Below are 70,219 nucleotides of genomic sequence, written 5' to 3' on the forward strand. Positions count from 1 at the left end.
CTTGCCTCTACTGAGAATACGGAAACTCCAGAGTGCAGTAGTGTGCACCTGCAGTTCTAGCAGGAAGATCAAAAGTTGAGAATCATCCTCAACTACATAGTAAGTTCCAGGCCAGCCTGGGCTACACGAAACCCTGTCTAAAAAAGAAAAATAAATAAATAAAAAGGACAAAAAGGAGAGAAGAGGAGGGGCTGAAGAACAAGGCAATTAAAGGAACAGCCTCTGTCAGCGTCTTTCCTTTCCTTCCAAATAGCCGGATAGGCCAGAGACAGAAAGTTCCACCTAAACCACCTTCTGCTAAATCCTAAACCAATCTAAAACCAAAAAGTCTCCAGACAGTTACAAGAAAGGAGATTCCAAAGACTTCCACTCCCCTACCCCATGGTCTCTCCAGGAGCTCTCACACGTGATTTTAATTCTAATGCCTTTCCCCACAACTTCATGTCCCCCTCTGCATGCAGGTTAGTGGCAGTCTAGTAAAACATGTCTAGACACCAATTATAAGTAACCCTCCTGAGACTTCACCAATCTATTTAAAACATTTAACTCTCTCTATCTCCTTCCTAAGAAGGGGGGAAATCTCCAGTCCAGATAAGGACATGCTAGGGGAAGAAGTGGAGCTTTGATTCCCATCTGCCAAGGAAAAAGGCATTTCTGGAAAGATGGTGGCCCAGTGGCAGGAAAGTGGTTGCTATTTCCCTGACAAACCAAACACCTCTAGATTAGGCTTTCCCAAAGTTCAGCAGTCACCCAAGGCTCCGAGATGCCGCTGGCCCACACTGTTAAGAAACATCTGCCACAAAGAATGGCCCCAACTGGGACAAAGGCAAGGAGAAGGCAGACGGTGCCAGTTTAATGAGGATGGTTTAACAAAACATCTTTTAAGCTTCCTAATTCACTTGGCCATTTGCTCCTCAGAACTGGCTGCCAATCAGGAGCAGACGGGAGAGAGGGATGTTTACTAGAGAAACACAGAGTCTCCCTATCCTCAGCCACAGGACAGGTAAACATTAGCCTTCCCAATCACCCCACTCCAGGGCTGAGGATGCACAGGGATGCTAGGGAAATGGAGGTTGAGCTATACAAGCTACACTCCCTGGTTTGATTGTTCTTGACAAACAGGCCAAATTAGAAGAATGAACCACAGACCATCTACAGCTCAATCCTGTGTTCAGCCCTGAGCTCACCACACCTACAGCATTCTTAGAATTTCTTAATCTTTCACGGAAATGTCAAGCATCAACACTGACCTCTCAGGTGCCTCTGAACGTCAGTTAGGAATATGGACTTTGAGATTAGGGAGTAATGGGTATTTTAAACATGTGACTGGAACAGGAAGGGCCATGGAGAAAATAAAGATTCAATTTTTTTTTCCATTTGAATTTCAAAAGGAAGGAAGTCCCAGACACCCCCTCTACCCCCAAAGACTAGGAGATTGACAAAGCAACCTGTAAGGATCCTGGCTATATTCGAAGATAAGGCAGGACAATTTAGGATAAACCAAAGAAGCCTCAAAAAGAACCATTGATTGCAGATACTTGGGGGGGTCACTCAATCCAGCCCACATGACTTGGCAGCACCGTTCTTCAGCCAGAGTCTTTCTAGAAGGGCTCTACAGTTTATAGATAGAGTATATCTAAGTACAGCCCCTGGTCTACCATCATCCAGGCCTTCAAAACAATGAAATCCACTCAGATTCACCCAAACAGCCTTCAGAGTGCCAGAAGCAGCCTGCAGCCCCCATATGTCACATTCTCTTGCTTGTGGCTTGGTGCCTTGCAGCGGATAACTGAAGTGTGAGCGCCCTCTACCCTCCTTCAGGAAAATGACAGTTTCCTCAAAGCTGGCAAAATCTCACAAACACCACACACACACACACACACACACACACACACACACACACACACGCACACACCTCTTACCCAGACAAACAACTTTGATTTCTTGCTCGGTTTTACTTAATTTAAAAGATAAGTTAGTAACAATGCCTTGGTATTATTCCATACGATGTGAAAGTGTGTGTTAGAGAAAGGAGGGGGCAAGAAGCTGGAATACAGCTTATCTTCTTCACAAGGCCCTGGGACTGATGGAGATGGGGAAACAGAAAGGAAGAGGTGGGAGGGGGATGGAGGGAGAGGGAAAACATAAAGAATGCTTCATAACCAAACGAATATATGGTCAACAGTCAAATGAATATTGGTTTGAACACTGGTTACTTGGAAGGATGGGGGTAGAAAGGGAATTTTTGGCACTTGCTACAAGTTTTCTAATATCACATGTAAATAAGCTTACAGATGGATTCTCATTAATTTGGGTTGAATTGGAAGACAGGAAGTGGATGATTCCTATACACCTCCTTTGAGTAGATTGCACCAAAAGTTTCCAAGCAATAAGACCTGGATTCAAATAACTAAAATTGTATTTTAAATGCATGAGTTTTGGGTTTGATATCCGACATTGAAAAAAAATCAGAGTTCAACTGAGTATTATTAGACAGGCAAATTCCAAGTTGGAAAATGTAATCACCAAAAAGTTATTATTTTTCAAAGGAATTAAATCAATATCCTTCTCTTCCCTTCCACCCCCAAAATTAACACCACCACCATCACTACGAAGTTGCTATATACCTATTTATAAATATGGCAAAGGATAGAGACTTTCTTTCCTGTAGGACCTTACAAATAAAAGCATTCCATGGGCATTTCACTACCCTCAAAATAAGTAGCAGATATATAAACCACAGATTGGAAGGAGATACAGAGACAAAGTGTGGAGCAGAGTCTGAGGGAAAGACCATCCAGAGACTACCCCACCTAGTGATCCATCCCATGTAGTTACAAAACCCAGACACTATTATAGATGCCCATAAATGCTTGCTGACCAGAGCCAGATATAGTTGTCACCTGGGAGGATCTGCTAGTGCATGACAAATACAGAGGGGAACACTCTTAGCCAGCCATTGAACTGAGCACAGGGTCTCCAATGGAGAGCTAGAGAAAGGACTCAAGGAGCTAACGGGTTTGCAATCCCATAGGAGGAACACCGATATGAGTCACCCAGTACTCCAAGAGCTCCCAGGGACAAAACCGTCAACCAGATAGTACACATGGAGTTACCCATGGCTCCATATGCATAGGCAGCAGAGGATGGCCTTGTTGGACATCAAAGAGAGAAGAGGACCTTAGTCCTGGAAAGGCTCAATGTCACAGTGTAAGGGAATACCAGGACAGGGAAGCAGGAGAGGGTTGATTGGGGAACAGGGGGAGGGGAGATGGGTTATGGGATTTGGGGGGGGGACCACGAAAGGGGACAACATTTGAAATGTAAATAAAGAGAAAGGGGACAACATTTGAAATGTAAATAAAGAATATATCTAATAAAAAAAGGAAATATTCATTATAAATCAAAAGTTAACAGTAAGGTTGTTGGTGACATCATAGTTGATAGAAGACTCAGCAAATGCTTCGTTTCCCTAAGTTAGCCAATTAAAGAGTGTACTCCACCTCCTCAGGTCAGTCAGGAAAACATCAAAGTGGCATCTTTATGGTGGTGTAAGGCTGTGACACCCTTGCCCCCCAGTCAGCTGTACCTCAGAGGCTTTCCTTCCACCTCAATGGCCGTCCAACCCACAAGAAAGCAAATTAAACAAACAAACCAACAAAAAGCCTCTAAACCAGTAAACCTCCTCTCCGGATCACATTTAGATGTTTAAGATCTACTTACACATTTGCTACAGCTACTAATATGGCCAGGCAGTGGTGGCACACACCTGTAAACCCAGCACTCGGGAGGCAGAGTTGGGTGGATCTCTGTGAGTTCCAGTACAGCCAGGGCTGTGTCGAGAGACCTTGTCTCAAAAAACAAAACAAACAAAAACAAACCAAACTACACAGACAAACAGATACCGATGTAGATCTAGACTCTAAAATATAATAAATCTAAGTGTTGTACTATGTGGAAGAAGAAAGGAAACACGTTTCAGTCGTAACTGTTACCTCTCTCTGGGGAGAGAGATGTGAGACCCAGGTGGCCTCCCTGAACCACTGGGAAGAAAGCAGAGCAGCTAAGTTCAGCTCATACAGAAGGAGATAAATATTCAAGCTTTCCTCCTAGGAGTCTTCAAGAATGACCCCGCCAAACTGTTTACCAGCCATCTTTCCCCGACCTGTGGACTTCATCTCACTGCATGCTTCTGGAATGTTCCTTCAGAGAGTACTTGCTCTCCTTGTCTAAAATAAAACTCCTCTGGGTGGAAGCTGACTTGTGTTCTTGTAGTGAAGCTGGAAATCGTAATTCTGCAAGTAAACAGGTCTGGCTGTAACTGAGTCCCTGACTGGAATGCCGTACCAGTCCCCAAGCAGAAGTACAAGCTTTTCCTTAACTCACAGGCTGGCCGCCATCACAGCACCGTCCTAACCCACAGATGCTGGATTCCAAGGTCATGAAACCCTCACACCAAATATTCACCCACACCATACAGAGTCTGTTGGATGTCAACCAAGATCCATATAAATACACCAAAAAAGGTTTGCTTCTTTCCCTCCCGACTTAGAGTCCCCCTGCTCTGTGCAGCCACTACAGGAATTTCACAGTGGGTAAAGGACCAGATAACCAGAACATCACTGAAGGACACAGGTTCTCCATACTACCCAGTGTATTTCTGCATGGCTGTGAGCAAGCTGGTGTTTCTGAGACCCTTGAGGACAACTTCAGGACAGTTCTTCATTCATGATTTGACACATTAAGAGATTCGGTTACAGACAGAATGGAAGGAGAAGATCATTACTAGGGACCATTCGTCCATGGTTCTCTTCTCCCATTTCTCAGCCCAGCTCTTTATCAGTCCAGATCTCCTCAGGAAAAAATCCTGAGGAAGACAGGGGGAGACATCCACCTGGCTTACATTCCAATCTAAAGCTTTAACTTAACATAGGGAGCATTTGTAGACAAGGAGCTCTGAGCCACACCCATTTTTCCCAAGAAGCCTTGCTAAGTAAGTCCTGATTATTCCCACCAATTCCCTATTTCCTTCTATGCATATGTGATTGTTTGTATATGCTTGGGCCAGGAAGGGGGACTATTAGGATGTGTGGCCCTGTTGGACTAGGTGTGTCACTGTGGGTGTGGACTTTAATACCCTAGCCCTAGCTGTCTGGGAGTATTCTGCTAACAGCCTTCAGATGAAGATGCAGAACTCTCAGCTCCTCCTGCACTGTGCCTGCCTGGATGCTGCCATGTTCCCACCTTGATGATAATGGACTGAACCTCTGAACCTTTAAGTCAGCCCAGTTAAATGTTGTCCTTACAAGAGTCACCTTGGTCATGGTGTCTGTTCGCAGCAGTAAAACCATAAGACAGCATATAATGTATACATGCATCCAAGAATCCTGTCTGTCAACATAGCCTGTGTCTGTTTCTAGACTAGCAGTCCTAAGCAGTCAGAGCCTGCAGCTTCCTCTCACATGAACCTCCTCCCCAGTGTCATGACAACACCCTGCATATTGGTGGTTGAGAAAATGTCAGCTTTCTCGCTAGGTATCTTCCTTCACACCTTAGTATGTTGTTGTTTCCATGTCAGCAGCAAGCTGCTTCTCTCTCTCTCTCTCTCTCTCTCTCTCTCTCTCTCTCTCTCTCTCTCTCTCTCTCTCTCTCCTCCCCTTCTCTCTAGACCATGCTTAGTTCCTCTCATAGCCCCATATAGCTTCTCTGCACCCCACCATCTTCACAGCAAACCTGTTTTGTGGTATGAAAAAAACACAAGATCACATGAATCAAATGAAGGTTGTATTGTACCTCAAATTTCTGAGTTCTTAGCAAATACAATCAGTATGACTTCAGTCAAGACCCAGTTCCCTTCTCACAGTTTATGCCACACAGTCTACAACAAAGGGCCCCTAGACCCTTGCTTCCTGAGGGGATACTCCTTATCTCCATTCTCTAGCTCTACCTAACCCTTGATCTATCTTGTCACTTCTGTGATAAGAAAAAAGTCCAACTCTGGGATTTGGAGTAAACAGAAAGAATGGAATTGAGGAGCTGGAGAGATGGCTTCTCTGTTAATAGTGCTTGCTGATCTCATCAGCTGCTGATACCCACATGGGTGCCTCACAACCTGAAACTCCAGTCTATCGATCTGACACCTCCTTCAGGGTACTATATGCACATACACACAGATATGCATACACACAGAGATGCACAGAGACAAAAAATTGAAAAATAACCTTCAAAGATCCTTTTTTATTAACTTGTACTTCTTGGTATATATTAGGAAATTAGTATATATGTTAGGAAATTAGGATTTCCATGATTTTGCTAAAGTTAGGGGTTAAAGGCTGTCTTCCAAGACACATACCATGTGTTCACTGGCCACGGAGAAGACTTTCCCAAGAGCCAATGGAAATTGAGAGACAGTCAGCCTGGAGTAGGCATTATGGTTTTTTTTCTGAAATGGGGAGGGGGTGGCTGTCTTTCCTGAACTTCTAGTGTTAAGACATTATCCAAAAGGTACATGTATAAATTAATGCATTTGGGGTAGAGAAAAAGTTAAAACTTCAAGGCCTCAGAAATTAAAGAGTCTCAAGTATATCCTGTAGTAACAGCAAACTCCTCATGGGGATGCAGGTTCTTCTCTAAGCCTTCATCAATCAATAGATATACCTGCTATGTATGTAAAGCTGACAGCACCAAGAGAACGGAGCCGGCAGTTTTCAAGGCTTGCTTGGCGCTGGCTCATTTAAGACATTCTTAGAATCTAAGGAGAACCTTCATAGTGCATTTCATTACATTAGGTTTGGTTCACATGTATGAATGTTTTGCCCTCACGTATGTATGTGCCCCACATGAATGCCTGGTGCCCAGGAAAATCAACAGAGTTGAATTAGATCCCCTGGAACTGGAGCTACTGATGGATGTCTAATCGTGTGAGTGCTGGAAATCAAATCCAGGTCCTCTGCAAAAGCAAAAGGTTCCCCCAGCCACTGAGCCATCTCTATAGAAACTACCAGGCAGCCATGTGCTGGTGAAACTTGGTAATCTTTCTTCCAAAATCCTTACTGGATAGACCTAGCCTCCTCGATAAGCAGAAAGAACAAGACTTCCTTCAGCAGTTATTGGAGATAAGCTTCAAGATCATCTCCCCTCACTGTAAACAATGGCCTTGTCTAGCTGGAGCTGATCTTTTGTGAAGTCCACATCAGTTCAATGTTCCCCAAAACAAGATGAGACAGAGAGTTTGAGACTTTGAAGTGAGGTGAAATGGCCAAAGAGAAAGTAGCAAGAAGACCTGAAGAGGAAGAGCATTCATTCAAAGAACATTTCTAATCATGGCATATGCTGGTCCCTGCATGAAAGACAAGATCAAAACAGAAAAATTACACCAAAATCAAGAAGATTAAGGGCATGAAAGATAAAGATGTAGGAGGAAAAGGACTCCAAGAGAGGCTTCCCTCCTATTTTCCTGGGACTAGATATGCTGAAGAGTCTCCTGATTTTTAGTAGGAAGGACTGTAGCCTCCAAACCACTGGGTCCTGAGCAACTGAAAGCCCTCCCCAAGTCCACAGCCCTCTCTGGTCTGTATCCCCAGTCCAGAGTTCTGCATGAAGTCATGGAAACTCCTCCCTCAGCAGCCCTTCAGACCCAGTCCTCCTCTCTGGTACAGTTACAGCACTCAATTCAGAACAAGGAGACATCACTCATTTGCCCATGGTCTGTCTATAATGGACAAGAAAGAGCTGAAGAGGAAAATGCTGGGCTGAGTTTGTAGACTGTGGTGTGTCTTTTGAGGCATGCATTTGGGGAAGGAAAATGGTGAGCCTAGAATCTAGGAGGAAGGCTTGGGTAGATGGTGAAAGCAGGGCTTGTACCCAGAGTGTGAAGGTGGGAGAGAGGCTTACCTGCTGGAGATTGGCCAGCACAGAGTTTAGAAACATGAAGTTTCCAGGGGTGAAACATGAAGTTTCCAGGGGTCTGAGGAAAACCTTATTGGCTGGAAGAGAAAATGGAGTGGGGTGGAGCTTTGCCTGTGGCAATTTGCTAGCCAGTCCCAAATCCAAGCTAAGCCCTCCACTCCTGGGTTCTCTAAACAAGGAGAGAAGCACCTAGTTTCTTAACTGCTCCCACAAATCCTCCCACTACCTTGCTTGATCTTCACCCACATCCTCATCACCCCAGCTATAAAATTCAGGGAAGCTGGTTCAGGTTTCCTTACCAAGGACTTCCAAGACAATCGTCAGGCACTCAGAGCGTCCATCAGCAGAATCTCTCTGAGCACCATGGAACAGCAGATAAGGAAGTCCCTGCATGGACAGCTTCCTGCTCCCTCTACTCTGGAGACTTTCAAAACATAGGTCCGAATCCCTGAAATGTGGGACTACAGAAAGGAACTGCCCCCATCAAACACTGGTGAGGCTGTGATCTGATGGGAGCTGATGCAGCGACTGGGGGCCCAGCAGATAAGCCATCAGGAAGCCATGGGTGCCAAGGCACTGCCTTTACACGATGGTCCTGTGGAGACCTTTAAACCCTAAATTAGATGCAGGGAAACTGAAGAGGAGGGTGAGAAGGGAGGCAGTGATCCTGGAGGTACAGAGCATAGATTGATTCTAAGACCGAATACTAAACTAAGAGCACATTGAAATTTCCCCATGGCTCAGCACCTCCAAGTCTGATAAACCACATTGACCCTACCCTAAGCTTCTCGGTTAGCTATGGATCAAGGACATTAGCTAAGGACTCCTCATCCTGGACACGATGGTGAGCTTCCCCAGTTCAGACTGCAGAGACCAAATTCTCAGAGGCAAAGGAAATAGGCAGCATTAAAAGATGGCTGTAAGGACAGAGTGGTAGGGAAGAGACATCTGGGTACTTGATTTATGTCTGTTCCAACAACCCTAGGTTGCCTTTCCCTGCCTCAAGCTGGGATTTTCCCAGATGTGCACTGCTGGAGGGGAAGGAGGGCGGCACAGGGGGAGGGTCTCTGTGTCCTTGCGTCTGGGCCCAAGAGCAATCCTTTCTCCCCTTTCTCCCTGTGCTGTAAGCCTGCTGGGTAAGGGTGGGAGGCTGGGGAAATGCCAGGGCCCCCAGATAATCACCAGGTAATGAAAAGAACTGGCCCTGGGCTGGGGGAATGCAGAGGAGGCGAGTTGAAGCCATAAATCTCTCAGGGAGAAAGGGGGTACAGGACTGGAGGGGGACCTGACAATTGGAGTCCATCCAGGTGATTTCACATGAAGTATCTGAACCTGCAGGGGTAGGTGGAGGAAGATGAGAGAGGGCAGGGGTGTGTACAGGCATGGGGGGGGGGGAGAGAAGCTAAAAGAGACAAGGGAAAGAAGCAGAAGGAGGGATGAGAGAGAAAGTGATGGGGGACATGAAAGGGGACAAATAGGAGGGGACCTGTATTCAGAGGCTGAAAGGAAAGTCAGGACAATGTGACAGTGAGAGAGACCCTTGGGGACCTGCGTGGGAAGCAGCTCATGACAGGCGTCATCCCAGAAAACTCAGAGAGGCAGACAGACAGACAGACCTGCCTGACAGAGATGAAGGTGAGGGAAGCAAAGACCAAAGATGGAACAAAGAAAACAGGGCTGCAGCGAAGAGGGGGAGGGAACAGACAAAGAGGAGGCAAGTGCGGCAGGAGGAGGGAGCGAGGCCAGGGAGGGGGATATATATTTTCTTTATGATCCTCTTCAATCTCACTCTCGGCTCACTGCGGAGTCTGTTCCCTCTCAGGTGCTGCCTGGTGGTGGATGTGCCCAGAAAGCTGATAGGGCGAAGCTGCTGCCACAGCCACCCCAGGCTCACTGCCAGCACCAACCTGGGGGGATCTGAGACCTATGCCTGGATGTGACCTCCCATCCTGCCCCAGGCTGTCCCTTGGAGTCAACCACTCAGGCACCTTCTGAGAAGCTATGACCAATGCCTTCAAGCAACAGTCCAGGAACGGGCCCCCAGAAGTATATATATGAAACCCACCAAAAGAAGTAAGGCTAGAACGGGGATCCAGAGCCCCCGAGCACTAGGAACAGAAGTCAGAGCAGGAAGATCTGTGAGTTCAAGGCTAGCCTGGTCTACATATCTCATACCAGGAGAGCCAGGCCTACATAGAAAGATGCTGTCTCAAAAAAAACAAAAAACAAAAAACAAAAAAAACCAAAAACAAATAAATAAATAAACAGCCAAGAGCAGAACTAAGACTTAATTTAGCCCCGTGAAGACTGTCTTTGCTCTGGGTTGTCTCCAGACTGAGGAAATAGGTGAGTTTTGTAAGGCTAGATCATCCTGCCCTTGTCAGGACCAGGGAAAACTACCAACATTAACAGGGCAACATAAGAGGAATTATCTCCATTTCCCCTTCCTGGCTATGTTAAAGAAGCAAGAGGCTAAATACTGGGTGAGGGCCAACTGTCCAAGAAGTCTCCCAGCCACAGAAATAATTTCTTCCCAGATGATTTCCCCAACACAAATTTAGAGCTTTGAGCTGTGAGCAACAATTAAAGTCCCTACTTCTTAGTCCCTAACTCCAAAGAAGTATCAGTGGAAAACCACCAGGGGACAGAATCAAGGAATCCAGAGGGAAAAAGAACATGACCCCCAGGGTCTCTAGCACATGTAGTGCAGCACATCTGCCTAGGGCCCACAGTTGCACAGCCCAGCCTGCTGACAGGCTGAAAGACTGACTGACTCTCCCTGTTAGAAAATTCCAGGCTTATTCCTAGGCAAGTCAGCAACGAGGAAAACTGCAATACCAGAAATGACCGCTAGGGGAGTGCCCGTCAACAGCCAGGCTTGGGAGATGAAGAAGGTGGTGACGCCAAGGAGACCGGAAGGCAATCGATCAGAGTCGCCCTGGCAACCGGGCTGAGCTGAGACAGACAGCACGTCGATAATGAAATCATCGTTAAATGACTTCAAGCCCTAATTAATAATCCAGGCCAACCGAGGCCATGCCTGACTGGGGTCAGAGGAGGGGATGTCATTGTTGGAGGAGCACTGGAAGCTTCTAGACAATTAATCAATTAATCCACTCACTCAATAATTGGCTCCTTTGTCCTACGCCGTGACCCCCTCCCCCACATCATCCAACTCTGATTGTGAAGTGGCTAGCTAACACTGAACTAACTAACAGTCCAAGGGCCACTGTGCCTACCTATTCCTCTCATCCTGACCCAACACACAAAAGGCTGTGCTATGCAAGGCTTGCCTGCTCTTCCACAAAGCCTCCTAAAGAATGGCTGTTTCAGGACCTGGATAGATCATCTCTGTACTGTTCCTACTCCTTACCTTACTTCCTTGTATCTCACCATTCCTTTTCAAACACACGCTCACACCTTCACCCTTATCCACAGCTACCTTGCCTGAAGAAAAAGACACTAAACCACAAATCTTGAGAGGCAGGTACATGCCAACCACAACACCTTTATCTCTATGATACCTTGGGCAGGCTGACCTTGGGCCTGTCTCAGGCCTCAGTTTCCACCTCTGAAACCAAAGGAGATTCAGCTGGGTTCTAAGGTTCCTTCCTGCCCATCTTCCCTTCTCTAATACTTTCTCCAGGATCTGCCAGTTCTCCCACTGGGTTTCCTTACCTCAGGGAGGGAAGAGGGGCAGCAGAAAGAGTACCAGGTTCTGTGTGTCAAGTGTCCCTTCCTCCAAGGACTAAGCTTGAGAAGGAGAGTGAGTATGAAAGGAAGACTCCCCACCCATCCCCCACTCGCCCAGGCCTTCTGGCCCTTGCCACCCACCTTGCTTATTGCTCTCCACAACCCCCAGCAGGAAATGAAAAAGGTACAGGAAATTGCACTTTAAATCCCCCCCAGCTTCCGACTCCCTCCACCAAACCAAGGAACACCACTTTCACAGACAGGCTTTCTGTTTGTAATTAGTAAGATACTTAGAAGGAGGGTCTTCCTACAAAAAAGGGCCCCTTTCTCAAACAGCTAAGCATATAACTCCTCCCCCTAGAAGAAAGTGGTCCTGGGAAACATTGGATTTGGAGAGAAAGAATCAAAGGAGTTGTGGAGGGATAGAGACCGCGGTGAGATGCTAGGCTGGGTAGGTGGATAAGAGCATCCCTTCTGGGAAAGCTGACTGTGGTGTTACTTGTAGCTGGGTGCAGCTCGCTGCTTGGAAGGGGAGAAAGTGTGTAAGGGAGCATTCCGAGAAGGCCTGAGAAAGAACCAGAGAGCAAAACCCGCTAGTCCATCCCATCCACCCCACAAACACTCCTGAGGTTAGTAAAGGTCACCTTCGCGGTTTACATCTCATCAAAGCCAGGAGCTGCCATTACACTTCTCCAAGTCCCTTCTTTCCTTTACCCTCCTTCATACACACACATCTTTCACAAAAGACATTGAGACAAATCCAGGACTTTACTTAATACCTCCACTAAAGAGACAGGCTTAATTTCAGCAAGAGTAATTTAGAGTCAACTTCACAGAGGATTTCCTTCCTCAGAGTTAGGGTTGATAAATATTCCAGCACCACCAGCACCACACACACACACACACACACACACACACACACACACACACGCACACACCCATATATACACAAACACCACACATGCATACATACCCCACACATACATGCATACACATAACACACACATAACACATACATACATACATACACACATACCATACACCATACACACTACACACATACATTTTTCTCTCAACTGGGTACCATGTGATTGATAAGACAAAACACAATTTGTCAAACTATTAGAAAAGCAATTCTCTTTGACCTCACCTCCCAGAGGGAGGTGTTGGCTGTCCTTGTGTGCCACTTCTCCATCCCATCCCCAACCAGGTCATGGAAAACACTGCAGAAGAGCCAGGTATAGAAGAGCACTCTGGAGGCTAAGGCAGGAGGGCTGCCTCAAGTTCAAGACTAGCCTCTGCTACATGGTGAGTTCCAGGCCAGGCTAGGCTTATTTACCATACAAACACACCACACACACACACATACATATGACATACCATACACACACATACACACATATGACATACCATACACACCACACACACCATGCACACATACCACATACACACCACATATCACATACATGCTCTTTGAGTGAATCTCAAAGAACAGAAACAAGCAAACAAAGAAAACAGAAACAGAAGAATGTTAAGTCACACACCCTGTGAGTAAGAAGAGCTCTGAGGCAGTCGACTTGGTGCCTTCCCTAAGCCCTCATCTCTTGTTCTGTGCCCTTCTCAGTATCTGGTCTTTGGACTCACCTGGCAAGCCCAGTCTTGTGGAGATGGAAAGAGTCGAAAGGCAGCAGATAGGACTTGGCTCTCCAGGGTGTGTGCAGCAGGGAACTGGACAGGAAAGGGGGGCAGAGTGAAGCCTGTGACTTAACTGGACTGTAACAAAGCTTCCAAGGGGACATAGGGCAAGGGGTGTGGAACTAGACATGAAAAATAGGGAACAGGACCAGAGGGCAGTGAGTGGGCTTGGGAGCTTGTCAGGGTCTACAGGGCTTCAAGGAGCGCTGATGTCATGTCTGCAGCACATTTGAAGAAAACCAGCTAGAGAGATCTCAGAGCCCACAGAGACAGTTTAAATGCCTGATACATTTGGATTTCCAAGCCCATTCAGTTATACATGTTTCTTCCTATGTGCCTTATCTTATCCTCAGAAGTAAGGCACAGAGATGGATTCTAATCCTGTCAGAGACAGGCTGAATAATTTGCCTCGACCCAGAGCTGGTACCTTGCCAGGAATAAAGATGCCCGCTCTGGTTCTGACTCCGGAACATTCTGCTCTGGGGAGCAGCCAGGCTTGGAATCCAGCAGTGCAGGGAGAGATCATCTTCCCCACCAACCCATACCCACCCCAGCGGGAAGTAATCTGCGTTTTCATGTGCTTTTCAGCAGGTGCTGTCCAGACCTCTGTTCAAGCTGGTTAACCTGTTTAGGCCTCTGTGAAATAGGAAAGTGGTAGCTTACCCTCTGAAAGTAGAAGGCTAGACTAGATAATTACATGAAGAACTTTGGCTTAGATTGTGTAATTTAGGCTGCTGATGTAGTTCCATTGGTAGAGTGCTCCCCTAGCATGCTGGAGGCTCTTGGTTCAGTCTCTGGTGCCACATAAACCAGTCATGGGGGTGCAAACCCATTATCTCAATACTCAGTGTTTGCATTTTGTCTAGGCTCCCCACACACAGTTACCTGGCAACAGTCAGGTGTGCCTGACTCATGTAAAAGGGGTTGCTCTTCCCCTCTTCCCCCTCTCTCCCCATTCCCCTCTCCTCCCCTCTCTTTCCACATGCTCATAGCTAGTCTAGCCTCTACTCCTCTATTGCTTCTCTCTCTCTCTCTCTCTCTCTCTCTCTCTCTCTCTCTCTCTCTCTCTCTCTCTCTCTCTCTCTCCTTATCTTTTTTATAAAACACAACACTCACGAGGTACAGATAGAGATGAGAGGACCAAAGGATCAAGGTTATCCTCAACTGCATGCTGACTGTGACACCAGTATGGGTTACATGAGACTCTGTTTCAGAAAAACTAAAATGAAATAAAATGTATAATTCGGTGCACAGAAAGAGTTGGACCGGTCTCAGAACCTTGGGTCTTCCTATAACCCTTCCCCATTCCCATCTCTGTCTGCCTCTCCTTGTTTCTGTCTCCTGACCCCAGAGGCCTCTTCCTCACATTTCACAGCCTGAGCAGCTGTCTCCACCCAGCCATGGCTCACTAACCCCTGAAATCCAGACTCATTCATCCTTGCACTGAGGCATATCAGGGCCAGGAAAGTCAGCCTGGCTTCCTAGCATCTTGCCCATCCAGCCCAGGGTCACTTTGGCACTTCAACATTGGGACATCTTATGTTGTAGTCTCATAGGCCTGCCACCACTGCCACCCTATCCCAGAGCCCTTCCACGACATGGCCCGGAGGCATTCTACCTTGGTGTGGCAAGCATGACCTCTCAAGCTACCCCATCCCACTGCTTTATAACATACATGCCTCTCTCCATTTCTTCCTCACTTCTGCTTCTGAGTTTCCCACTGGCCTTTGCTTACCCAACAAGATACACTTTACTTAAAGTTAAACTGCTCTGCTCCCTGCCCACTACATGAGCACCAGGATCCTTTCCAAGAGGAAGTCCCTTACTTCCATACTTCTTGCATGGCTTCCACCATCTTCTCTGCCTGGTCATTCTTAGTCTCCCCAACATGACGTTACAATGTTTAATCCGATTGTTCCAGACAAATTCATAAACCTTTGCTGTGGAAGCCCCAGACCTCTGCCTCTCTGCGTCTCCCCTCAGAGTCCACAGTGGGTGGTACACAGTGGGTGGGTAGCTGTAGGCTCAGATCCTGCCCTTTAGGAATGAAAAGGCACCAGGGTAAAGGGCCTCAATCAGGAAGAGAATTTAGGGCCCATCTTTGCCCTGCAATGTTTAAATGGCAGGGAGACAGCTAGTCAGAGAGAAATATTTCCAGTTCAAGGCTGCAGGGAGGGCTTGAGGGTCCGAGGTTCTAGGAAATAGGTCCCTATTGGGGTGTAAAAATCTTAGCAACCCACTGCAGCCTCCAAGAGTGCATAGCCCGACTACTTCAGGCTGGGCAGACTAGATTAGGTCATGTCCTGTGGTATCTGGGGTTTTTGTTTTGTTTTATTATTGTTGTTTGCTTTGGTTTGATTTTTCGCTTGTTGTGAGTCAGGGTCTTACTCTGTAGCTTTGGCTAGCCTGTATATAACTCCCTGGCCTAGAAACCATAGTACTGCATGTCTCTGCCTCCAGAGTGCTGGGATTAAAGTGTGTGCCATGTGGCTCCTCCTCGCTGGCCTCTGGGTTTTAATCTGCTCAGTTCTGTGTACTGTTTTGCATTGTGTCCTTTGTTCTGAGAGTCAGTCCAATCAGAGCTTTGTGCAGGTGTTCAGTTGCTCGGGTGAAATTCCCTTGAGGCCTATTACATCTATGAGTTTGTCAGTCCTTTCCTCGGAATTTTCGGCTATGGAGACAGGAGCAGAATGAGGAAGAACACTAAGAGGACGAGACTAAGGAGGGCTAATATTGACTGAGTGAATACTAGGTGACAAGGTCGCTACCTTCATCATCCCGGCGCTATTTCTCACAACTGTCTCACAAAGCACTAAAATTACTTCCCATCCTTCACAGGGTAGCAAGGCCAGGTAAGAGGCCACATGGTGAGGGACAAGGCAAGACCTAGGCCATCAACAGCCAGCCAGGGGAATCTTGGCTAAGACTATGTGCCCCCAAAACATGCCTGCAGTTTAACTAAAAGGTGGGGAAGAGGAAGAAAGCTAAACCACTCTGTCGGTTTCTGAGTCCAGAACAGCCTTGTTAATGGCTAAAGACAAAGCCTCGGCTTCACCTAAACCTTGGGGTCTAAGGGCCTCCAGAGGAAGCCTGGCAGGAGCCGAGGGTGGGCGGGAGGCTGGCATGCTGCTGCATCAGCAGGCAGAGAAATGGCGGATACCCGGAGCAAGACCGAGGCACCAGGCCACAGAGTACACCAACATTAAGGGCGGATGACTGTGCCCGACCGTCCTCGCCAATGTATGAAAAGGGACCCGCGGGAGAGATCCTGTAGAGAAGATGGGGAGTCTGCGGCAGACAGGGTGTGGGTTCGAGGCAGGGGGGAAAGCGAGAGCGGAACCCCTCCTCTGAGCTGTGGGACGAGGGCCGCACGCAGAGGAGGGAGGACCCTAAAGAGCAGGCGGTGCGGGCAGAGACCTTCAGCTCAAGGACACCGAGCCAGGCGGGGTGGAGGGAGCAGCGGCCCTGAGAAGCGAACCGCCCAGCGTGCAGCTCCGGGGCAGAGCGTCTCGGCCGCCCCCGCGCGCCCTCCCCGGCCCGGGCCGCGCGCTCCCGGCGCTGGCATGAAATTGGCTGCAGCCGTAATGAGTCCGCGCGGCACGGAGGAGCTGAGGGCCCGCCAGGGAGCCCTGTGCGCCTCGTTTAGCTTGTTTATTGTTCAGGCCTAATTAAAACGTTCCACCGCGCTGCGTTTACATCCGCCCCCCGCTAATGAATTCGAGGCCGCCGGGCGATTTCGGAAACTGCCGCGGGCCGGAAGGGGGTGGGTAGGAGGCGGCGGGGCTGGGGAGGGAGCGAGGGTGAGGACGCCCCCGCACGCATCCCTTCCACCGCCCCAGGAGCCTGCAGATACCCCGCGATTGGCTCCGAAGTCAATGTCTGCTTCCCGAGCCGCAGCGCCCCAAACCGGGATAGGCATTTGGAGGCAATGGAGATCTGGTCGTAGCGAGAAGGAAGGCCAGGAGCCAGAGTGCCCAAGGCCCTGATGCTATTGAAGGCCTGCGCGCATGAGTGCACCTGCCCTGGGAAGCGCGTCCACGCAGCATCTGTGCGCGCGATTGTCATGTCGTCTCCCTCCGGCTATTTCTCCGCAGCAGGGATAGTCTGAGCCGGGCTTGCAATACTTCTGGTCTCCCTAAACTGTAGCAGTTTGCCAGTTTTGCTGTTTGCCTCCTTGTCACGACCTCGGAGAGGGCAGATGGAGCCGGTGGAGGTGGAGGGAGAGAGACAAGGCTCCGTTCCAGCCTGGCTGCTCCTGCAGACACCAGCACGCACACTCAGGCACACATAGCTCAGTGCATTCACTTCTCACGATGCCTTCCGCCGCATGTAGCCAAATGAAACACCCAGAAAGCAATGGAAATATTGCTCACACACGACCACATGGAAGTACACAAATGAACAAACACACTCAGACATAACTGAATGCCAGTCGCACACAGATGGAAAGGCAAGAGCCTGGGGCATAATGCCCCTACAGATACACACACACAAAACTGCACACCTATCCAGAAAATTGTGCACAAATGCCATCTAACATGCGTCAGTGTACCCTCCAGTAGGCCCCAGTTCCTCTTAGAAATGGAATCCCCCAGACTGCCTCTTGAACCTGCCTCCAGTCTATCTATTCGGGTTCCTTGTACCCAGCCAAAAAAAGCTCTTCGCTGCGTTCACAATTTGTCCACCCTCCTCAGAACTGCCATAGAGAGGTACTTCTCCTCATTCTGTTTCATGCACTGTTGGGTTTCTTCTTCCACACCCCACTCCTAACTCCCCTCTTCCAGGCAGCTTTCCCACGTGAACTCACTAGCTCTTCTTATACATTTACCCTAGTCATTTACCCTTTTCAGTCTGATATATCTAGTGTGTCACCAGGTTGCTTGCACTCAAGGATGCTCTACACCAACATGGATGGGGTTATAAGCCATCCTTGGTGGGGATGGGGGAGGATCAAGACAGGGCAGTTCTTGACTATCTGACGCCATACTGGATGGGGTGTGGGAGCTCTATTTTTAACAGGCAGAAGACTGGAATCTCCAGCAGCAGCTGCAAGGTCTCCTGTCACATCCTGCAAGGTTCTTCAAAATGGCTTTTCAGAGCTGGAATGCGTGCGCGCGCGCGCACACACACACACACACGGTGTCTTTCCACATTCACCTTGTACTTAACTGGAAATATTATCCCTCGCCTGGGCCTTCACCTTATTCTCCAGTCGTGGTTCCTAACAACACTTGACTGTTTTCAGAATTTAGATCCACCCCTAAAGGATACAAATTTGCCTCTGGTGAGAGACTGCTCAGAGCTACACTGCAGGCTTTAAGGCGATCCCCAAAGAGGAATTGCCAGGAATGACCCAGCGACCGCAGCAGCAGCGAAAGTGCTACTTAGAATGAGATGGCATGAGCAGGAATAGATGGGCTCTCTGAATAAAAAAGAAAAGCAAGGTCACCCTAAAATAATAGTAAATAAATAAATCTTTACCTCCCCTACACACTGCTGGTTGATTCATTCCATCCCTCTCCCTGTGGCGCGAGATAGGTTTGCCCCGTGCCAGCCCCCAAATCTGCCTCCTTCACAACTCCAGCCTTTAGAAGCCTCCCTCACCCACACAAGTGATTGGCTGCTCCCCATTTCTGGTCTTTCGGTTTTCTGTCAATTACTCTTTTTTTCAATACCAACCATCCCTCTCCCCTGCTCTCTGTTAGGGGTTTTCTTGGTCCTCCATGAGCATCTTTTTCTCTTCTCTACTCCCTGCCCCTTCCTAATTGTTCTGAGCCCGCTTCACTAGGACTGAGTGGGAGAGGAGGACTGTTTCAACACCAGGTGATCTGGCATTTTGAGTGGCGTTCTGAGTGCTGCTGCTTCCCACCCCGGGCTAAGGATCTTCTCCTCCACCAGAGTTCCAGGTCCTGGGAGGCTAGGGAGCTCTTGGCCAGAAGGCTTTATCATCTTATGCGACCTCATTGCCTCTGCTCCCACCTCCCCCCTCTTCCCCTCTCCATAGACCTTTGCCTCCGAGTACACTGCGCCGGCCAGGTACTCCCTATGTCTTGCGCTTTAGGCCTGTGGCTCAGTTCTCCCCAGAACCTGTGTTCCTCTCAGGTCACTGAGCCTATGTCTGTCACTGCGATCTCAGATGGAGGGATGTGTCGGGTCTTCGCTCCCTCCTAATTCTGGCCTCTCTCCTCCATTTCTCCCTTTCCACATCTGTCCCTTTGCCTCTCCCTCTTCAGTCTCCAGGGCACTAGGACCCACCCAGCTTTGTACTACCCCCCCCCCGTGACTTTCAGCTTGAATTTACTGGGTGTATCGTGGGTCCCTCCTGTTGGTGGGTCTGCTCCCCCCAACCCCAGCCTCTTAGCACTGCCCAAACGCTCTGAGGATGGAGTGGGAAGGCTGGAGCTCAGGCTGAGAGGGGAAGGGGGCGGGCGGCCCTTTGTGTGGATGATTGACGGCCGGCCGCTGCGCAGCCTCCGCAGAGCTGATTAGGATGCAGCACCGGCTCTGACTGCAGCACCGGCTCCTCCCCGAACCTTCTCTACCGTTCCAAATGTCCGTCCTCTCCCTGACTGCTCCATGGGCCTTTATGGTAATGTGACTTACACCCCACCCCCAGTAACCTCAGTTTCTCTATGGGAGAGACACTAGGAGCACCCAAGCCCCATCTGCCCCCGACCCTGTCACCCAGGAGGAGAGGTGGGAAGCCCACTAAAGGTGCTTACTCTTGGGGATGGGGGTGAAGAATAGAAAAGTACCTGGGGATCAAGATTCTGCACCCCCACCTGTCTGGCAAGGAGATGAAACAGGAAGGGAGCGGGAGTAATACCTGCTACCCCAGCATTCTGGAAGTGGGGGTAAAAGAATCAGAAATTCAAGGGCATCCTCAGTTTTGAGGCTATCCTGGTGTCTAAAAAAGTACACAAGAAAAGAAGCAGTAAATGTGGGGTCTGCCCCTCTTTCCACCCCCCTCAAGGGACATATGAACTATCCCTGTACACAGTAAGCACTCACACTAGTGCCTGGTTCAGTGAATTCAGTTCCTTTCAATATGCCTCCCCACGCTCTATCCACCCCCAGCGTCTCAGGATCCGTCTGGGGAGTTTTTTTTCCCCTTCAAACATCGCAGTCATTATGAAACCCCAGTTCCAACCGCAGTCAGCCAGGCACTGCTCATCACCAGCCACTGCGCCTCCAGAGCTGCCTGCCCACAGGGCTCTCTCCAGTCAGTAATGAGCACTGAGTCTGAGGGGGAGACCAAGGGCAGCGTGGTGGGTGGGAGGGATCCAGAGCTAGCAAGTAACGAGCCCTGTCAGCATCTGTCAAAGACGCCATCTCCCTCCATCATCCCTGTCTCTTGCCTTCCAGCGCCTGCCAATCTGTCTGTGAATGTTGACAGACTGAACTCGGGTGCCCCTTGGAGGAAGCTGGAACAGGCTCCATGGTTCAGAACCATGTTCTTCGGAAATGTCACCAGACCCTGACATCTTTGAAAATTTCCACCCAGCAACCCTAGGAAACTGACAACCAGGGAAGTGTGAACCGAAGAAAGAAGAGATGCCTACTCCCCCTCCTCGCTCATTCTCAACCCCTTTTCTCCACAGTGCAAGTCGATGTTAGGATAAAAGTGTGGAATGTCATATTTGAGAAAGGACTTCCAGATGCAGAAAAGCCGTGGATGGGATTTTGGAAAACAAAAACCGCAATTAGAAAACCAAGATCACTTCTTGTAATGTGTGAAATTTCCACCAGGGGGCGAGGGAGGCAACTCTGCGGAGTTGAGCTGAATCTTCAGCAGCCACAAGAAAAGGGCCAAGCGGCCACCGGAGGGCGGCAGAGAACAGGGCTCCCTGCAGGAGGAGGCCAGGTCACCCTGCTGTGTGGTCCCAGACTTAAGGAACTGAATTTGAATTTCTGAACAGGCGAAACCTCTTTGCACCCGTGTCCAGGCCTTCTCAGATTCTCCAGACCTTGAACTGCCACCACCTACCTCAGCACCTTCCACCACAACTCCCGACCTATTCTAGAGTCCCTAGCTCTAAAGCCAATGACATAAAAAGACCCTGTGGCTCCCGGTACAGGAAATGACAACCCAGCTCCAAGAATGACCCGCGCTAGAGTCCAAGCAGGAACCAGAACCCGCGCTTTCTTGATTGGAGGGGTGGTTCTTTCCCACATGGTATAAGCCGCTACTCCAGAATTCAACCCATACTCTACAATTCCAGATGACTTTAAAAATTCAGAACCAAAGACAGTATCTTCCATTAATCTTTTAAACTCATGCTTACAGGACTATTGGCCGGGGGCATGGAGGTGCAGGCTGCTAACACTGGCTGGGTACCACTTACCTCTCTGCCTGCCTCCCTTCTTTCTGTTCTGCCTAGGAATCCTCTCTTTCATTGAGTGGCTTTTCATTGTCTCCAGGGCTCTTTGAAAATGCAAGGAAACCCTGTTCAGATGCTGTACTTGGTCTTTCTCTATGAGGGCCCAGCTGTCTTTATGAGAAGGCCTTCTCCCACTCCCTTCCCTGCCACCATGCTCTCCAGCCCCTCCCTCCCTCCTTGCTGTCCCCAGGAAGGAATCTGACAGGAGGAGAGGAAAAGCCCCTTTCTGGTGCCCATACCCTCTACTGGGAAGTTCTTCTGGCTAGCCCTCCACGCTTCCAGTGTTCATTAAATTAAAGAGATAAAGAGAAAGGAGAGTGAGGAAAAATGAGACCTATTGTGAGTTCTGGCACTTGTGGGGGAATGGCTCCTGCCCATACGTGCCCATAGCAACACACACACACACACACACACACTTGGTACTTTCCTTGGGGAGGGTGTACACCCAACCTTTCAAAACCCTCATTCTGCCTAGCCCCATGTGCCTCTGGCTCCCCTCTAGTTTCTCAGATTCTGCCTCCCACAACCCCCATCTGCCCCTATGCATCTCCCCAGAATCTAGGAAGCCCCAGAGCCTCCATCCTGGGAGGGTCTGAGACACGCTGATCTTGGTCACGTTGGGGCAGCTCACAATGCCCATTCTACTATGAATTCCCAAGGTCAAAACCATTCTGGTGTTATTAAAAACATAAATGTTGCATACCGGGCAGCCACAGAAAAAAATTATAAGGCAGCCAGACAGGAGATGCAGGGGCTGGTAATTGTCTTTTTCCCAGAGTCAAGCTCCACAGGGCTGGAGCCAAGTACAGAACATTGCTTTTTAATTTAGCTCAGGAAGGCCAGCAGCAGCAGCAAATGGTGTACCGGAGAACCTTAGCCCCAAGGGAGCATTTCCCCACATGGAAGGAAGAACCCCCTGACATGCCCTGGAGGGGTGGCACTGAGAAAAATCAAGAGTCACTGTGAGAGCCTCGGGGCCTGGGATTTTGATAGACTAAAGGATTCTGAGATGAGAAAGAATCAGACAAGTACTTCCCCACCCTGCTCTACAGAAGAGGTAGCAATGTTTCAATCAGAACTGGGGGGGGGGGTGTTTTCCCTAGCACTTGTGAATCTCAAGGCCTCCAGAGAAGTGGACTACTTTTTTTAAACTATCTGCATCATCTCCAAAGATCTAAGCAGGCAGAGGAGGGAAACTGGGGGCAGAGTGGCCCTCCTTCAGAAATCTCCCTCACTGTCTTCCCACCCATGATTCTGTATGGGTCCTTCAAAAAACTTAAAATTTGACCACAGATGGGACTTTACAGATCAACAACTTGGTGATAGACACAGCCTAAGTCAAAGGAAGAAGACTACAGAACTGAGATTTCTGAAAAGACTTGTTGAGCTATCTTAGTCAGGGTTCCTATTCCTGTACAAACATCATGACCAAGAAACAAGTTGGAGAGGAAAGGGTTTATTCCGCTTATACTTCCACATTGATGTTCATCACCAAAGGAAGCCAGGACTGAAACTCTCACAGGTCAGGAACCAGGAGCTGATGCAGAAGCCATGGAGAGATGTTACTTACTGGCTTGCTTCTCCTGGCTTGTTCAGCTTGCTTCTTATAGAACCCAGGACTACCAGCCCAGGGATGGCACCACCCACAAGGGGCCCTCCCCACCCTTGATCACTAATTGAGAAAATGCCTTACAGCTGGATCTCATGGATGCATTTCCTCAAGGGAGGCTTCTTTCTTTGTGATAACTGCAGCTTGTGTCAAGTTGACACACAAAGCCAGCCAAGTACATGAGCTGAGTGTGTAGAGAGAGGTAGACTGGAGAAGATGGGACACTCACTGACAGGGGACCATCAAAGCTTTGAAACATATGTGCAAAACTGGGCCTTGTGATGCAGACTTGTAATCTCAGCTACTAGAGGCTGATGCAAGAGAGTCATAAGTGATAGGTCTGCCTGAGCTTCAGGAGTTCATAGTCAGCCTAGGTTGCTTAATGAGGCTGCCTAGTCTGGGAATGTGTGCAAAAGCCCTGGATTCCATCCCCAGAAAGGAACAGAATATGCAATGGTGTCCATCAAGCTACCAAATGTATTTTGAGGTCATTGCACCATTCCTGCTCCCTGTTCAGTTATTTGGAGAGGTAGGATTCTTCTAGAAGTGTTCTTGCTACTTGGCTTTCCCTGCCATTCTCATTCCCCTTTCAAGTAGGGATTTAGGGATTTGCTGAGAAGCCCTCTGAATGACAAGGAAATCTGAGGCCATCACTCAATCCCTTCCTTTCCCGGGATTCCTCTTAGCATGGGTACCCCAACTCTGCCATGCTCACTATTGGCCACAAGGTGGCGGCCAATCGATGGATTGGTCTCGAGACCAGCAGCCCTTACTCCTCAGATCTACACTCTTAGCATACTGGGCAGGACCAGTTCAGGGTCTAGGGGAAAGGGGGTTAGTTCTGGAACGACTCTCTGCGGCGGTGAGATTGCGTGGGAGAAAGATGGGAGAGTAAAAGCGGACGAAGGCTCCGGCCAGATGCGTAGGTGCCGATCCAGTCTGAGCAAACGGAGCAAGGCTGTCGCCCCCTTCATGCGTTTATGGGGAAAATAGCCAGCAAAGACCTATGTCCACGGCCAGAGCAAAGCAGGCGCCCCCAAGGCCTAGGACTGAGTCCTAACCCACAAGCAAACTCAGGATGGAGAAAGAGCCTCACCACCACCTCCACACACCAAACAGACCAGGCCAGTAGGCGCAGCTCTTACCACCGTTCCCGGAAGCCAGGAAAAGGGGTGTATGAGGTGTGGCTTTCCCCTGCAGTTCTAAGAGCCAGAGATCCTGGGAGACGCAGACCCACTGTATGATGAAATCAGCGATGACCAGGGAGTGTGCAGACGCATAACTGGGAAAGGAACGGATAACAAAAAACAGTGTGGGCATCTTAACAGTACCTTACAAAGGGGAGGTTTGGGACTTCAACAGGACACTGGAGGATACATCCAGGAGGGCTTTACAGAAGAGGAGGCTATGGAGCATTGTATTGCAAAGGGTGAGGGGGGTGCTGTTTGGAGGAAGAGTCTAAGAGTAGGAGAAATGAGAGGGGCATCTGACTACTAGGATGTGAAGCCAAGATACCCCACAAGCCTTCAGACAGGAAAATATGGCATTGAAGCAAAAGGTATGGTGGGTACCAGACCCCCAGCATTCGCGGATAGCAACTCCAGAAGTTCTAGGCCAGGAAGCAGGGGACCTGGGTTTTCAGTGACAGCCCCACAAATCAAGGACACTGTGAGGACACCAGCCCTTGTCTATTATGAGGATGGACCATTGTTAATCCATTACCCCTCTTCCTAGAGCAGTCTGCGATCCACCAGGCTTTCACATACACACAAGGAAGTCTGGGTTTAATTATATAGAGAGAGGGCAAACAAAATGATTCAGTCAGTATGGGAACTTGTGGTCAAGTCTGAGTTCAATCCCAGAACCCACAAGGTAGAAGGAAAGAACCAACTCCCAGAAAGATGACTTTTGTTTGCACATGCATACACACATACAAACACATACATTCATACACACATACACTGTGGCATATGTACCCACCAATCACACACACACACACACACAGTAAATAACAAATGCAATTTTTAACTACACAGATCATTACTAGCACTTTTTAAAGGTAATACTCACTATTAGCACTTATATAGCACACTGGACTCCTCCCACCCACCAACCAGAAGAAAATATCCCCATGCCGGAAACAGGAAGAGGAAGCTCCCGTTTCAAACAACTTGCTTGGGTCTATTGAACATCCCAGGATAACAAGAGAATTTGAGGTTAGACTCAAGGAAGAACTAACTCCTCAGCACAAGTGGTCTGGAAACCTCTGCCCATGAGCAACTCACTGAGAATGTACACATGGTCTTTAAGAGAATTTCCAGGAAACAGACAAATGGCCTTGAACCACTGAGTGAAGCCAGCGAAGGAAGTTTACAAGGGCACGGTGCCCCAGAATATTAATGCCACAAAAAAATAAAAATAAAATAAAACCTGTGAGGTGAGCCAAAAGCTGGGAGGGGGCAGACTGCTTAGTTGATATTTCCTCATGTGGCACACACACACACACACACACACACACACGTGCAAAGGCACGCCCACTCATAACTCATACCTTGGCTGACATGTACACACGCAGGCTTGCACTCTGATGCTCACCAGCACTGTGCACATGCCTGAACCCATTCCTACAGAACTGAGGGCCAGAACCCTCACAAGAGGCTGGGCTTGCCCAGGGAAGCTGTAGGAAAGCATGCTTCCAGGCCCACAATGGCACCCTGCACCATTTCCTACCACCAGAGAGTCCTCAGGTGTCTGGTCCAGACCAGAAGTGGAGCATTCCTAGGCAATTCCTGCACTTGTCCATTTTGAACACTTAGCTACCATCCACTGTGCAGGAAGTTGTCGGGGAGACACTTACTAAGGCTTCTCCCGCCCCTCCATAGTGTGGCAAAAATGATACGATCTCATGAATTATGACTCTGAGTTCAAACTCTGCCTTGGTGTCTTCCTAAGCTGTGCTACCTTGGACACATGACACAACCTCTCTGAGTCTCAGTTACATCGACTGTTAATAAAACTCACCTAATGATGCTGTGAGAACTAAAGACAAGGAAAGACTCCATTAGCAATTCATCCCCCATGAAGAGTGACTCCGCTTGCTTCCTCAGCTCTGAGGTGAGTTGGGGCCTAGTAGCTCCCCAGTGCCCTCCAGGTCCTTCATAGTCTAAACCAGAAACTCATTCTCGCTCAGCGCATCAGACCCTTCAAATGCGCACACCTCAGGAAACTTGATCTCGGACTTGGCGGGTTAGGATGGGCACCCCGTCCTCCCTCCCCCGCCCCTGGTCCATCATGCCTCTCGCCCGTTTGCAGGTCGCGTTTTCCGTAATAACCTTTAATGCGGCTGGCCACGGCCCAAATGTTCGCGATGGAGCGCTGGGCCCCGCGCATCAGATGGACGATGAAGTGTTAATCATCCCCCAGGGAGCCGTCCCACAGAAAGTCGTCATTAATTTCTCTGAATTACACCAATTCCGAGACATTCTTTATGGACAGACAGTGCGGGAGACAGTTATATGACAGGACTTGCTGTGCTAAGCAGATGTGGGAGAGATTGCGTCGCCCCATGAATACTAAACAATCGCGCCGCACAAACCCCACTCTGTCCTGCGTGGAGCTGGGAGTCGCCCGCCCGCCCCCACACTGTGGGCACACCCTGCAGGTGCCTGGAGCTCCGGTGGGACCCCTGACTCCTCGGCTCCAGAGAGCCAGGCCCCAGCCTGAAAGCAGCAGATGGTTCTGGAGATGCCACCTTCCTGAGACCTTCCAAGGCGCCCTTGTTTTCCCTAGCGCAGCCTTGAGCTCCCCAGAGTCCTTCAGGCCTGGGCTCTATACTGTGTGCTCTCTGTGCCTTCGACTCTCCTTGGACCCTCCATGCTCTCAGGGCTCCTCTGCTATCCCTGAGTGCCTATCTTGACTCCCCTGTGCCTGCTGCTCACTGCACCTGTCCCATCTCCCTGAGACCCACCTTCCCTTCCTTCCAACTCCACATCTCTGCAACCTTCAGCCTTTTATCCATTGCCTGTCATTTCCACACCCCTGCCTCAACCTCAGAACTGAAGGTCCCAGGCTAAGGTCCTGCTCATGCTCTCTCTCCTGCCCTGCTCCTGGGACAGCTATCAGAGAGCTGGAGAGATATCAGGGGACATGGCCTGGAAGTTGGGTAGAGAAGAATGATACCCCAAAACCCGCTGGCCACGTTGGTGAGCCCACCTGTGAGAAGCCCCGCCCACCACACAGGTCCCGCCTCCTCCAGGGAGCTATGGGAAGCACCCCACACACTGAGAGACCTATCCACGTCTGTCCCGCCCACCGAGAGGCAGGTCCACGTGGGGACACGCCCATCACGCCACGCCCCCCCCAGGGCCCTCCTAGTGCCCTTGGACTCCTGCCCCTTCTGCAGGGCTGAGGCCTGGGCTGCCTGAGCCCACCCTTAGCTCCTCTCGCGAGTTTGGGCGGGCGGGAGGAAAGTACACCGCCTATGTGGCTTTTCTCCTCGCAGATAATTTATGTCTGAGAGCCGAGCAGATGGCGGGTAATTTAGCAATTACCGGGCACGAGAACGGGTTCGTGCCGCCACATGGAAGGCAGAGCGCCTGCCGCAGCCTCATCTCCAATTCTGCAGATTTTCTCTAGTTTCCCTCCCTACTCTCCCGGCCCCACACACCTTGCTTGGCTTCAGCGTTAAAGGAAGATCTCCGTGAGGGGGGATGGGAAGGAGTGCCTTGTCACCCTAGTCCCTCGAAGGTCAGGCATAGATTTCTGCCTCAGTAGACAAATAGAGCCCTTCCGCTTTTTGGGAAGTGGAAGTTCTTTCTCACTTCTCGCCTTAATTTTTCTTGCTGCTATAATAATCATAATCATACTGTAGGTATGGGAAGGGTCAGGCCGTGGGGAGGAGGACGCTCTCCGAACCTTCTCCCTGCTCCCTACTTGAAGTTTCTGTTATATTCCTCCCAGGTTTCAAAAGAGACTAACCAGACATGGTGGTGCACTTGGGAGACTCAAGCAGGAGAACTCAAAGCCTGGCTGGGCGGCATGGTGAGAGCCTGTCCTAAAATCTAAGGGCTGTTGCTGTAGACCAACGGTAGGATGCTCTCCTACCATGAGCAAGGCTCTGAAGTCTATCCACAGCAGGGCTGAGGGAAAGGCCTCTGGACTGGAAAGCTATCCCCAAGAGCCGAGAGTCCACATGTGCAGGAACAGGCAGTGCCCAAAAGGTGAGAGTACAAAAGTCCTTGAGCCTCGGGAGTGTGCGGCTGGTGTAGATGGCTGGTAGAGAATCTTCTTGCAGAGTGGAGGCAGCTGTGAAACGGACAAGAATGAGTCTGAAGGAGCAGGAAGCCCTGGTCCGCCGCATATTTCTGGGTTTCACTAGAAAGATGTGTAGCAGAGGCTTGAGTCTGGGACTTAGCTGAGGGTAGACGCTTGCGCTGAGCATGCACCACCAGCGCGTGGCTACTCTCTTTGTACCCAATCCATTCTCACAGAATCCCTCACTCTGGGGTGGAAGCTCCTGTTCCCTCAGACCTCTGGGACCTCTGGGCTCTGAAGAGTTAGACTCTCACTTTGAGGCGCTCCCACGTGGCCTCCCTCAGCTTCTTCTCATTCCTCCACACCGGAGGAGCACTAATTAATTAAAGTGTGCAACCAGCCATGGGCCCAGATCTCGTTACTCACCACAGGGACCCACTGTTAACACACCAGACCCCGGGGACGCAGGCACACGCCAATTACACAGCCAGCAGCTCGGCTAATCACAGCTTCCGGTGACACTGGGCTCACTGTGGACACACACACACCCACTCCCCGCACCCCCCGCTCTTTCTTGTGCTGCCTTCTAGAACAGGAAGCTGGAAAGAGCGTGAAGATTGGGTGCGGAAAGTTGAAACTTGGGAGGCTGGCTAAGTACATGATGATAGAGAAAGAGTGAAAAATTTAAAAATTTTCCTATTAGTGACTTTGGTCAGAAACAGCCACTATAAAATAGTAACTGCATCAGACAGAGTACTGTACTAGTTAGACTACAAGAGGGACTTCCACTGGGTGCAGACAGCACATGTCTTATGTCTTTAATCCCAGCACTCGGGAGGCAGAGGCAGGCAGATCTCTGTGAGTTGCAGGCCAAAGCCTGGTCTATAGTGTTAGCTCCAGGACAGCCAAGGCTACACGGAGAAACCCTGTCTTGCAAAAATGAAAAGAAAAGAAATGAAAAGAAAAGAAAAAGAAAAGAAAAGGAAGCTGGTGCCAGAGTAGAAGTGGACTTGGGGCAAGGTAGCTTCTCCTTAGGAACCACATAGGCTGGCAGAGGCAGGGCACTTCCAAGAACTTAGGTATCTGGTACCATTCTGTCCCCCAGCTTCAGTTCAAGGGTATGGAGAGGAGGCAGCCTGCTGCAAACGCGGGCAGACGCCTTCCCTCCCACGCACGTCCCATTGACTTTGCCATTCTGCTGTCACTCCTCGGCTTCTCCGAGATTTAACATATTGACTCTCCGAGCTGCAGAAAATTGAATTTTCTTCATTACGACTGTCTCCCGACAAAAGCGCCTCATAAATTCCCTATCTTTTTCAGGCTTCCTGCCCCCCACCCCCACCCAGCATCCCTTCAGGGGATTCACACATTTGAACATACGGTGCACATGGATGTAAGAAAAAAGTATGGCCCATGCTTCACACAGCACCAGCTCTCACCGCCGGCAGAGGATGTGCTACCACCAGAAGGGAGAGGCATTGTTTTGCATAACCAGGGTGCATGAGGTCCCCTGCAGCAGATACAGTGGGTCTGTGCCAGGACAGCTCAGCGCATGGCCTCCGCTGTGAGGTGTGCTTAGACCCGTGTGTTTTGCACAGGCCCTGAAGAAAGAGAAGAGCAAGTGGGCCCAGTGGGGACCACCACCTCCCTCTGGCCCCAAGCCTTGCTCAGCAGAGCAGCAGCTGCTTCTCCTCCGAAACTTGCAGCCCAGCAATGCAGCAGCAACACTACAAACATGGTCATCTACAAAACTCATGTTTGGAAATCTCATAAACAAGTTCTTAAACACACACACACATACACACAAATCCCCATAATGTTTTAAGTTTACAGTTTTGTGTTGGGCTACATCCGCAGCTGTCAGCAGCCACATGTGGGCCATAGGTTGGACACACCTGCTTGGAGCATAATGATTCCTTCTCCACCCTAAGTTCTCACTAACTACCACCTCCCACCCCTGCACAGCATGGTCTCATCAAACTGCCGCTTCTGCCCCAGGAACAGGACTGAGGGAGGAGGGCAGGGCTGGCTCCTTTGGTCAGTGTGCCAGCCCAGCAGCTGAAGCTATAATAGATGGGCAAGAGGCCAGGCTGATGGCCAGCGCCATGTGGCCTGTGCCCAGGGCCAGATTGGGACGGGAAGTGATGGGCTAGGTGCCCAGGCACTCCACCCTCCAAAATGCCACACAATCTGTGAAGAGAGAGAGTCAGAAAGAGGGATGCAGACTGTTTCTATTCGATCATGCCCTGCCCCCACCATGGGCTCCCATGTTGAGCTCTTGGTCCATAGTGGGTGGCACTCCTTGGGGAAGGAGGTAGAGACACCGGGGCCTAACTGAAGGAAAGGAGTCACTGGTGACTCCTTTGAGGTTACATCTGGTCCCCAGGGCTCTCCCAATCCTCCACCACACACTTCTATCACCATGATGTTCTGCCCCAATCCCACAACAACCATGAATTGAACCCTCTGAAGCTGTGAACCAAGGTAGACATTTCCCCTTTTCCATCATTTTCTCAGGTATGCTGTTCAGAACAATGCAAAAATAATGCAGAAAGATATAGATACGCACCTGCAGAAAGCAGACCATGCCAGACTGGGCCTCTGGGTAGACAGCATGGGCTGGGCAGAGCCTCCATCCCCAGCTCTGCCCAAGGCATGAAAGGAATAGCCTAGAACAGACAACAAGAGGGAAGCAGACAGTTTCTTTCTTTTACAGTGTGGCCTGTTCAATCTAGGAATTGTGGAGTGCTGCCAGAATGTAAAGTAGAGATAATTCCTTTGTGCAGGCAGAGGCTGAATGAAAGCAGAAGGGCACCCAGTTAGTTCTGAACAATACAAATGTTCTAAACCATGCAGAGAAGCGGCTATTGTCGGCAGGCCTCCCTCACCACTCTTGGCACTAACACCTGTGAATCACACGCAGCTCTTCCCCCAGCACCAGTCCCACTCCTCATTTCAGTTCGTGGTTTTTGTCTCTGCGTGTGCTGCGTGCATGTGTGTGCAAAGAAGAAGCCAGAAGAAAATGCTGGGTGCTCCAGGGTATAGCCCTCTGCCATATTTCCTTCAGGCAGAACTTGTTGGTTTTTGACTAGACCAATGGTCATCAAGCCCCCGTAGTACTTCTCTTGTTTGTGATTCAGGCAGAGGCACAGGATCACAGGAGAATAGAAATTCTCAGCATGCCTTTCATACAAGTTATGTGACTTTGATTAAATTATCCATGTTGCTGAGTACTGGCTTCTTCATTGTTAAAAAAAAAAATCACACCATGAGCTGCTGGTATAACACCTGCCTTGTATGTATAGGGCTGAAGTTTCAGTATCTAGTAACAAAAAGAAAATCATATTATTGTAATAATGTGACCTACTTCGTATTGTTGTTTCTGAAACTCAAGCATGTCCAAGGATGTAAAAGGTTGAGACTAGAAAGTTCCAAACAATGCTTATTAAAACATATTCAAGGGATCTGGTGGGATGGCTCAGCAGGTAAAGCACTGCTCTAATTCCCAGTATGTGGGAAACAGGGACAGGAAATCCCAGGGATGAGCTGGCTAGTTGGATGAGCTCCAAGTTAAAGTGAGAGACCCTGTCTCTATCAGGAAAGACACCTGATGTCAACATCTGGTCTACACACACACACACACACACACACACACACTAAATGAATTCAATAATTACAAATGAACTGTGTGAATGAATAGACGACTTAATTATCAAAGCTACATCTTACTCCCTGTTGCTAAAGCTGGCTGAGGTGATTGCTACTCTTTGTTTGACAGGGTCTCTTGCTCAATAGCTGAGGCTGGCCTTGAACTCCTGGTATTCCTCCACCTGAGACTAAAGGTGTGCATCACCACAACTAGCAACATCTGTTATCTGAGTGGAGGTTGACCCAAAGTGCTCACAGTAGGAAGCCAGGCCCCCCAAAAGGAGGCAAATCTAGAAGGTGGGACCACTAGTCAAGGGGTTCCCTCCTTGGAAAGGGATTAAGGTAGTTCCCAAGGGACTCAGGACAGTGTGACAGCCCAGGGATGCTTGTTCCATGGCATCCACTTTTATGAGGTGACCTCTCTCTCTCTCCCTCTCAGTTACTGCCATCTGAGATCTACCAGTAGGCCTTTAAAAGGAGGAACCAAAGAGGCTACCCAATCTTCTGCCTCCAAAACTGTAAGCCAAGTAAACCCATTCCCTCATGAGAACTCACCTTCGGGTTAGATGAGGACAGAGATGGGCGAGCCGATGGTATTAGCAGTCCTGGTCTGTGGAGGGAGGCAGAGCTGCAGACCAGAACATCTCTGGGAATTTCACCCCCTCCCCAGTCAAGCAAAAGGTGAAGAGAGCTGTGATGGCCAATACTGTCTATCACCTTGATGGTCTAGATTATCTTAGACAATTTACATTAGGTTAGTTGAAGTGGAAAGAGTCACTGTTCCTAAGGGTAGCACAATTCTATTGGCTGGAGGGTCTGGACTGGATAAAAAGGAGAAAGCTGGACTGGAGTGTAACTAATCAGGTGTGAGCAATTCCAAGTATTACACACACACACACACACAGAGAGAGAGAGAGAGAGAGAGAGAGAGAGAGAGAAGGAAGAAAGAGGAGGAAAGGGAGAGAGGGAGGGGAAAGGGAAAGGGAGGGAGGGAGAGAGAGAGCACGCATTCGCCTGACTTCAGTACAGCCTTCTTATCCTTACTTAACCACCCATGATGAACGCCTCCTAGAATTATAAACCAAACCAATGTTCCTTAAGTTACTTTTTTTTAAAGATTTATTTATTTATTATATGTGAGTACACTGTAGCTGTCTTCAGACACTCCAGAAGAGGGCATCAGATCTTGTTATGGATGGTTGTGAGCCACCATATGGTTGCTGGGATTTGAACTCAGGACCTACAGAAGAGCAGTCAGCGCTCTTAACCACTGAGCCATCTATCCAGCCCCTTAAGTTACTTCTATGGGGGTATTTTAAACATTTTTTAAAGATTTATTTATTTATTTATTTATTTATTTATTGTGTATACAATGTTCTGTCTGGCATGCATGTCTACACACCAGAAAAGGGTACCAGATGTCATTATAAATGGTTGTGAGTTACCATGTGGTAGCTGAGAATTGAACTCAGGACCTCTAGAGGAGCAGACAGTGCTCTTAACCTCTGAGCCACCTCTTGCTTTTAATCATAGAAGGACAAATAAGTAGTACTAGGACCAACAAATGAAAGCATTGGATAACAACCCAAAACTGTCTAAGCAGTACATGCCTCTAACACTCAGCCCTCAGGAAGTGGAGGCAAAAGGAGTTTAAGATCATCACCAAGTACACAGTAAGATCAAGGTCATCCTCAACTGCCCAGAGAGTTCAAGGTCACTGTCAACTGCTCAGTGAGTTCAAGGCTAACCTGAACTACAAGAGACCCAGTCTATAAATAAACCAATACACAATAAATAAATGTCCAAAAGACTCAAACTTTAAACCTTGTGGGTGTATCCCCGGGGACTTGGAAGTCTGAGACTTCCGAGGAGAGTAATTTGAGCCCAGAAGTTGGAGATCAAGCCTGGGCAGCCCAGTAAGACCCTGTCTCAAAGCATTATGCTAATGCTTTTCTTATCTGCAGCTGGGAAACATTATCAGTGTCTGCAAAATCTGAGAAGGCTGCTTCCCTGTGTTTTCTTTATCTTTTTTCTTTCTCCTTTGGTTGTTCCTTCTTCTTCTTTTTCTTTCTTTCTTTCTTTCTTTCTTTCTTTCTTTCTTTCTTTCTTTCTTTCTTTCTTCTTCTTCTTCTTCTTCTTCTTCTTCCTCCTCCTCCTCCTCCTCCTCCTCCTCCTCCTCCTCCTTCTTCTCTCTCTCTCTCTCTCTCTCTCTCTCTCATAGAATTATTATGTGAGCATACTGTAGCTATCTTCAGATACACCAGAAGAGGGCATCAGATCTCATTACAGATGGCTGTGAGCCACCATAAGGTTACTGGGATTTGAACTCAGGACTTTTGGTAAAACAGTCAGCACTCTTAACCACTACTGAGCCATCTCTCCAGCCCTCAGCATCTCTTTTGATGCCTCTGCTATGCTAGCTGGCCTGTGAGGGTCAGGGCAATTCTCTGTGTCTATCGACAATCTTGACATAGAAATACTGCATGCCATCTCATCTTCCTTTTCCAAATGCCTCTGGGGATTGTGCTCAGATTACTAGGTTTCTTTAACAAATACTTTAACCTGATGAGGCATCTTGCCAGCCTGTTCTGTTGAGATGAGGTCTCCTACAGCTAAAACTGACTCCTAAACTGGGTATGCAGCTAAGGATGATCCTGAACACTTGATATTCCTGCCTCTAGTTCCAAGTTGATTATGGGTCTATGCTATCATGCTCCATTTTCTGCCATGTTGGGTATCAAACCCAGCACCTCTGCATTTTTGTTTATTGTTTTGTTATGGTGTATGTGCTAAGTTCAAGGGAATGTGCTATTTTGAGTTCCTCTCTAGGCTCCGGTGAGCATCACCCAGTCCCATTTCTGAATCTTGACTTTATCCTAGAGTAGGCTTTTTCTTCTTGGTCCCCATCGACAAACTAACCCAATGAGATATATCCTTCGATGTCTGTATTTATTCTTTTAGTGAAGCATATGGGACATGCAGCACAGCGCTAACACATACTCGCTGAATGATAGAGCTTCCTATTGCCACGTGCCCTCACGGAGCACATAAGAGCTCCGTGAATATTTATCCCCTGACTAACACTGCTTCTTACAACAACAGAATTTAAAGCCACATTAATATGGTGCTGACTACTGGAACTTGAACCCTGATTCTGCCACTTAGCTGGATTAACCCCATGAATTACTCAGGTGTCTGAGTGTTGCTCTCATTGTATGTAAAATGGGGATGATAATAGGGCATACGTTTCGGCTGTTTAAAAACACTGTAAGCATCCCAAGCATGGAAGTTGTTATTACCTTTAGCTCTACTCAAGACTGAGATTTTTACAGGCTTTCATTCTGAATGCAGACAAAACAAACATTTGAGACTTGAGTCTTTGAACAGGCTTCACTCTTAGCTAACCGAGGACCTTGAACCATCTCCCCGTCCAGGAGTTTGTGCCCTAACTCATAAATCCTGACTAATGACACAGACATGTCATCTTAATGTTTATGCAGCCCAGTGACTTAATGCTTAGAGATCTTCAAATGAAAGGCACCCAAGGACAGCACCAAATACCCTATTCAATCTTTAAAAAAAAAAAAATGGTAAAGGAAGAGGCGCCAGAACCTACTGCAGCAGGTAATTAGAACAGGCCCAGCCAGGAGAGGACAGCCATCTTTCCAACAAAATTATTTGTGAGACAGAGTCTCCTGTATAGCCCAAGTCAGAATCAAAATCTCCAGGATCCCTCTGCCTCTGCGTCTTCAATTGCTAGGATTATAGGTGTGTGGCACTACATCTCACTTAATCCTTTAATATAGAGACAGGGGAAAAATTTTTGAACTCTTCCAGGGTTGGAGGCCGCCCACAACGATGAGGACCGTCCAAGTTCTTAAATGACTTGTGTAGGAACAGTGTGAATCTTTCACCTATCCCAAAACCAAAACAAAACAAAACAAAACAAAACAAACAAACAAAAAAAAACTTATAGCAACAAGCTGTATTGTTGCTCTAATTAATTTTAGTCAATTAAAAGGCTTGGGGAAACAAGCTTCTCTAAGAAGCTTGTTGTGAGCTGTGACAGGTCCAGCCAAGCTCTCTTTTCAGTCGCATGCTTTTCATTCCACAGCCTGGCCACCCCTTCAAGCAATGTCTCCTAATCTGTGTGTGTGTGTGTGTGTGTGTGTGTGTGCGCGCGCGCGCAAGAGAGAGAGAGAGAGAGAGAGAGAGAGAGAGAGAGAGAGAGAGAGTGTTTGGACTCCTTGGCATGGAAATTTTCTCAAGTTGGAACCAAAAAATAAGCTTTGAGACTTTTACAAGATCTGTCAACCTGAAGTCAGAGCAAGCTAAAAATAAATAACCACTACCACCACTGTGAATTTCCCCACCCACAACATGGTGGCTGTAGCGCGTAGCTTGGAACAGGCCTGGCAGCATTCTACAGTTTCATAGCCCTTACACTAGAGGGTTCCTTAAACAAGTTTCTTCTTTTGTAAGTAGATATACCACTACGGTCTATTTGTAAAAGTGAACAAGAAGGCTGTGCTGGAAGCGTTCCGCCCCACCGAAAAGAGCTGTGCAGAACGCGTTAAAGCGTCAACTCTCCCACTAAGCATGCTACGAACCGGCAGCCACTACTAGATCAGCCTGCCCTTTCTAGAGGAATCATGGGCTGTGAAGTCCTTTGGAAGCCACACCCTCCTAAACTGCCACGGAAGTGAGAACTACAATTCCCGGGATGCCACGCTGAGTCTACCACCGCCCCGCCCTCTTCCCCGCCCCTCGCGCGCAGCTTCCTGGGACATGTAGTTCTAGAGGCAGAAAATTGGGCAGTGTCGAGTCATAGAAGAACCACAAGCCCCAGAAGCTTTAGCGTCACTCTTCTCCTCCCCTCCTGTAGTCGGAGTGCTGTTTTTGTTGTTGGTGAAAGGTGAGGGGAACAGCTGATCCGTCTGTGGGGTAAGAAACTTGGCCTAGCTGAGGGGGGCGCTTACGCGGGGGTGGTCAGCCCGCATCTCAGCCTACGAAAGGCTAATCCGAGGGAACTGTAGAAGAGGACGATAGGAGCGTTTAGGTTTTAATACTTTACGCACTGAGGAAGCCTCCCCCACGTTTCGGGTTTGTTGGTTTCAAGGGGGGCCTTGAGGGGTAGCCCGCATTGTCCTCACTTTCTTGCGGGGCCTCCTCAGTAAAGCTCGATCCGCTTATGGAAGCTTGAAGGGACTGAAATATTTGCTTAATCTTTTCCAGGCAAGTCTTTGCCCTCACAGACCTTCTGTCTCTCACCCAAATCCAAAGATCCAAAGGCCTTTACTACGCTGAATCCCTGAGGGGAAAACTTCCAACTTGTGGAACGCCAAAACGCTGAGAGCCCTACAGTGGAGAGGACACACATACACACACACACACACACACAGAGAGAGAGAGAGAGAGAGAGAGAGAGAGAGAGAGAGAGAGAGAGAGAGAGCATTTGAAAATCAGCATCTGACCACATACACTTTAGGTGCCCAGAACTTTGTTCTGGAGAATGTCTGCAGCTGTTACAGATTTTCTTTGTGGGGAAGGAGGGGTTCGGGGGTTCTCAATGCGTAGAACTTTGGAGACAGATCTCACTCTACCCTAAGAAGAGTTATAGTTGAAGAAAACACTGAGTAGATGAAATGAGGTATTTTTCAGAGATGGAAATCAAAAGAAAAAAAAACACAAAGAAATAGTAGCTTCAGTGCAGTCGCTTTACGACAAGAAATCCTCTTTGCATTGCTGGCCCACCTTCCCATCTCCACGGAGTGTCTAATTTCCTTTAAAGTTCCTCCCCCACTGTCTCAGCTTGGTGTGGGTTTGTGATGTTTGGGGGCGTGCATATGACTAGTGGTGATGGCTGATTGGCCACATCGGCTGCAGCTGACACAGGAAGCAGATGTGTGGGCCAGAGAGAAGAGGGCTGCCTCTCAGCTCTGGATTGAGGTGTATTTTATTTTATTTTATTTTTAAGTTAATATACAGTGAGTTTCATTATGACATTTCAAACATGTACACCATACTTTGTTCTTGTCCATTTCTGAGTACTACTGTTTTAATTTTTTTTACTTCTCTGTGTATTTTAATTGTGTGTGTGTGTGTGAGTGTGTGAGTGTGTGTGTGTGTGTGTGTGTGTGTGTGTGTGTGTGTGTGTGTGAGTGAAGACAGGTGTACAGAAGTCAGAGCACAACTCAGGGAAGTCAGTTTTCTCCTCCCACCATGTGAGTTGGTTGAGTGCAGCTTTACCCACCGAGCTCTCCTACCCCCTGAACTCTATTGATTGCTGCTATCATTATCTATTTTCCAATTAGTTCTCCCTAGCTAACTCCGTTTTATCTGCTTTTCTCCTGCCACCAACCCAAGCATATGGCAAGATTTGGAGCCTTAGAATTGAGGCTAAGAGGGGCCCACAGGAATGGACACAGGTACTAGAGCTGAGGTGGCACCCACACAAATCATTAAGTTTCTAGCTCTGCTCCCAGCAAGATGTGGAAAAAAAAAAGAAAGAAAGAAAGAAAGAATTCCTCGTTGCACTCTCTGCCTTTTCTCAACACTAAATGTGCATTTCCCCTTCGCAGGGCCCCTTACCTACCCTGTTTCCAACCTGTTCCCTGCCTAAGGGTGGGGCTTTCCTGGCTCCAGGCCCCCACATTCCATCTCCCCACACCACCACCTTCCTGCTGAGTATTTCACTCCGCCCTTGGACTGCCACCTCCAGAATTTCTGATTTCCTGGAATAGACATTGAAGGACAGAACCTGTCTTTCCTATTATCCTCCCCTTCTCTAGTCTTGGAGGAAAGCCAAAGCTTGCCTTCTTCTGCTTCCCTAGAGTTGATCAGGATGGACAACTCACCGATAGGTGCCCCAAGAGCAGAGGAGCCAGGATTAGGTTGTTGGTCCCCAAACCATATTCCCCTCTGAAGATTCATCACCATCAGAGATTAGTTGTTGTTTTGGTACTCTTACCTGGGTATAGTAGACCCAACAAGCTTAGGCATGCATAATGGAGACCTGCTCAAGCTAAGAGAGGACCACACTTCCACTGTATTTTGAATTCTAGCGCCAGAAGGTATAGGGGATTGCATGGGGAAACCAAGAGAATCTGGAATTCCCAAGGATGTTGAGAGATGAAAGGGAGAAACAGAGATGAGCAGAGACTAAGATACTGGGTCAGTGGGGCAATGAGAAGGAATAGAAATTAGGCAGGTGAGGGACTGGAAGCCATAGAGGGTACAACATGACAGGGCAGGAAGTTGACTTGGAAGGTAACACCTATGCCCCAGGGATTAAAAATACCTTAAAAAGGTCCCACAGTCTTAGGGCCTGAAAATCTGTGTAGTTACAGGGACTGTGGGTAGGTGCACATGGGTCAAGGGAAAGAAGCAGTGGAAAGACTTAAGTCTATCATCCCTTTCTTTCATAGGACATCAGCCATCTTGAGGACAGGATGGAAGAGTCATCACTAAGCCGGGTACCATCCCGGGGTGGAGTCAACTTCCTGAATGTGGCCCGGACCTACATCCCCAACACCAAGGTGGAATGTCACTACACTCTGCCTCCAGGCACCATGCCCAGTGCCAGTGACTGGATTGGTATTTTTAAGGTATCCCTAGACCCTCTTCTGGCTCAAGCTTATGGGACATGGGTTGGTTAGAATATGAGGAGTGACTAGGTCCTTAGATTCTCAGGTTGATAGGGAGAAAGATGACACAGAGGCCGACAGTATAAAGTTCATCTCTCTATCTTTGCCCCTCTCTCTCCTGATAGTATAATGTCCTTCAGCCTTACCTGACTCTTAGCATCCTTGGAACATTATTCAGTCCTTCCATTACTCACAGACAATAACTCTGTCATCAATCCTTTCTCTTTCAGGTGGAAGCTGCCTGTGTTCGGGATTATCACACGTTTGTATGGTCCTCAGTCCCAGAAAGTACAACTGATGGCTCCCCCACCCACGCCAGTGTCCAATTCCAAGGTATAAAGAAAGATGGTAGAGCCAAGGAAGTGGTGGTTTGGGAGGAAGGTAGTGGGCTATCCTCTAAAAGTACAGAGGATAAGGAATATGAGTGCATATAACTCTTAATTGCCAGGCCTAATGGTACTCCAGTGTCACCCCAGCTACCGAGGAGGAGGCTAGGGCTAGGAGATAACTTGAACCTAGGATATCAATGTTGGCCTAGGAAACATGGCTAACCCTGTCACGAAAAGAAAATAAAAGACCTTGTGAGATTGTATCCAACAGAGTTCAGCAAGTTATCATCATAGGGTCAGCACCAGTGACTAAGAGGATACTACAGAAAGAAGGAGGATGTTAATCCAACTCATTTGCATGACAAAAGAGGGACTCCCAGGATGGGACATGGAAAGGTGTGTGGTAACAGCAGTCTGAGAGACCTGGGTTCAAATCTCAGCTCCCTGCTTTACAAGCTGTTTGGCATTGAGCAGATGAGTTAGAATAGGGTCCTAGATTGTAGGAACAGTGCAGGGATTTTAAATGATCTGGGGAACACTGGTTGTGTGGTGTATGGTGCTAGCTGGAGTCAATGTGATGAAGAAGTGTGAATAAAACAGGTGGCTGGCTAGGCAGGAGGAAGAAGCATATCCCAAGGACCAGCCGCAGGGGAGTGGACAGTAGGTGACATGGTAACACTTTCCCTCCCCTAATAGGAACAGGGACCCGCTAGCACTTGAGAGCCAGAGATCATACTGGTTTCTGGGTGGTTCTTCCCACAGCTAGTTACCTGCCTAAACCAGGAGCCCAACTCTACCAGTTCCGGTATGTGAACCGCCAGGGCCGGGTGTGCGGGCAGAGCCCCGCATTCCAGTTCCGAGAGCCAAGGCCCATGGATGAGCTGGTGACCCTGGAGGAGGCTGACGGAGGCTCTGACATCCTGTTGGTTGTCCCTAAGGCCACTGTGCTTCAGGTAAGAAAAGAATAGCAGACTGTTTCTGTGCCAGGGACACCAAGGGCAGCATTTCAAGAGTCCCCCTCCTTCCTTTACTTCCCCTCCTCTGTCATCTCAACTGAAGATTTCACTGGAAGTGACCAGAGGTCTGCTCTCAACAAAACCAGCTGTTAGTCACAGAACAGGAAAGCAAGTCATCACACAGGCCAGTAAAACTGACATTCTAGAACTGAGCCAGCCTTCTCAAAGGGCCACTGCCTGCCCTAAGTCCTATAGGAGATCCACAAGGTAGAGGAAAACTGCCTCAAGGAACCCAGGGAAAAAGAGAGGCTGATATCTGCCTCTAGCAGAGGTACAGCAGGGCTCTGAACCGTCCCATTCAGGACCGAAGGTGCTGACCACATATGGCTCTTTGGCACTATAGGTATGACTAATCCATAGTTTGAGGTATAATCACAGATACTGGCTTTTGAACACTTAGTATTTCAATATTTATTTATTTAGTTGTGTTTATCTGGGTATGTGTATATGTGTATATATGAAAGTGCATACATGCCGTAACACATGTGGAGTCAGAGATCAACTCATGGCAGTTGGTTCTCTCGTCCTGCTGGATTGGTTTCAAGGATCCACGGACCAAGCTCAAGTTTCCAGGTTTGGCAACAAGTATCTTTATCTAATGAGTCATCTTGCTGGCCCAGCCATGGTACTTTTAACTGCAATCCCTCAATTACCTTTCCGAGCCCAGGTGTGTGTGCGTACGTGTGGAAACAGAATGGAGTGTCATAGAATACTCTGGATCTATAGTTACAGGCAGTTGTGAGCAACTTGATGTAGTGCTGGGAGCTAACCTCTAGTCCTCTCCAATAGCAACCAGCACCCTTGACTGATAAGCTGTTTCTCTGACCCTTGTATACTTCTTATTAAAGTGGATACCAGAAAATATAAACTTAAAAAATATGCCTTATATAAATATTTCCACTGGGTCAGAGAAGAGTCTCAGGAGCAAAGGCGGATACTACAGAGAGTGCCTGAGACAGTGAGGAGCAGGGAGAGGTGGGAGGCCATCCATTCTCCAGATGGGAGAAAAACTGCTCAGAAGGTGAAAGTTGGTAGCTCAGAGATTTGGACAAGCCCCTACTCTCTAGAACCCGAGCCTGATAAATACATGGATCAACGTGATAGGAAGATGTTTATACCTAAGTGAGAGGAAACACAAGCTTCTACCCAGTGTTCTGTTTTTACATTGGTTTTTCTCATTTAAAGCTCACAGATGAGGAATTTAGTGGTTTGGCTAGTAAAAAGTATCTCAGATTTACTGAAATCGGTCTGACTCAGTGGAGATAGGGTAAACGTAGAGGAGGCCCCTTGTCATTGTGCCCTGTCAGAGGAAGTTGCCAGGCCTGGACTGAAAGGTAATTGAGGGCTGGCAGTTAAAAGCTGGACCATGCTGACTCAGTTTCTCCACCTCTCTCACACACTCTCTCCCCCTTCTCCTGCCCTTGTAGAACCAGCTGGATGAGAGCCAACAAGAGCGGAATGACCTGATGCAGCTGAAGCTGCAGTTGGAGGATCAGGTGACAGAGCTGAGAAGCCAAGTGCAGAAGCTGGAGGCAGCTCTGGCCACGGCCAGGCAGGAGCATTCGGAGCTCACCGAGCAATACAAGGTGGGAATTGGGGCTGGTGGGGGTGGGGCCTAGACCAGCAAAGAGGAGAAAGGAAAGATGTCAATGGAGTTTTAAGATGGTCCTTGCATCAAGGAAATAGGCTTAAGCGTTAACAGGTGAGACTAAACTTTGAATGATGAGAGGTATCCCAATTTGTAATAAGACTCAGTTCTCTGCATCCAGGAATGCTGGCATAATACCACATTCCCAGGCAACAGCACCTCCACTCAGCTTTTCCAAGGAAGATGGCAGGACAGAGGCAGGACGCATATGTTCAACCTGAGCCTGCCCTGACCCTCTGTCTTTCTCGGTGGAACCTTGATTCCAGGGGCTCTCCCGGTCCTATGGGGAGCTCTCAGAAGAGAGGGACATCCTGAGCCAGCAGCAGGGAGAGCATGTGGCCCGTATCCTGGAGTTAGAGGATGATATCCAGACCATGAGTGACAAAGTGCTGATGAAGGAGGTGGAGCTGGACAGGTAGGGGACTTCCCCAGCCGGAGGGTGGCCTCTGTCCACTCCATGCCCCTGGCCTCTGCTTCCCAAGGCCTCCACTGCATTCCCTGCTTCAGATGGGCGTACCTGCTGTCTGGCCCATCACAGTCACATACAGGGTATTCTGTTACTAGGGATCTCCTTCTGCCAGCTCTCATACATCTCTATGATGCTGTTCTAGGCCTTCAGAAAGATCAGTTGCTATTTATTGTGTGGTATGAGCTAAGCAGAACTGGAGATGGACTATCTAGAAGGAGATATCACTTGAGTCTAGCTGGGAAACAACCAGAGTTCATAATGTATAGTCATATAAATAAGGATATATATATATATATATATATATTACATTAAGTAAGTAAATTATATTTAAAGCATGGGAAAAGCATTAGATTCTGTTCTTGCTATTGGGAATGTTCAGTGTCACAGCTCAGTGGTAGGAACACCTTTTGAGTGTGCTCAAGGCCCTAGCTTCAGTTCCTCAGCACTATAAAAAGAGACAGAAATGTTGGAGCAGGTGATCCAGGAGTACAAGAAAATCTCTCCCCTGCGAAAAGGTATAAGCCACAGGAATCTTTTGTTTGATTTTGTTTTTGTTTTTGTTTTTGTTTTTTAAACAGAGCCTTACTATGTAGCTCTGGAACTCACTATATAGATCAGGCTGGCCTCAAACTCACAAGAGATCTTCCTGCCTCTGCCTTCCGAATGTTGGTAATATGCCACCACACCTGGCTAAATCACAGAATCTTAACATTGAGAGTGACATTAAGGTATTTAAAAGAAAACCACTCTTGGTCCAGCCCTTCTCAGTATCAAACAGCTATCACTTTTGTGTTTGTTGTACAGAGCTAAAATCTTCCTATTTAGAAAACAGAGGCAGGAAGATCACCAGTTAGACCTTCCTGGGCTACATAGTGAGTTAGAGACCAGTTTGGGCTACCAGCCTGGGCTACATTGTGAGTTATAAACCAGCTCGTGTGTGTGTGTGTGTGTGTGTGTGTGTGTGTGTGTGTGTGTGTGTGTAAAATTTTAAACAATAAAAACCTTTGTAAAGGAAAGAGATGTTCTGCCGGAGTCTCAGGGCAGTAAGCAAAGTGACCCAAGGGGTTTCTTCATAATGTACTAGTCTTGCCCTAGGTCAGGAGAAGATGTCTGTATTCTCAGAGACTATGTTTCACATGCCTCATCTAGCCTACATACCACCTGTTGTTACATGATTTGGTGCCCGATAATCAGATAAAAGAACAATACCATTTTGTGATAATGAAAAGCGAATGGCCGGGTGGTGGTAGCGCACGCCTGTAATTCCAGTACTTAGGAGGTAGAGGCGGGTGGATTTCTGAGTTCAAGGCCAGCCTGGTCTACAGAGTAAGTCTTAGGACAGCCAGGGCTACACAGAGAAACCCTGTCTCGAAAAAAAACAAATAAAAAAAAAGTGTATGAAATTCAAATGTCTGTGTTTATTAGATAAGGTTCTCTCAGGCTCCATGCATATCCCTGCCCACATTTGCCTACAGCCTCTTCTGCACCTGCCACTTTCTGATCTACAGCAAACTTAGGGTTAATAGTGACTGCCCATTGTCACTCAAAGATTGGATTTCATCTTGTAATTGAGTGGAAACAGGGAGCCGCTGGTAGAACATCCTGTACAGTGATACAATGACATAGTGTCACACACCCTTAATCCCAGCACTGTGGAGGCAGAGGCAGGCAGATTTCTGAGGACAGCCCGGTGTATAGAGTGATTCCCAAGACAGCCAGGGCTACACAGAGAAACCCTGCCTCAATAAATGACAGCAACAACAACAAAAAGAAAGGAAAGCAGTTGATGGCTATGCTCTAGAGGAGTGTGGGTCAGAGGTCTGAGTATTTCCACCCGACACTGTCATCTCATCAACAGAGTTAGAGACACAGTGAAGGCCCTGACACGGGAACAAGAGAAGCTCCTGGGGCAGCTGAAGGAATTCCAGGCAGACAAGGAGCAGATCGAGGTAAGAGATTCCAAGTGGGTTTGCTTTCACAGTTATGCAGCTAGTGTTCGTTCAGTCTCTTCTGAATGCTGGGCGCATACAAGGGCAAGTTGTAAAGGAGACCCTGTGTACCCCTTGCCCCACAGTGCAGTACCTGCCCATATCAGAAGCAGTCAAAGAACAATATAAATGTCCCAAGAAAAGCCTAATACAGCCTCACAGGGTCTAGAAAGGTGAGCAAGAACACCTCTAGTTAGACTTAGAAACAGCTGTTAAGTGAAGACCTATATTGCTGGCATAAGAGGAGCCCTGGGTCTGGCCAGCCAGTCTAGCCAGTTAGCAGGTAGAGAGCAATTGTGGAAGACACCCAAGATCAATCAACCTCTGGTCTACATGACTCAGGCATGCTCATGTGCGTGTGCGTGTGCGTGTGTGTGTGTGTGTGTGTGTGTGTGTGCGCGCGCGCACACACACACACAAACGCTCAAGCATACATATGCACATTCACACACATGTGCAAAGACTATCAAAAGGAGGAAATAGAAGCCAGGCATGATAGCATGCTTGGAATTCTGTTCTAGCACTCAGGAAGCTGAGACAGAAGGATTTTTGACTTCAAAGCCAGCCTTGGCTGACACTGTCATTAGGTAGGAAAGAAGGAAGGAAGAAATTAAAACTTTAAACACTTTGAGTCATAGACAAGTAAATGGTCAATGGTAACAGTTTTTAAACTGTCAACCTTACAGCTTCAGTTCACTCTTCAGTTTGATAGAAAATACATGCCGGACGGTGGTGGCGCACACCTGTAATCCCAGCACTCTGGGAGGCAGAGGCAGGCGGATTTCTGAGTTTGAGGCCAGCCTGGTCTACAGAGTGAGTTCTAGGACAGCCAGGGCTATACAGAGAAACCCTGTCTCAAAAAAATCAAATCCAAAACAAAAAAAACAAAAAAACAAAAACAAAAAAAAACAAAACAAAGAAAATGCAAAAGAAATTTAATTCTGAATTAACTTAAAAGCACACATCAGTGGATTGGTGCTCTCCAGTGTGTTCACTTGTGTACTAACAGACTTTTAAAAACAGTTTTTAATAATTTAGAGCAAGTTCAGAGCTGAGATTGTAGTTCAGTGTTGAGCAAGGCAAAAAAGTATATAGAATGAATTCAAATGAAATATTTGCAGAACCATGAATGGCTCTCTCAGAACCTGGGCTACTCTAGAAAACTGCTCAGCAATGAAGAATGGAATTTCAGCAGGGTGTGATGGTACTGTAATTCCAGCTCTGGAGAGGTTGAGGCACAATTGCCTCAACGGACACGGTCGTGGCAGTAACAGAAAAGAAAAGATAGCTGTGACCAGGGTGGAGAGTGGAAAAGCTGTTGCTTTCTTCTGTGAACTGCTGGGGAGAAAAGAGAGCCAAGAATAGCATAGGTGAACCGAGAAGTGCTCGGTACAGCAGACATGAAGTCTTAGGAAGCCTTAGGAAAGGCTAGGTACGGTGGCGTGCACCTGTGATCTCAGCATTAGAGACAGAAGCAGGTGGAGGACTGCACATCTAAAGTCAATCTGGACCAGCTACTGCAGAGAGAGGGAATAGAGAGACTGAGCCTCGGGGAAGGGGAAGAGAGAAGGGGAGAAGAGACAAGGTCTGAGGTGAGAGGTGCAATATTCTGAGCTTTAGGGACCAAACAGTCCAGACTGTTTTGACTTAAAGGAAAAGTAGGAAAACAGGATTACCTTAATAGGCTGGGACTGAGACCCCAGAAGACAGGACAGGAGTGAATGCTTCCACTTGTGCTGAATCTAAGAAACAGCCCTCTCTCCTCACAGTGACAGAAAGGGAGCCTGCCCCTGGCTGTCTGCACACTCATCCTTACCCTGATCCTTACCTGCTTTCCATTTGCATCAGGCTGAGCTACAAACAGTCCGAGAGGAGAACCGCTGCTTAAATACAGAGCTGCAGGAGGCCAAGGGCCGGCAAGAAGAGCAAGGTGCTCAGGTCCAGCGGCTGAAGGACAAGCTGGCCCACATGAAGGACACGCTGGGCCAAGCCCAGCAGAAAGTGGTGAGTGAAGACCTGTAGGCAGTAGGAAGCAGTGCGAGTTCGAGTAGTCTAGACAAACTTGGGTGTGCAGGGAAGGTGGCTAAAGTGAACAGCACAACCCTAATGAGGGGCTCCCTGGCTCCTACGTGGCTGCCTGTGGGATCTGATCTTTCTGTCTTCTTTGGAGGCGGAGCTGGAGCCCCTGAAAGAGCAGCTCCGAGGGGTCCAGGAACTTGCAGCCTCAAGCCAACAGAAAGCGGCCCTTCTCGGGGAGGAGTTGGCCAGTGCAGCAGGAGCCAGAGACCGAACCATAGCTGAGCTGCACCGCAGCCGACTGGAGTTGGCTGAAGTCAATGGCCGGCTGGCTGAGCTCAGCCTGCACGTGAAGGAGGAAAAGTGCCAGTGGAGCAAGGAGCGGACAGGCCTGCTGCAGAACATGGAGGTAGGGGTGACCCTCCCTACGTCTGGGACTCTGAACTCTTCAGTTGGGTGCTCTGTGGGGAGAGAAGAGTGGGTGAGATCCTGGGAGGACTTGAGGAGAGATGTACACCTTGCTTTCCAGGCATGAACCAGCTCCAACAAGGAGTCCCAGTCCTGATCACCAGAACCCCTAGTTACTATCCCTGGTGTAGGAACATTTGGTGTCATGGGCACCCGGCCCTGTGGTAGTACCAATTCCCACTTTCAAGTGCCTCAGACATCAGGAAACCGGTCAGAAACATTTTGGTCCCCCAGACATAAAGATCCAGAGAGGGCAATGCTGCTTTCCTGGCATCCTTTGCCACCTCGCCTCCTCCCTCCCATCTTCCCCTGCACCATCTCCAGGCTGAGAAGGACAAGATCCTGAAGCTGAGTGCAGAGATCCTCCGGCTGGAGAAGACAGTACAGGAGGAGAGGAGCCAGAGCCACATGTTCAAGACTGAGCTGGCCCGAGAAAAGGATTCTAGCCTGGTGAGGTGCCTGCCTCCCTGGGTTCAGACCTATGCCCTGATGCATAAGTGCCTACTGCCTCTTGGCTCTGAACTACCATGTGCTGACTTGGGTACCTCCCAGCCCTCTTGGTTTGAATGTGCACATTCCCTTTCTGCACACAGAGCGCACCTCTGGGCTCAGGGATGACATACAAGAGTTACAGGATGGCTTCTGGTATTACCAAAACATTTTCACCCTAGCATAAGTTAGTTAGCTAGGGCTGAATTTGAAAGGTAGAGTTTAGGACTTTGACCTGAACCCCGGGGACCAAGACAAAGGCCTTGTGGGAGAGACAGATTGAGTACAGAGCAAGAGAGGACATAATTTAACTTTTAGACCAGGTTCTTGGTGACACATTGAAGGCGCCAGGTTTCATTACCTTTTCCTCTCAGGTGCAGTTGTCAGAGAGTAAGCGGGAGCTCACAGAGCTGCGGTCAGCCCTCCGTGTGCTTCAGAAGGAGAAGGAGCAGTTGCAGACAGAGAAACAGGTGAGAGTCACCTGTTGCCACAGGTGAGACCCTGGATACCAAAGCCAAGGGCTTAGGTACTCAAAATTCTGTATCATCTTGGTAATATCTTGGCTCAGAAACTAGAATCTTTTTGAGGATACAAAAGTTGAAATGGGGCCCTGACCCTTCTTAGAAGCTGACATTGTGCTGGGGAGGGACACCAGAAGGGAAGGAGGCACGGGATAGAGGAGAACTACCTGTTAGGGGGATCTGCTTCGTGTGACTCCATGAAGCAAAGGCCCAGCAAGCAGCAAGGTTGGCATCTGCAGGCTTCAGCATCTGCCTTCCCTTCCCCAACGGCAGGAATTGCTGGAGTACATGAGAAAGCTGGAGGCCCGCCTGGAGAAGGTGGCAGATGAGAAGTGGACCGAAGATGCTGCCACAGAGGACGAGGAAGCCACTGCTGGGCTGAGTCTGTACCCCCGGTCTTGGGACACCTCTTCCCCTCCCCTCTTTGATGTGCTTTGACTCAACTGCCCTTCATTCTCTGGGCCCTCAGTAGTGGAAGGGTCTCCCCTCATATTCCCATGTCTGACCTTTCCTTTTTCTCTTTCTTCCTTCCCTCTCCTAGGCTGCCCCGCAGCTCTGACAGACTCAGAGGATGAGTCCCCAGAAGACATGCGGCTCCCAGCCTATGGCTTGTGTGAGCGTGGGAACACAAGCTCCTCTCTTCCTGGGCCTCGGGAGGCTTCTCCTGTTGTCATCAACCAGCCAGCACCCATCGCTCCCCAGCTCTCTGGGCCAGGGGAGGCCAGCAGCTCAGACTCAGTGAGTAGTGAGAGGCCACATGGAGGTAGAAAGCAGGTGGTAGGGTCACACTTGAACCACGAAGAAAGCCTTTACCATACGGCACTCGTACTCTGGGCTGGAGGAGGCAAGCCTAGTTAGGTGTGGGGATGCAGGGCTTCAGACTCAGCACTCAGAGTGTTGAACACTCAGAGTTCAACACCAGCCTGGTGAATATTGGGCCAGCCAAAACTACACAGTGAAATCTTGTCTCAGCTAAAACCCAGGCCCGTGCTGTGGCCTTGAAGCTCCCAGGTCCTGTCCTGTCCCTGTTCCCTTGCTCTACCTCACCAGTCCTGGTGAGGACTGGCCCTATTTCTGATTCTCTCTGCCATTCTGCTGTCTGGGACCAGTCTTGGCTTCTCCACCCTTATCTGCTACTTGCCCACCTTGGAACCCATCCCAATCCTCCCCGTCTCTTCCCAGGAGGCTGAAGATGAGAAGTCAGTCCTGATGGCAGCTGTGCAGAGTGGGGGTGAGGAAGCCAACCTCCTGCTTCCTGAGCTCGGCAGTGCCTTCTATGACGTGGCCAGGTGAGGGCAGCACAAAGAGGAGAGGAGGTCAGTGTGTAAGCAGCCTCCTGCCCTGCCCCAACTTCCCCTACTTGGCTCAGCCCAGAGAAGGTACCAGTGTGCTTGACAGGAACGCCTGGCTACCTCCACAAACCCCAGGTGGCTTCGCAGTCTTTCTCCCTCCTTTGACTGGCTTCTGTGTTGTTCTAGCTTCATCTTCCGTGGAGCCCAAATTGCCCTGCTTCCCCTCTCTCCTGCCCCTTCCCCCTCCCCAGCTACCAGGTAGGTACCTAGGCCTTCAGGGAGGAAGAAGTGACCAAAGCCTCAGGGATGGAGACTGAGAGAAGGACCACCATCCAGAGCATCTGCCTGGCTAGGCTAGAGATGTTGCCCTTCCCTGACTTCCTGGGAAACTCTGGGAGGGGAACCTGAAGTATGAGCAGGTACCAGGTGGTGCCTTCTGCCTGGCTCTCTAGTCCCAGTCAGGCGGGCATGGCCTCAGGGAAGAGAGCATCATCACCTGGCCCCAACTCTGCCTGGAGTGAGCGGGGCTCGGGCAGAAAGGGCCAATGCTGTCATCTCTCTCTGCTGGAGCAGGAAGATGAAGAATAGTGTCAGACTCATTTTCAGCCCCATTAAGCAGCAGACGGAGATGGAGGGAGGAGAGCTGGAGACTGGGAGATGGGTTCTGTACTACAGACACCAGCAGGGACTCATAGAGAGAGGACACGGGCATCTGGAGAACGAATATTTTGAGCAGAAGAATGCCATAGGAGAGGTTTGAACAGAGAACGACCAGAATGGCACATTAAGAACAAGGAACCACATGGGACCTGAGGTGCCCAGGTCAAGATGGCAGCAGAAGCTGGACTCTGCAGTGCTGCCTGAAATCTGAGCCCCTGGCTGGGGGAAGGGGAGAATCGAATTCAGGAGCCCTCCATTGCTACATAACAAGTTTGAGGTTTACATCAGAAATAAAAATAAAGGCAGCAGAGAACCCTGACCCTGTCTGTCTTTTTTCACCTCTCTTTTTTTTTTTTTTTTTTTTTTTTTTTTTTTTTTTTTTTTTTTTTTATTTGATATAATTTATTTACGTTTCAAATGATTTCCCCTTTTCTAGCCCCCCCCCCACTCCCCGAAAGTCCCGTAAGCCCCCTTCTCTTCCCCTGTCCTCCCTCCCACCCCTTCCCAGTTCCCCGTTCTGGTTTTGCCAAATACTGTTTCACTGAGTCTTTTTTTTCACCTCTCTTTAGTGGTTTTGCAGTGAATTCCTTGTCAGAGGCCAGCACTGGGGTCCCAGCCATCCCTCCATGGAAGGAATGTCCCATCTGCAAGGAGCGCTTCCCTGCTGAGAGTGACAAGGATGCCCTGGAGGACCACATGGATGGACATTTCTTTTTCAGCACCCAGGACCCTTTTACCTTTGAGTGATCTCACCCCTCCTCTCTCATATGTAGATACACACACGCACGCACACACAGACATATATGCAGTTTGGTCTTATGCCTTTTTTAAGTCACACCGGGCTTTATAATGTTCTGTTCCTACAGACCATGCCTGCATCCTGCTTTCATCCCAAGCCTTACAGTTTCATCTTCCATCCTGACATCTTTGTCCCAAGCAGCAGTCTGTCTTGGAAACACTGGCTGAGTTTACTTTTCTGAAAAATAGTTTGAAGGAACCAGGATGGAGACAGCTTTCCCATGCAGGAATAAAATTATTTACTGCTAGCCCAAGTACACACATACACACATACACACACACACACACACACACCACTCCCTTCTGATACCCCAAAGCCAGCTCCTGGGGTACCCTACCCTCTCTCATTCAGACTTTTTGTTTATTCAAGTTTTCTCTGGGGCCTGCATGGAGGTGGCAGCATGGGCTTCACTCCAGCTTGGGCTTCATGACCTGGTCAGGTCTCTCGGTTCTTGGCTACCCTGGTTCTTTCTGTCACCCACCCCAGCCTTTCCCACAGCCTTAGGCCATAAGTTTGAAAGATCCTTTTGTATTTTTAAGGGTTCCCATACCATCTCCTGCCACCCCACACTGAAGTCCTCAAACAGAAAAGAAAATGTATCTGTGCCTTCCGTGAGGGATAGGGGGACAAGGGATCCCAGGTGTCCCCATTTCACAGCCCCTCACCCTCTCCAGGCCCCCCACAGCAATAAGAACTTTCTCTCTCCCTTAAACTCCCCTCTATTTGTAGTTTGGACAAATATATTTATATGATCTGTGTAACTGTTGTCATGACGTGTCTTCTTATCAAGAGGCATTGCTACAGAAAAGGGCTTCAAATTCCTAGTCCCTGTCGAGAGGGGAAGAGTGATAGGCAGGTACATTCTTACCAGGCCTTCTGGTGTGCTAACCACATGAGGCCAAAGGAGATGGGGAAAAAGCTGTGTGTCTCTGGCCTGGAGCACAGTTTTAAGGAGGGAGCAAACAGGTGGCTGGTGGGATTGGAAGGGACACAAAGACCGTCAGCTTCCACGGTCATCCTTGCTAAACCCTACTGCCATCAAGAGCGCATGCCTTTGGGTTCTGCCAAGTGAGATGTGCTCTAAGCTCCCTTCCACCCTTGTTTACATCCCACACCCCCCTGTGTACTCCTTGACTTTACAATCAGAGCAACAACACATCCATCCGCCCCAACCAGCTGTCTGGGTGACATAGACACCCATAGCAGCATAGAGCATATATTAAGGACCTGTGTGCTCACTAATGCTCTCTGTGTGCCCTGGCAGGCATACACCTATAGTTCTCTCATTCTCTGTCCCCAAATACCCTTCTCAGCACCTCGTATCCCTTCAGACTCACTCACCAGACCACCCCCACAATCCTGTCTTTACCTGAAACTAAACTATTCACTACCACCCCCCCTTCCTACGGCACCTGGATGACAATCTTACATCCCGTCTTTTTCCCTCATGTCTGTCTCCTAGCAACCCCATCTTCCCTGAATCCTTTCCAAGGAAATTGGAGATAATGGATCTCTCTCCTCTCTCCATCTCAACCTCTCTTTATTGATCCTCCTTTAATGAAAGTTAATTATAACAATGATTTAATTAATAGAATCCCTCTCTTCCTTTATTGCTTCCCGTATTAAGACTATTAATAAATACGAGCTGGGCTGACAGAGGCATCTATCACCCGCCCAGGACTACCCCCATCCCTCCTTTTCTCCTCCCCTCGCCCCCTCCCTCTCTTGGCCTATAAACTTGCCGGGGTAGTGGGGGTTAATCAGAGAGGAATTATGAGCCAACATCCCCAGCAGGAGGTGCATTTAATGAAATCACTCGTGATTTATGACTGGGGGAGGTTGGGAGGGAAGAATCTGGGACCTACACTTTCTGGCTTCCAGGAGGTTGGTCCCCTAGAGCAAAAGGAGAAACAGGGATCCAGAGCCAGGTGCCTGCTCCCTGCCAACCCTCCATCTTACACAAAAGCCACATGGCTAACCAAACCAGGCCGTTGACACATAGAGGCTCTGGTGAGGACCACACTGTGGGCTTTGTTCCTACGCTCCCTGGCCTGGGTCCTTCTCTACCCTTTGCTGTCTCCTCAGCTCTGTCCTGACTCACCCTCCCACAGCCATTCCACGCTTCCTCCTCCTAGAAGCAATCCCTCCTGCACCCCCTAATTTGACACCAAGCACTTTCAACATCTCCGGCTCCATTTCTTTGGATCACGTGGCTCTTCCTGTGCAATGTATAAGTGTTTACACTGGGGCTTCTGCAGGCATTTGGAGCAAGGAGGGGACAGCTGGCCTTCAGATGCAGCTCCGATCCTACATATTGTGTGGTGTTTGGCAACTCTGTCACACCTCCATTCTGAAATGGATGTGTCCTTCGTGCTTTGTGGCATCTGTACAGAAGCTGAGAAAACTGAAGGTTCGGGAGTGAAAGGAAAAGTCCGATGAATACCCCTGTCAGTATTTGTCATCAAAGGAGGAATCCAGTCTTCTCTGAATACCTTGTGGTTGCCCCCTATCTACAGGAACTCGAAGTGAGAATGGCTTAGTGTGCCAGTTCAGGGTCTTCATTAGCTGTTCTGGTGTGGTTTTTTTTACCTCCCATCTCACCCTGAAAAACGCTATGCTACAGTAGAACAGAATCATTTCCCAGAAATGTGTAGTTTTCAAGTGACTCTGAGCAGCTACTTTTCTATCCACCCAAAGGCTGCTTCAAAGCCCACTTGAATGCTCAGTATCCTGAAAAAGGAGAGAGAACACGTGTGGCCTGTTCATAAAAGCACTCATTCTGCCGGCTGCACATGCCTGGAATCCCAGTAACTGGGAAATAGACAATATCAAACGCTGTTTCAAAAGGCCAAGGTCTGGTTAGGTGTGGACATTTGCAAGATTCCAGGCCAGCATAGCTGCCAAGTGAGACCCCGTCCTTAAAGAAAAAAAGAAGGGGGTAACCCAGGGGTAAGAATAGAGAACTCAGTAGTGCTGGGCCGTTCTGATGCCGGCCTGTTTACCTTCGGAGGGAGACCTGTCTAGGTGGGGTGCATCCGTATACCTGTTGAGGGAGGTAACTGGGCTAGGGAAGTAGAGTCCTTGGTCTGGTCTGGCGCCTGTAGACATTGTGAGGCCTGTTCCATTGCTCCGGCACAACGGGTTTTGATAAGAAGAGACAACCCATGATTTTAAAGCTTTATTGTAGAAAAGTAGGGGGGAAGAAAAGAGATAGAAAAGTAAAGAGGGAAAGAAGAGATAGAGAGGTTAGAGCAGGCCATGGTCACATGGAAGGAGAATGGAGAGAGAGGGGGAACAGGGAGACAGAGACAAGAAAAGAGGACAAGAAAGAAGGGCAAGAGAGAGTGAGGAGGGGTCATGCAGTCCCTTTTATAGTGGGCTGAGCTACCTGGCTATTGCCAGATAACTGTGGGGCGGGGCAAACCTGGCTGTAGCGAGGTGACTAGAGGTGGGCAAGCCCTGGTCAGACCTCCAGCCTTGCACACGAACTTTAGTTCATTATCATGTGTACAAGAGTTTCCTCTCTCTGTAAGTAGCAAGAAGGTAGGAGCCAGGCTTATACTGGGATTTTGCCACCACACTTAGCTACTTCTCTCTCTCTCTCTCTCTCTCTCTCTCTCTCTCTCTCTCTCTCTCTCTCTCTCTCTCTCTCTCTCTGTCTCTCTTGCTCTTAAATGTGTATGGGTGATTTGCCTGTGTCATGTATGTCTGTGTGTTTGCGTGCCTAGTACCCGAAGATGCCAGAAGAAGACATCAAATCCCCTAGAACTGGAGTTATAGGTGGTTGCATCTACTCTTCAAGAACATTCCACGATATTTCTTAAGCTAACAAAAACCATCTCAATAGCAACTAACACCTATCTTGTTTTCATCAAGCAATCTATAACACTGCAATAATGTTAGCAATGTTTGGTGATTTAAAGCTGATTGGTTGAGACTAGAGATATAGTGCTTAACTCTTAGCAGTTGAGAGCACAGGCTGCTCTTCCAGTGGAGCCAGGTTCAATTCCCATGGTGGTTTACAACCATCTAAAACTCCACATTAAAAAACAAGAGGGTGGGGGGAACTTGCATAAAACGAAGGCCAGATGGTCAGGGACAAAACGAAAAATATCAACATTGAAGGAAGAGGTGAGGGTAAAATGACAGAGATGATGAGAAAGGGCCAGGGAGCCATAAGGAGCTTCTTAGGAGGGGTGACAAAGAGAAGACCCAGAAGAAGCAGGCTCAGCACCAAGGCCAGGAAAATGACTCTTGGAAGACACTGGACTAACAGCTGGGACAATGGCTGCAGGGACAGGTGACTCTGGGGTGGCAGTGGTTGCATAGCTGGGCTTTACAGCCCCTGCGATAGGTATAGAGCTCCAACCTGTGGGGACTGGGACTGTATCCAGACTCATAAAAAGTGAGAGCTGAGCCAGCAAAATGACACAGCAATTTAAAGCACTTACTGCCATCATGTCTGACCAGCTCTCAGAGCCACACAGTTGAAGGAGGGAACGGATTCCAGTAAGTTGTCCTCTGACTCCCACAACCGTACCATGCACACATATACATACAGAATAAATGAAATTTTAATGTAATAAGATAAACGAAGGCCCCTGGACCAAAGTATAAGAAAAAACAGGTGTCAGGCAGTGGAGGCTCACACCTTTAATCCCAGCACATGAGATGCAGAGTCAGGCACATCTCTAGGTTTGAGGCCTACAGAGTGAGTTCCAGGACAGTCAGGCCTACACAGAGAAACCCTGTCTCAAAAAAATAAAAAAATAAAAAAAGGGCGGAATAGAAATCAAAATGTCTAGAATCCAACATCAGAGATTCTCCTGCCAACAGGGTGTGAAACACACTAATTTTCTTTGAGATAGGGTCTAGCTATGTTTGGCCAGGCTGGCCTTAGACTCCTGAGCTCAAGTAATCCTCTTAGCTCAAGTCTCTTTAGGAGCTAGGACTACAGGCACCGCCAAGCCTAAAAGCTAGAGTGTTTTATAGTCCTGATCTGTTCACTAGGGAAGCCACCAGCCACAATTACTACATCACTGAATGTTTGAACTGTAGCCAGTCTGCACTGACATGCTGTGTGTGTGAGTATATAACAGATCTCAAAGACTTAATACTTAAAAACAAAAATCAATGCCTCAAAACGTTATACCGATTTCAGGTGATAGATTTTGGGAAGACACATTCAAACCACCATAATCACTCATCTCTGGGGATCATAGCTAGAGCGGATAAACAAATATTATACTGGATTATCTTTACTTTTTAAATGAGGCTGTTAGGAAATGTTACATTGTCTGTACGACTACAGTTTTAAGTTCCTACTACGTAGCACTGGCCTAAGATCCACTACAGAACAGAACCCTTACAGCCAGGACATGCCTAGACTTCCCTGTATCCCCAAACTATCATCATCTTTCTTAGTAGGAAGAAAAATACGTGGAATTCCCAAGACCACAGTCTTTATTTTGTTCTTTGTTTCCTTCTTTCTTTTCTCTTTCTTTCTTTCTTTTTCTCTTTCTCTTTCTTTCTGTCTTTCTTGTGTGTGTGTGTGTGTGTGTGTGTGTTTGTGTGTGGTACATGCATGTGAGTGTGCAAATGTGCCCACTTTGTTTGCATTGAGGTCCCAGAGTAGGATGCAAGGTGCTTTATCAAGTGTCTCCTTGTTGCCTCCCACTGACCTATAGGCCATTTTGGTGAAGCTGGCTGACCAGTAAGCTCTCCAGATCTGCATGTGTTCATTCATGCTGAGGTTACAGGCACACATAGCCTTTTACTTGGAGCTAGGAATTCTCACAGTCAGGGCAGACTTCCATCTATGTCGTGCTGTCTCCAGGGTTCTTCCGTTCTGGTCACCCAGACTTTTTTTCTTTTTTTCCTTTTGTTACTCAGCTAAGAGCAGAGATGTCTTAATTCACAAAAGTGAGTTTTAGCTAACTGTAGTAGCACACACAGATATCCCAGTTACTCAGAAATCTGTCTGAGGCAGGAAGATTGTGAGGAATTTAGTGAAGCCCTATATTAAAATAAAGGAAGTACAAAGGAGCATTGTTGGAAGGCTGCCCAACTGTATGAATGTCTTACACATAGCAAGTATCATAATATACTCAAACACACACATATGAACACACACTACACACATACATGTATATACTCACACATACACACACTCACACACATGCATGAGCACACATGCACACATACATGCACACATGCATACCACACACATGAATGCACATACATGAACACACATTCACTCATGTACATACTACACAAATACACTCATGTGCACATACATGCATGAACACATACATGCACATACATGTGTGCACATATATACACATGCAACAGGTAATTTCCTGGCTTACAGATCAGAATTGGCCGTACAACTCTGGATTTAGAAAACATGTTCTCCTTGTTTCCTACATTTCCATCCCCTTTTCTCTTTTCTTTTCTTTTCTTTTTTCTTCCTACCTGTAACTGCAAAATTTTCTCAAATTAGTAGAAATGAATTGGTAGTAATGAACCTAGTTCCTGAAGCCCTAGACATGCCCAGACTCCCAGATTCTGATTCACCCCCAAACACCCAATGTCTCTCCCAGCATGAGGACAAATGCCTGGAGTACACAAAGCTTCATTCTTTTTGCTTATTTTATTTCCCTTTCTTTTTCTTTTCGAGACAGGGTTTCTCTGTGTAGCCCTGGCTGTCCTGGAACTCACTCTGTAGACCAGGCTGGCCTCGAACTCAGAAATCCACCTGCCTCTGCCTCCCAAGTGCTGGGATTAAAGGCGTGCGCCCCCACTGCCTGGCTTTTTGCTTGTTTTAGTTTTGTATTTTGAGACAGTATCTCACTAAGTATATGCATACAGTCACTCACATGCAGACACATGAACTCACACACATACATGAACACACATGCACACACATACCACACACATGAACACACATGCACACCACACACACATGAATGCACATGCATGAACACACACATATACACAGAAGCACATATATGTGCACACACTCATGAACACACATATGCAGGCTGGCCTGGAGCTCAGCCTGTAGCTCTAGATGACTTTGAGATCCCCCTGCCTTGGCCTTTCAAGCACTAACTAGGCTTATAGGTGTGTGTCGCCACGCTCCTCTCAGACTGCATACTTTCTCGCTCCTGTAACCCAGATATGACATACTTCCTAAGCACTTGACCTTGATAAGACATTTCCTGGCTCTAAGCCCTCAACTGCAAATGCAGATAAAGCCTCCCTGGAAGTCACTGAGAAGATACCACAAAGCTCCTGTTGGAGTCCAATTCACAGTGCATGCTTTCTAGTTCTCAGCTTCCCACTTTGTCCCTTCATAATGCAGAGTGAGAGGATTAAGGAAAGCTGCAGCGTAAACTCCATTCTGTTTAAAAAGATTCACAGAGCCTCAAAACCACAGGCTCCTCACTCACAAATCCCCAGCTTGCCACTCAGTGCAGAAATTCCTTGGACTAATCCCTCCTTGGTTGTCATCTGCCCTCTGTTTAACCCTCTCCAGGGCCATTTACCCACTCACTTGATGAACAAAAACAAGACTCTGTAGACACTGCAGAGAAGAGCAGACACATGTCGTACCGTTAAGGAAGCCTATATTTTAACAAAATCACAGATGTAACTACGAGGTGGCCACGACAGGCCACATAAGGACATTGCAAGTTATTCATGCCCAACCAAGGGAGGCTGTAATACCCAAATCCTTCCAAATCTCACAGCCCTTTCCTATTCATTTCAAGGAACATGGAACAAGAAGCTTCCACACTAAATGCACACTAAATCCAATTGCTCTCAAGGAGGGCATCTCTGCAGTAGCTTTATATCTCCAGGAAGACATTCATGGAAGAGGCTACCATGAAGATGGCTGAATTACAGCACTCTTGTGGGAGAAAGTGGAACCCACCAAAAAATCTTCCACTCTGGTCTGTATAGGGATGATCTCTGCAGACCTTAAATACACACAAGCATCATCCTACTGGAGATTCCCGAGCCTGCCTTGGAAAGCTCAGCATATCTATCTCTATCCTAAGAGGTTATCGGTGTCTTTCTAGCTATTTTTTTTCTCCATCCCTTCTGTGTGGGCCGAATCAGTGGCTCTGCTTCAATGGATCCCACTCAGCATTTTGGTTTTTAATATTCTTGGGGACTTATTTTTTCTGTCTCTCTGACTCTGTCGCTCTGTCTCTCTGACTCTGTCTCTCTGTCTCTCTGTGTCTGTCTTTCTCTGTCTGTCTGTCTGTCTCTCTGTGTGTCTCTGTGTCTGTCGTTCTGTCTCTCTTCTCTGTCTCTCTGTCTCTCTGTGTCTCTCTGTCTCTTTCTGTCTCTATCTCTCTTTCTCTCTGTCTGTCTCTGTCTCTCTGTCCCTCTCTCTGTGTCTCTCTGTCTCTGTCTGTCTCTCTGTCTCTCTGTCTGTCTCTGTGTGTCTCTGTCTTTCTCTCTGTCTCTGTCCCTCTGTGTCTGTCTGTCTATCTCTCTGTGTCTCTCTGTCTCTGTCTTTCTGTCTCTGTCTCTGTCTCTCTCTCTCTCTCTCTCTCCCATTGTTCTCAGTTTTCTTGGTTGATTTCCATTTTTCTATCTCTGGCCTTGCTTTCTCCCCAGCTGCCGCAAAGCCATAAACCTAGCCCATTCTGCAGCAGGCAGCCGCCAATCACTGAGCTCCAAGAACTGAAGGGAGGGAATCAGCAAAGAGAGGGGGTGGGGGAGCAAGGGCACTGTTGCTACAACAAGGGAGGGGAGAGGAGTAGAAAAGAGCAGAGAAGTACCCCTCCCAGCAAACAGCCATAACTGCCTACCCAGCCCTTCTCGTAACCCCTTCCCTGAAGAAAACAGACACCTGGCCCCTCTATACTCTGTAAGGCAGATCCTCTTCTTGTACCCCAATGGGTGGCTTCCCGTCTAGAACCACTGACCAGAGATAGCTCCAGAAATGAGGAGACTAAAGACCTGGGAGCTTTGAGAAGGGTTGAGATTGATGCTTACATGGATATTGGGAGAGACAAAGATGGTCAAGGCCATGTCTAGTGGATGATGCCAGGGCAGGTTTGGGGAAGTACTGAGAGGAGGAAAGTGTCCTTATTATCACCTAAGGCTGAGCCAGGAGGTCTGGGGCTGCAGGTTTCTTCTTTACTATCTGGCCACCGATACTGGCCTATTCCTGGTCCCTTATCTGATTTGGGGTTCAGGAAGGCAGAGTGCTGACTTGAGGGGTAACCACTTAGCTGTACCTTAGAAATCTCAGACTGTAAAAGGCTGGGAGGGGAAGGAAGTAGGGAACGGGAAGGAGTCAGCCAAAGATTTTAGGAGCAGAGCAAAGGAGAGACATTCCTCCTTCCTTTTGGTACTGGAGATTGACTTGGAAAGCAGTAATTCCTGGTGTGCCGGCGACCCCTGCTGGCTGTTCACATCAGCACCAGCGAGTCAAGGAGGTAGGTACTCAGGGTCTTCCTCAGACCAGCTGGGCATCACTTACCCAGGACAGTTTTCTGTGACTATTATCAGTGTAGAGAATAATAGCGCTATGGCTCTGCATACGACAGTGTATGGGCACCCCGGGTGCAGGCAGTAATGTGACTGAGCAGAAGACTGAGCTTAAAGGAACTTCAAGGTTTCAAACTCCCAGGTGCTCTTTGGAGAACTCTGGGTGTGGAGCAAAATTATTGAGCCCAGCTTGTCTCACCACCAGCTCCATGCCAGTAACACAGAACCACTCAGCATGGCTCTGCAGGGGTCAGAGCCCCGCTAACCAGCTCATAAGGAGAGTAAAGGATGCCTACTTTGAAATCAGACTGGGTTAAAATCCCAATTGTATAGTTCCCTCCCCCTCCACCTGCAAGTGACTTGTGGTATTTGAACCCAGTTTCCCCATATAAGGAGCATGCTGAGCACAGCAACCAATGATGCTAAGCATTTAATAAATGCTAAATTCTCTGTCTGTCTCTCTGTCTCTGTCTCTCTGTCTCTCTGTCTCTCTCTCCCTCCCTCCCTCCCTCCCTCCCTCCTTCTATCTACCTCCCACTGTCAAGGTCAGGCAGGGATTTCAAAAGACAAATAAACGGGGATGCCGTTGACCATGGTGATGGTGGTAGTTTGTATTTACACCGCTTGAGCAAATCATTTTCAACATATTTTAATACATGGCTTTTTTCCTTTTTATTAGCCACACACATTATGATCGTGTTTTATTGGGATAGAAATACCCTGATGTTATGGCAGGTATCTGGAAGGATGGCCTTATGAAGCGATAACAAGGCATGACAAATCTTCCTTTATTGTGATACATTTCCATTACTCAGGTTAATCAGAAATTACCCATTAGAACAAGGGCTTAAGATAAGTACATGACAATCATCTGCGGAGATCAAAATCTCTGATTTTCCAATGGGTACCTAATTGTTATTGCCATTGTGGGGGGGAACGATTAATGCTTAGATTGAACCGGTCTTAAAACATTAGAATAACTCAAGGAGATATGACAGGCAGTTAGGACTAGTATATTCTGAAATTAAAGAGAAGACAGATTTCAGTTCTACCAAATGATATCCTCACCCCTACAGCTGTCCAGAGACAGGGGCAGACTGTGCATTAAGTACAGCAGGAATATTGAAGCAGGCTGACTGACTCCCAGGCAAGTTTGCCATGAAAGAGATCGGGCTGCAGAGGAGATTGGGTAAGAGGCCCTCTGAGGTCCCTCCACAAGTATACTTGAGTGGATGATGAATACTTAGCCCAGCACAAGTGTTGCTCCAAACAACATGACTGCCGTACCTGACATCCTGTTTGTCACCCCAGGGTGGGAATGGGGGACAGCAATCATAACCGTGGTATTCTCTCCTCTCTGAGATTTGATTCCTCCCAAGGAAAAGCAAGAATCTGGGGGACATTCTGTCTCAAAGCATCTCTGTGTTTGCCCTGATTTCTTTTGCAATCCTCATCTTTTTCTTCATAAGCTCTATCTCCAAGCACCTTAAAGAAATCTTACTTAAGCAAAGAGCCTTATCTGTCACTTATTTTCCTCTAAGGGGTGAGTGAACGGCAAGCAGTGGAGGAAGCACTTGAACGTTTCTTTAGCTCCTATTAGATGTAGACCCTATAAACTTTGCTCTTGATTAAGAGAGGTGTGCGGCGTATGCTCTCATGCAGCTGTGTGTGTGTGTGTGTGTGTGTATGTGTGTTGCATATGTGGATGCAAATGTAAGCGGGTATGCAGGAATTCTTTGCTGCTCAAGCCTTCTGACAGGTCTTGCTCCGTACTTATCTCTCCTTTGGGAATTGCAATACCTTCTGTGTGCACACAGGCTATAATCAGGAGATATCCTTCTGGTTTCTAGATGCTTGCGCACTATCCCAGGTTTCTCTGTTCCTATCGTGAGCTTCATCATGTTGACATGGCAAGATTTAGCCGCTTCCTTCTCTCTGTGTGCATCGTTGGCTTTCTCTTCCCTGTCACGGTGCATGCAGATCTATGTATCCAACCCATGTGAAGCCATCTATGTCCTGAAGCCCCTTCTCCCAAGAAAGACTCTGTGAGGAGTCCTTGGCACCCTCCTCTCCAGGCTGCCCCCACTTCCCACTTTCCATGCCAGGAGAGATCTAATTACACAGAAATTAGTACAGAGAAGGATCGTTTGCTTTTATGGCATCAGCGCCAGGGCAGCTGTAAATCTGAAGCCGCTACTGCAGCAGCTTCTGAGCACTGTGAGGACTCTGAGGGGCTCTCACCTCTTCACCCCCCTCCCTCTGGGCTGCTGCCCCTGTCTGGGGACCTGACAACCCGCGTGTGTACCCATCTCAGCAAAGGACAAGGTATGAAAAGGAGGCTGTGGTGAATCAAAAGACACATAGTAGGTGCTCAATAAATGTTACCTAACTGATTAGAGGATGGATTCCAGCAGTGTTAACCACTGCCCAACTACCCAGATGCAGTGACCAAAAGTGGAATACTCTTACCAAAATTCCTCAGAACTTTCAAGTTCTTACCAGTCTCCCATACTTTTGTTTGGGCCCAGATAAAGCTGACGGGTAAGGCAATGTGTCACTGGACTTCTATTTCAGAGACCCTTAGGCAGCATCAAGTCATGAAGACAGACCAAGTACAGGTCTTGATTCATCTCTTATCTCTTCTTTCCCATCACCCTTCAGTGTAGCTCCCCGCAATCAACGGTCATCATACATTTTGGGGCATTGCAGCATGCAGGCAGACTGTAGCCACCCAATCAGAAATGCACGCTTCTTCATGGTAGTCTCATCCGATGAGAACAGAGGGTATAGGAGACTCTAGCACCCCTTGGGTACCTGGAGGCCGTGTTCTATCTGTTGCCCACACACTCTAAGCACACTAGCATGGTAGTGATTATTTGTGCTTCGTTTTTTACGGTACTGGGATTGAACAAAGACGTTCATTCAATGCAAGTACTCTACTTCTGAGCTACCTCCCAGTCCCTACCATAGCTGTTTTGATCTCCAATTATCTTGTTGAAGGAATTAATTGGTTCCTTGGGGTGCTGGATTGCAAAGAATAGAGGATTTAGGGGTTTGGGAGTAAGTGGGAGCTGGGGCGTTGGGATAGAGTTCTGGAGTAGCAGAATCAAAAACCAAATGCCCAGACTCCCAATTTCTTTCCAACACAGTTCCCAACCCACAGGCTGGGACTCCTTCCACTTGTTCTTCCCTACCCTGATGTCTCCAAGCCAAGGCACTATGACAAGAAGTCCCATATTCGCTCCCATAGAGATGAGTCTGGAGAGCTCCAAGGGGTGTGTAGGTCAGGAAAGAATGAGCCTAAGAAGGCCTGTCCCCAAGGCCAGCCCCTCCAGGACTTCAAGGACCATGTGGACAGCACATCCTGTTGCCACCTGGGGGGGGGGGCAGGAGGAGCTGGCTAAAGAAGTGGAGGCATATCCTCTGTGTCCCTCTCACCCCCATATCTGCGTCCCAGAGAGGGTGAGGATTTGGCGTGAAGGGCAGAGCGTGGGGGGGGGGGGAATCTCTGGCCCCCGCCTCCCGCAGCCCCCAACCCCAGCTCAGGCTTCAGTCTCTCCTCGTTGTAGCAGAGCGAGAGCAAAGGGACGGGCAGTAAAGATGAGTGATGGCGCGGAGACAAGCAGAAATACACCATCATGAAAATGCTAATGACTCCTTGCTCTCTTTCTTTATGGTTGGAGTAATACAGACTTCAATCATAAAAACAATCTCCCAACATTTTAATGGGCTCCATCATGCCCGCACTTGTCGGTATATTTGAAGAATAAATCACCCTCCCCGCTCGGAATGAATTCGCTGTCAAACTCAGCTCCCTCGGAGAAAATGGATGGGGAAAGAGGATGGAGGCTTGCTTTTTTTTTTTTTTTTTTTTTTTTTTTTTTTTAGGGGAGCGTGTCGTCTCCCCCTCTAACTCCCTCCTTAACTGGATTGTTGTGAGAGCTGCCTGGATTTTGAGTAGCAAGCCGGGGACTATTGGATCTTGGGAGAGCTGAAGCCATAGAGGGGGGTTTTAAGAACAGTAGCTAGTGGGTGAGGGATTTCACATGGGTGAGAAACTACCTCTGGCGTGGACGAGGGAGAATGATAAGGGATAAAGATGGCATTGAAGCACCGGGCAAAATCCTGACACTGAACTGAGGAGATTCGAAGCTGCCAAAATTCTGCACATCTACACTATTTCTGCGTTATTGCCTCGAATTTCTCTGATTGGGCCCAAGCTGGGGCGCAGTAGAAAAAAAAGGGGGAAGTTTGAGAGATCTCTTTTGTAGGGTAGAATATCACAGAGCAAGAATAGGTTGGGATCTGAGCTTGCAGGAGTGTTTTCTGCGGCGCAGTAAGCCACAGGTCTGCACCACTGCAAAGGGCCTCCGAGTCCCGGGTAATCCTCATTTCCATACAGGTGGCCATCAGCCAATGAAAACTTCGGATACGCACACTGAGCGCAGCCAATCCCAGTTAAGGATGAGCTGACTTGTCAGGTTTAATTGCATCTTGATTGGTTGAGATGTTGCTAGGCAAAATTTGGGTCCCCGAGATGGTTGCAGCCGGAACTGACCAGGCAGGTGACTATGAAAATACCTGGAAACCTAGACTCCTGGATTTACATTTTTTCCTTCCTGAGTTCTTTCAATCGCAAAGGCTTGATAGGGTCAGGATAATAACTGTCCCTTTTCATTTCTGGAGTGGGAGAGCGAAGTATACTCTCTCCCACTGCCCCCCCCCCCCAAATCCTTCATTAAAACCTGACTACTTTGGAGGGCCTTCTAAATGCGACAGCCCCCGCAGGGAACCTCACCCTGCCCTGCATTAAGTTTATCTTCAAGCCTCTGAACTGTAATTTAGGCCCGATTTTTCTATTTTTTTTTCTTTCTTTTTTTTTTTTTTTGTTTGTTTGTTTGTTTGTTTTGGATTTGGCTTTTTCGAGACAGTGTTTCTCTGTGTAGCTCCGGCTGTCCTGGAACTCACTCTGTAGACCAGGCTGGCCTCGAACTCCGAAATCCGCCTGCCTCTGCCTCCCAGAGTGCTGGGATTACAGACGTGCGCCACCACCGCCCGGCAAGCCTGATTTTTCTAATATGCCGGGAATTGAAGACATCGTGCCTCGCGGGATCCCCTGCTGCTCCTACCTCCTTGCCACTCGGCCAAAACCCCTGCGAGGGGTCAAAATATCATCTGGAAAGTGGTATTTCCCAAATCAGCAGCTTCTGAGCCTTCATTTGCATCTGATTTGCATAAATAAACCGTCCTCCCCCTCCCACTCGGGACTGGGGCTCTCGCCCGGGCAACAACGCCTCCGCGCCCACCCTAGCTCACCCCCGCCTGCAGCGCCCCCTGCCGGTGACAGGGCCCGGCGCGCTGCCGGATGGCAAGGCTCAGCCTCCAAGGAGGCCGAGGGGGACCGTGGTGGAGGGGCGGAGGCGACCGCCTGGTGCAGCGATCCCGCGGGTCTGGCCGAGACCGTGCGGGAACAATATGCCACCATTTAAGTCTGAACGCGCGCCAGCCGCCGATTGTGATGTTAATTCGGTGATGATTTAGGGGGGCGGGACGGAGTGGGGCCCGCCGCCTCTCTGTCAAAGTGCTGTCCGGAGCCTTAATATTCGTAATTGAAGCTGATGAGGACTCCGTCTCTGTTTCTACTGATAAAAAAAAAAAAAAAAAAAAAAAAAAAAAAAAAGCAGGGAGGAAAAAAGAGCAACTAAATTATAGGGCTGGGAGAAAAACATGATTAATCAAAGGTTTGAACTGTCGCGGTGCTCGAGACCCAGTAAATCTCGCCGGCCGGGGAGTGTGGAGGCCGGAGGATAAATCTGAGCCCCGTGGAGTTTGCCACCCCCTCTCTGTTTGCCTCTCGCGTCGCACGTCAATTAATTCGATAATTGGATTTGAGGAGGTGTCAGAAAATAATCCAGGGGAAGCCGGAGGAGCGATTGCAAAGGGTCTGCGATGGGGAGCAGAGGCGAGAGCGGAGGCCAGACTGTAGAGGGACTGGAGAGCTAGGAAGGTCTGTCCGGATCCTTTGCCCAGCTCGCCTATGCTCAGCTCTGCGGCAGACCCTGAAAGGCGACTGCCTGAGCTGGTGCCAGTGCCCAGCTACGGTTCCCAGCTCACCTCTGAGGACACTGTTCCCTACTGCAGTCCCCAACGCTCTCTGGAAGGCCTGACCTGTGCCGCCACAGGCTTATACCACATGCCTCCTGTCCTGTGTCCTAGATGTCCCAGTGTTAAAGCATCTGCCAATGCATTTGTATTATGTTTGTAAACCAAGTGTCTCTGTTCCCCCAAGCTCCTTTGAACCCCTGGTTCACCCTATCTGATCTCTTGATGTTTTTCTCCCAATACTGGGAGTTCCCAGGAAGACAGGAATCAAGACTTCTCTCTGAATCCCCACTTCCACTGGTAGAAATTATTCTTCCCCTTACTCCAAAAGGTCCCCTCCCATACACTTAGAATCTAACCTATAACCAAAGTGTCCTGCTTAAAGAAGATGTCTAACAGACACATGCATGCTGGGCACTGGCACCAACTGAGACACCAGCTCAGGCAGCCGCCTTTCAGCGTCTGCCTCAGAGCTGAGCAGGGGCGGGCGGTGGGCGGCGGGCGGCGGGTGGCAGGCGGGAGAGCTGGGCAAAGATCTAAACAGACTTGCCTGGCTCTCCAGTCCCAGAGCACTAGTCACCAGGCCCCTAGCAGCAGCCTGAGGAGTAGATGCCACAGAAATTCAGTCCTTCAGCAACTTCAGGTGGATCCTATAAAGGCTAGACCTGTCTCCTATGAGGGAGTAAACTTGTTTCATTACTAGGGAGGAGCACTGCAGCATCAGGGAGGCCTGAGACGAAATCAGCCTACTACTGGCAGAGGGGTTGGGGGTGGGGGGGACAGGAGGTGGAAGGGGGGCAGAGATGGGGGAGAAGAAGAGAGGAAGGAGACCACAACTACTGAGACAGAGAGACAAAGTGGTTGATTTTAATTATGGTTTCCCCTCTGGTGTCTGTAGAATTCTATTCAGGGACAGGGGAAGGAGAGGGTAGAAGCTTACACAGGAATACATAAAATGTTTCTGGGGGGAAAAAAAGACAAGATGAATTTGGAGCTCAAGAAGGTGGTAAAGGCAATGCTCACAAAGGCTGCCTGGCCAGGCTGTCTGCAGTAAAGAAATCCTAGGAGAGCTAGCATCCAGAAGTGGCTAGCCTTGACCTTTGAAATTCAAGCAAGGGAGATGTGGGAGCAAGATCTGTCAAACATGAACAGTAAAGCCAGGTTGGGTTTAAACACTCCAATTGAAAATACTGGCTGGTGCTGGCCAACCATGCACATTGTTCAGATAATCATCCTTTGCGTAAGTGGGGGGGGGGGGGCATATCCTACCTATGAAGGGAAGCGCAGGATCTTTAGACAGCTTCTGTTTCTATGTGGGGGCTCCTCTGGAAAGTTAACTCTCTCTGCTGTTTTAGTTTCCTCAAGTTGTCTGTCAGAAAGAAACTGAGCCATTCCCTGACTTTCAGCCATAGCTTTGTTTTGGTTATGTGCTTTCTGAATGAACTCTGTATGCCAGGAAATATTCTCATTTAAACCAGCAACCCGAGAGGTGAAGTCGCACAAAGAAGCCCAGGTCCACCTGAGGTCATACTGAAGCTCTCTCCATTCTTGCCTCAGGGAAAACGTATGAAACCTCAGCCTATATATATTGCTCTTAAAAAAAACAAAGGACAGCCATCTTATGAGAGACAACACAGAATGTGTCCCTGATGCCACTGGGGCATAAAAGATGAGACTTAGGGGACCAACCACCATGTTTGGTGGAAGGAAGGCTAATCGCCCCTGAACTCAGAGGCGTTAGCTTTAATTCCTGTGCCACCTTCTGTAATTGGGGGTTGGGGTGGGGACTGAAGACCAGAAAGTTGAAGCGATTTCTATATGTTACATAGTGATGAATGAATTGCATACCCCCTGGAAAACCTCTATTCTTCACTATCCTGGTCTATCGAGTCAACAGCATAGTGTATAATCTGACTTCCTGGGTTCCATCCTGCCTCCGTTTCCTAGCTTTCTCTGGATGTCCTCCATAACGTATTGATAACAATAGTGCATACTTCATCATCTTCCAGACTCGGGTTCATATAGGAGATGTCTGTATCTGTACCAGAGGCTTGTTCCTCAGTTGTTCATTGAAACATTCATAAAATGCCTATTTGAAAAGCAGTGTGGTTCACTGGTCCATCAAACCTACACTGAAGACCCATTGTGTGCTCAACATCGTATGCAATTACCAAACCATGAGTCCGTTATCTCATTAGCTCTGACAGTGACTCTTTTTATTGTTTGTTTGTTTTGTGTTCTGACACGGGGTCTCTCTATGTAGTCCTGGCTGTCCTGGAACTTGCTATGTAGACCAAGCTAGACTAGAACTTACAGAGACTCTCTTGCCTCTGCTTCCCAAGTGCTGGAATTAAAGGCATGCGCCATTATACCAACCTCAGTGTCATTTTCTTGTGGTCCCGAACCTAACTTGGTTCAGGCTCATGGGAACATGTTTACTGAGTGCATAAACACTATAAGAATAAAAGTAGAAGCCGGGCAGTGGTGGCACACGCCTGTAATCCCAGCACTCTGGGAGGCAGAGGCAGGCAGATTTCTGAGTTCGAGGCCAGTCTGGTCTACAGTGAGTTCCAGGACGGCCAGGGCTATACAGAGAAACCCTGTCTTGAAAAAACCAAATCCAAAAAAACCTTAAAAAAAAAAAAAAAGAATAAAAGTAGAAAAGAATTAGAAATACAGTTCCTGGGGGGGGGGGCTGGAGAGATGGCTCAGTGGTTAAGAGCACTGACTACTTTTCCAGAGGTCCTGAGTTCAATTCTCAGCAACCACATGGTGGCTCACAATCATCTGTAATGAGATCCAATGCCCTCTTCTGGTGTGTCTGAAGACAGCTACAGCATGTACTCATTTAAATAAAATAAATCAATCTTTAGAAAAAGAAAATAAAGAAATATAGTTCCTGCCTTTTTTTTCTTTTTTCTTTTCTTTTCTTTTCTTTTCTTTCTTTCTTTTTTTTGGGGGGGGTTGGTTTTGGTTTTGGTTTTGGTTTTGGTTTTTCGAGACAGGGTTTCTCTGTGAGGTCCTGGCTGTCCTGGAACTCACTCTGTAGACCAGGCTGGCCTCAAACTCAGAAATC

The 70,219-nt window shown here is 48.4% G+C and overlaps 1 protein-coding gene across 3 annotated transcripts; it reads left to right on the plus strand.

Moving 5' to 3' along the window:
• The first annotated feature begins 37,039 nt into the window (after positions 1 to 37,039).
• On the plus strand, positions 37,040 to 52,289 carry Calcoco1 (calcium binding and coiled-coil domain 1). Of its 3 annotated transcripts, none has more exons than XM_052160815.1 (15): positions 37,040 to 37,131; positions 39,615 to 39,794; positions 40,064 to 40,166; positions 40,925 to 41,115; positions 42,606 to 42,764; positions 43,093 to 43,241; positions 45,154 to 45,244; positions 47,132 to 47,287; positions 47,454 to 47,708; positions 48,092 to 48,217; positions 48,631 to 48,726; positions 49,051 to 49,159; positions 49,319 to 49,515; positions 49,960 to 50,066; positions 51,299 to 52,289. In XM_052160815.1, exons 2-15 carry the CDS (start codon positions 39,639 to 39,641, stop codon positions 51,474 to 51,476), a joined length of 2,073 nt encoding a protein of 690 aa, XP_052016775.1. In that variant the 5' UTR covers positions 37,040 to 37,131; positions 39,615 to 39,638; the 3' UTR covers positions 51,477 to 52,289. The 3 variants fall into 3 exon arrangements, with proteins under 3 accessions (XP_052016775.1, XP_052016777.1, XP_052016776.1); XM_052160817.1 differs by having other exon boundaries at positions 37,046 to 37,131; positions 49,960 to 50,093; positions 51,299 to 51,394; XM_052160816.1 differs by lacking the exon at positions 37,040 to 37,131 and adding an exon at positions 38,593 to 38,615.
• Positions 52,290 to 70,219: the final 17,930 nt, after the last annotated feature.

This window comes from Apodemus sylvaticus, chromosome 17 (assembly GCF_947179515.1).
Source record: "Apodemus sylvaticus chromosome 17, mApoSyl1.1, whole genome shotgun sequence".
NCBI lineage: Eukaryota > Metazoa > Chordata > Mammalia > Rodentia > Muridae > Apodemus > Apodemus sylvaticus.

Coding starts and splice junctions, on each gene's coding strand:
- Calcoco1 (XM_052160815.1), top strand. CDS start 39,639: ATGGAAGAGTCATCACTAAGCCGGGTACCATCCCGGGGTGGAGTCAAC. Junction 43,242..45,153: donor AAGGAGGTGGAGCTGGACAG/GTAGGGGACTTC, acceptor TCTCATCAACAG/AGTTAGAGACACAGTGAAGG. Junction 49,516..49,959: donor AGGCCAGCAGCTCAGACTCA/GTGAGTAGTGAG, acceptor GTCTCTTCCCAG/GAGGCTGAAGATGAGAAGTC.